The sequence below is a fragment of the Castanea sativa genome, chromosome 12, assembly GCF_040712315.1.
Source record: "Castanea sativa cultivar Marrone di Chiusa Pesio chromosome 12, ASM4071231v1".
Taxonomy (NCBI): Eukaryota; Viridiplantae; Streptophyta; class Magnoliopsida; order Fagales; family Fagaceae; genus Castanea; species Castanea sativa.
The window spans coordinates 31,461,618-31,533,706 of NC_134024.1; the positions used below are offsets into that span (position 1 = coordinate 31,461,618).

Below are 72,089 nucleotides of genomic sequence, written 5' to 3' on the forward strand. Positions count from 1 at the left end.
GTAAAGTGGTATAGCTGAGTTTTTGCTTGATCCACAAGGCTAAGAACTTGAAGTTGGTCTCTGGCCATGGCTGTGAGTCTGAGACTAGTTGGGAGGTGTGTGTTTGTTTATATGAGAAATGAAACCAAGCAGGAGGAGTGTTTAAAATCTTAACAGATTACGTGAATCACTGAGAATAAGAAGAGTTAGTAGAAATCTACTTGACTATGGAATATATCTAAGAATAAACTTCTAAGTTACTTGACTTCCGAGAATATATCATTTAAATTTTTAAGTTTATCAATTTTAAATTAGTATTCTCTATCGTTTTCTAGTTTTTAAAAAAGAAAATGGTTTGCCTGATAAATAAATTTTAAATTTTAAAAAAAATTTAAAATCATCTATAAGCTACACCCTATCACCTTCTGAATCTAACTGTTTTTTTTTAATCTAAATGTCTTATTTATTAATAAGACATTTTCTGTAAAGAAAAAAAAAATACAAATATTATAGAATGATGGTGTTTTTTTAATCTAAATGTTTTATTTATTAATAAAACATTTCCAGTAAAGAAAAAAAAATACAAATATTATAGACCTCCTGATGACCCTGGATGATTTTCTGAACTGATGAAGCTGCCTCTCCTTCAAACACCACGCTCCTGAGGCCCACCTCCTCGGCAAATTGAACCCCAATCTCTAGGGCCTTCGCCTTAGTCTTTAATGCATCGAGAGGTAAGTCCAGCTTCCAGCACAAGACCGCTACCAGATTACCTTCCCCGTCACACACAATCACTCCAATGCCGGATTGTTTTGATTTTGAGAATAGTGCACCATCTACATTGACCTTGAAATATCCCGGTGGTGGTGGCTTCCAAACTTCTATGTTCTGGTTGTCTGATCTAACTCGACTCAGCTTCTCATTGGCTAATTGAAAATCCTCCAATAATTTCAGAGAGCTTCTCACTATTACAAGACCAGGTCGCCTCTTTCCTCCATGCCGAACCTCGTTCTTGCTCTTCCAAATACACCAACAAATTGTGACCCACTTCTCCAATAGCCCCTGCTGTGCTTCCCAACTAACCCAGTCTACTAAATGTGTCAATGAAGCTCCATGACTCTTGAACATTGAAAGGCAAAGTGAGCTTACTAGAACTCCACACCTCTGCTCCTCGGCTACAAAAACAGAGCATGTGCATGATTGTTTCTACATGGATACCACAAGCTTCATAGATATTGTTAGCCGTGATCTTTCAACAAAAAAGAGTCTTTAGTGGCCAAAATACCATTGCAAGCCTTCCAAGCAAAATGCTTGATTTTATTTGGCAGGTTTATACTCCACACCCCACGCCAAACTCCATGCATTTTCTTTAGGTCAGAGCAGCTGGCATTACAACCCTCTGCCTCTATTTCCCAAGCCAGCCTATATGCATTACTCATAGTAAATCTAGCTTTCTTATCTTCAGCCCATACCAGTCTATCTTTTGCAACGGAGTCACTGATGGGGATACATAGGATTGCCTCTACATCCTAGGGTAAAAAGAGACCCCTCACTAGCTCTATGTCCCACTCCTTTCATCCATCTTTCAGCAAGTCCCTAACCATTTTAATTTGAGTCCCAGACCTTTCTGGAGTAACCACTATATAAGTGCTCTGAGTAGTGAGCCACTGATCTTGCCAGACCCGTATACTACAACCATCTCCTACTTGCCATCTCAAGCCAAGTTTGACCAGGTGTTGGGCTGCCATTATGCTCCGCCAAGCAAAGGAAGCTTTCTTGCCTACCACAGCATCCACGAAGTCCCCATTAGGGAAGTATTCAGCCTTATAAACCCAAGAAAATAGGGAAGAGGAATTAGTTTGAAGTCTCCAACCTTGTTTAGCTAATAGGGCAAGATTGAAGGACTTCAAGTCTCTAAAGCCCATCCCCCTTTATCCTTCGGTAGGCACATTCTGTCTAAGCTCATCCAAGCCACCTTCTTCTCATTCTTCACTTGTCTCCACCAAAATTGCCTCACCATTCCAGTCATCTCCTCACATAGCGCGTTGGGGAGCTTGAAGCAGCTCATAGTGTAAGAAGGAACGACCTGTGCAACTGCTTTAATCAATACTTCCTTCCCTACATTTGACATTAATTTTTCCTTCCAACCCACAAGCTTGGAAGCTAGTTTATGTTTCAACTGAGCAAATGTGTTCTTCTTTGACTTACCAATCAACGAGGGCAGTCCTAGGTAGAATTCATGAGGTTTGATAACCTGAGCACCAATCATGGACTTGATGGCTTCCTATGTATGTGTGGGAGTATTGCGACTGAAGAAGAGTGCCGTCTTGTTTCTATTTAGTTGTTGGCCCGAAGAGGACTCATAGACTTGCAAAATTCTTTATACTTCAGCCCCTTCCTTCTCTGTTGCTTTACAAAATATCAAGCTATCGTCTACAAAGAATAAGTGTGAAATTCTTGGTCCCCTAGCTGAGGCAGCCACTCCTTTCAATTCATTCCTCTGCGATGCCTTGTGCAACAGAGCCGACAATCCTTCAGCACAAAGTAGGAAAAGATAGGGAAAGAATGGATCTCCTTGTCAAAGGCCATGGGTTGATGTGACCATACCACAAGGTTGGCCATTGAGTCTAATAGCATATGTAACAGAGGACACACATGCCCTTACAATACTAATCCACCTCTCATGAAACCCCAGCTTTTCCATTATTTTTTGCAAACACCTCAACTCCACCTGGTCATAAGCCTTACTCATGTCCAGCTTCAATGTCATTTCACCATCTTTACCTTTCCTCTTCCTATTAATATGGTTCATTAATTCATGGGCCACTAGAACATTGTCTGTGATGAGCCTCTCTGACACAAAAGCACCTTGGTTTTCACATACTATATCCTTCAAAACAACCTTCATTCGGTTAGCCACTACCTTGGAAGCAAGCTTATATGCCACGTTACACAAACTTATAGGTTTGTAATCAGTGACTCTAGAAGGGTTCTTTGTCTTAGGAATGAGAACAATGTGGGTTTCCTGAAACTTAGGGGAGTCTACACCATGATTAAGAAAGTCTAATACAGTTTGTATGACAATATAATTTACAATTGGCCAATAATGTTGAAAAAACAAAGGAGGCATACCATCAAGACCTAGTGTCTTCAATGGATGCATCTGCTTAAGAGCTTTCTCAACCTCAGCTACTCGAAATTCCTACAATAAAACCTCATTCATTCTATTAGTAATTGTAAAGTTTTTATTTACAACTATTTTTTGTTGGCTTTAATTTCGAGCCAAATTTGATTGTAATTTTGTTCAATCATGTTTACCTTGTATTTTATGTGGGATTTCATTGTATGGGTTGTGTGTGAAAGAGAGTGTGAAGACTCAAGCTTGCATTGAATAAGAAGTGGTTTTTGCGGGTATCTCCCAAGTAAACTTTCCGCGAAGTAAGCCACGTGAAGAGCATATGACTGGAATATGAAGAGTTGTGACAATCTGGTGACAGCTGGTTTTTACGAGTAGTTCGCGAGTAAGGTCTTCCCGCGAGGTACCCGCAAAACATTCTATTTTGCTATTTTGGCTTATCTACTCCACCATGTCTTCACCCACACTATATATACCCACATTACCCACATATTTTAAGGAGTGCTTTTCTGAGAGAAAACCCTAGCAAACACACTTGAGAGTTAGAGATTGTATACCTACAATCATCTACACAATCCTTTGTGGTTTTCCTTATACTCCTACCTCTCCATATCCATATCCTTGAGAGGTTGATAGCTCAAACACTTACCACACTCAATCTGAGTGTAAATTGAGGTTTTGGTGCTGCTCGGAAGCATTGGAAGAAGCCAAGCTTTGGCGGACGCAATCGGGCGCATTTCAGGATTCGAAAAATTAGACAAGATAGGGTTCCGAGAAGCCTTGTTGGAGTAGGAGCTTGGAGGGCTTAGGTGCACTGGGTAAATTAGGCTTAGAGGGTCTCTTACTATTCTTGTATCCCAACTTATTGTCTAGTGGATCGATTTACCGCTTGGAGGGCGGCGGAAATGTTTTTCACCGAGTTTTTGGTTTTCTCTTCGATAACACATCGGCATGTTATCTTGTGTTTGCATTTTTCTTCCTTACTCTTTTAGCTTTCATTCTATTGCTGTGATATGATGAATATGACTTAAAATAGTTTTATTTTTTGTTCACTCGCATTTACTCTATTTCGCACTTAGTTTAAGTTAGAGTAAAATCAACCAAACTGTAATCTTTTAATTTGGGGTCTGAACAGCTCTTGTGTTTTTAACACAAATCTGAGCTCTCAATCGGTATCAGAGTGGGTGCACTTGCTGTGGTTTCATTACCAAAGTGCGATCCTAGACCCCTTTTGTGGTGGATCGATCACAATCACTTAATGCTCCACCATACTTTGATGGGAGCAACTATGCATTTTTGGAAGTCCGTATGAGGACATTCCTTTGTGCTATAGATGAGTCCGTGTGGGATTCCATTGAGAATGGGTATGTTAGACCCATGACAACTAAGTTTGAATGGGACAAGGCAGCTCTTGCTTTAGCAAATGCCAATAGTAAAGCAATTAATGCTATCTTTTGTGGTGTGTCTACAGATGAATTTCACAGGATATCTCATGTGAAGACCACCAAGGAAGAGTAAACGATTCTTGAGACTACCTATGAAGGTACCAAGAAAGTCAAGGACACAAAGCTCCAAATGCTTACCACCCGATTTGAAGAGCTTAAGATGAGTGACGATGAGTCATTTAATTCATTCTATGGGAAGCTCAATGAAATCGTGATTGCCAAACTCAATCTCGGAGAAAAGATTGAGGATGCTAAGGTGGTGAGAAAAATTTTGAGGTCTTTACCGGAGAGCTACCGTGCAAAGGTCACAACTATAGAAGAAAGCAAAGATTTGGATGAGATCAAGATTCAAGAGCTCATTGGATCTCTTCGGACATATGAACTTGGACTGCCTTCCCACAAGCCAAGCAAATCACTTGCTCTTAAAACCATCAATGAGAGAGTGGATGACTTCTTCAAAGAAGATGATGTGGACAAAGAGGTAGCATTCCTTGCAAAGAACTTCCGAAAATTTTTGAAGATGAAAAAAAGTGGGAAGTCTTTCAATAAAAGAAAGTTTTCATATTCCAAAGGTGGTTGGAAGGAGTTCAAGAAGAAAGATGGGAAGGACTCTCAACCCCCTTAAGGAATCGTGTGCTACGAATGCAACGACCATGGACATCTCAAGAAGGAATGTCCCAACTATTTGAGAAGGAAGGGTAAGGTGCTTGCCACTACTCTTAGCGACTTTGAAAGCTCAAATTCGAATACAAAAGGTAAGTGTGACAGTGATGGAAATTATAAGGCCTTCATGGCAATTATCTTCGTTGACTTGAAGGATGATTTGAGCAATTTGGTTGATGAACTTGGTGAGCATTCCGAGGGTGAGGAAGTTGAAGAATCGGAAGATGGAGATGTATGTCAAAATGAAGGTGAGAACAACCTTCAAGAAGCATATGATTCTTTTCTAGAAGATTGTGGCAAATATGCCAAGGTTGCGAACCACGTTGTGAGAAAAATGAAGAAGATTGAAGAAGAGCATAGGTGTACCCTTGTGCAACTTAAGGAAGCAAAATGTGAAGTAGAGGGACTCAAGGGAGAGTTGGTTGAAGCTTATTCTAAGATCAAGTTTCTTGAACTTGAAATTATCCAAGCCAATGTCAAGGTTGAGCGTATCTCCACCAAGAAACTTGACAACGTACTGTCCTCACAAAAATCTTCACATGATAAGACTAGTTTGGGCTACACCGGAGAAGGAAGCTCTAGCAGCAAACCCAAGAAAGAAGTGGGGTTTATATCAGCCAAGAATGTTGAGAAACTCAAAGAAGTGAAGACTGAGACTGAGACCCCTATTGCTATAAAGAGAACCATTGGTGCAAAACCAAAGGATAAAGAGAAGTCATTGTTAGGACATATGTGGTTCACTTGATAAGAAAATATGTCATTCTTTTATGTAATTGGCTAATCCTTTGACAAAACGCACTTTAATTGTAATTGGGTAGATCTAGGATGTTTTTGATACTTTAAGAAACAAGGTTTCAAGATCAAATGTTAAAGCCATGCAAGTTTGTCCAAGAAACAAGCTGAGAAGTGCTCTTCATTAAAGCTCGACAGCTGCATCTATCGAGCTTTAAGAAGCTGTTCCAGCCTCGTGGCTCGATAGCACCTCGACACCTCTAGCTGTCGAGATTTAAGAAAAACAGTTTTTCAGTACTGTTTTGATTCTAATCCGTGGATGTCTTTGGGCCTTCTTTTCTCATGACCCTAGACTTATAAAAGGATTATTTTAAGGGCCGTCAAAGTAAGCACAAGTTGTACAAGCATTGAGCAAAGTCTGTTCAAGCAATTTGTGACCGGAGACAAAATTTTGCCCTAGTTCATCTCTTTGTGAAGAAGCTGCTGTGTCTTTGCACCATAGGATTTTGTAATCAAGCATCTTCTTGTTCTTTATTGTAAGGATGAACTGAAGAACTTTACAGCCAACATCTTTCTTAAGTTGGTGATTGAAGTCGTGTACTGGGATTTGCACAATTGGTTAGTCACGTACTGGGAGCCGTGCATTGAAAATGAGAGATTGTCACTACAAAATAAGTCCAATTAGGTATTGGGGTAAGGATTCAACTGTAGGTTGGTAGAAAGTATTGGGATTCCTTTACCTGTAATCGCTTGTTGTGATAATAGTGGATTCTCGGGAGTGGTGACCTTAAAATCACCCGGTGAGGTTTTCTCCATTTGTAAAAAAATCATCGTGTCAAATTTATTTTCCGCTGCACTTTAGTTTATTGGTGATTTTTTTGTGCTACCACGCGTTTGCATGTTAATTTGATTAATTAATAAATTTGGCTAATTAATCAACTTAATTCATCATAAAGGGTCAATACGTTTTTGGCCTATCAGTCATTACCCAAAAACCAAAGGAGGCCTCAAGTGAAGCATGTGTGTCATCATTGTGGCATTCAAGGGCACACAAGGCCTAATTGTTTCAAGCTTCTTGCACTCAAGAAGGTTGACTCTATGCGTGGTCAATAAAGTTCAAAGAAAAGATAAAAGGGAGCACAACCTAAAGGAGCAAATGAAGGACATCTCATTGGAGACGTTATGGAAATGTTAAAGAACATCTCTTTATGTCTTGCTAGCTTCACTCTGAGGTTGAAAAGTTATGTTGGTCGTACCCCTCCATCTAAGGGTCTCACCTAAAACACTCGTAAAGTGTGGGTGAAGAAGGGTACTCATGCATGATCACTCTCTATGCCCATGCATTAATTCTTCCAATGTGTAGGGTCATAGGTTCATGCATCGTGACATGCATAATTATCTTGTGTCATTGTTTCTGGTTTATAGCATGTTTCTTTTACAAGTTTTGTTTTGTACTTGTTTTTGTTAATCTTACTTTACTTGTTTTGTTTTTGAGTGTATTGAAAAATTCAAAAACCCATAAAAAATTGAAAAATCTCCAAAAAGTTTGATCGCTTGTGTTGTGTTTATCACATGTAAGTTTGGCCTAGTACCTTCGTACTAATGGCGTAGTGCATTTATGAGCTTAGCTTGTTTTGTATGCACATCTATCTGTGTGGGAAAAATCTTGAAATCTATGTATGATTGTTGTAAATCGATCTTCAAGCTTGTCATGAATGATTAGTCAATAGTCTTATTAATCTTGATACTTGTATAGACTTGTGCCTATATATCTTCCCACGGTTTTATGTTTTTGCTCTATAGCTCACCGAATGTAAAATCTCGAAAAGAGATAATGAGCTACAAAAGCCGTCACACATACTAGTATTTGACTAGGAAAAAGGGAAAGTGACTTGTAGTGAAATGTATGGTGCCTCAAAAAGCCAAAGGCTTACTCACAAAATTGAAATATCAAAAATTTCTGGCATCGATCTCAAAATGAGATATAATGTTTTTATATGATCAAATGTTATAAGTTTTAAGAAGATAAAAAGTAAAGCTTCAAATTTTTATGATCATTTTCTTGTGAGATAGACCAATTGACTTAGTACTAGTTGTGTATGACTTGATTGAATTGATTATTGAAGCTTTACTCTAGATTAAGGACTATTCTACATTTGATACACACGCCACACGCCACACAAGTCTATTGTTCAATGCATGCTTATTTCATTTGTGTGATTGTATATGTTCAAATATGATGTGTACACTCAATTGCTTGTCAACCAAACCCAAAAAGATTTTTGAGTATTCTATATGTTTTTGAAAGTGTTTTTATACTTTTGTGTTTTGAGTTTTTTTTCATAATGCATTTTCTATGTTTTCATCAAAATCTCCTTTAAAGGCATTTTTGTGAGAAGCTCGCGACTAAGCTCTTCCTGCGAAAATGAGATAGGCAAAAAATAAAAACACCTGAAATTCAAACAGAAACTTTCGCAACTGTCTCACGACTAAGCTCTTCCCGCAAAAAATTTTGTGCTTCAGTGGCATTTTTCGTGAGTAACTTCATGAGAAGATATCCTACGAAAAACACGTGTTTTTAGTTTTTAAGGGGTGAACATGACAGTTTTTCAAACACACACCCTTTGCCTCCCTTCTAGCCTCTCTCAATCCAAAACCAATTTTTTCTCAAACCAACTAAATTTCAAGAGAAATCATCTTCAAATCATCTCTAAGGTATGTTCATTCAAAATTTTCTCTCTCTATTTAATTAGATTATGCCTTAGTTGATAGATTTTGTGTGTGTTGTGATATTTTTGAAAAGGGGTTGGGAAACTTCTATTTCGTGAAAAAAATTTCAATTTCTTGTTTGGGCTCTGTCCCATTTGTTTTGTTGGTGTTTGTGTTGGCCTCTTGTGGCATTTTAACTTGTATTTAGGCAAGATTCACACATGTTCATGCATTGTTTACATCTTTGTTGTGTGGGTGCATACCAAGTTATTGATAAAATGCCCAAATGGCATTTTGGTGTTGTTTTGGACTCCGATGAGTACCAAACTTTGGGGATTATCATGATTATGCATGTTTATCATGTTTTGATCATTGGTTGTGTGTTTTACACACTTTGACCCATATGTGTTTAGTCATGCCTTGACCATGCATCACATATGCACACCACATGCACACTTGATGCACACTCTTGTTCACTTGTTATGTTTTAAATATCACTCATGCTAGATAATTGTTATTACATGTTTAGCACTCGTGACATGATCTTGTGACTTTGTTTATGTTCTTTTTAGGATTTTTTAGTTGTTTTATGGACTAACTTGGTACTAATCAAGTTTGTATTCGTGTGTTTGCACTTGTTTCTTTGTGTTTTGTATCTGTTTTTGCAAATGTCTCCTACTAAGCATTCTGCCACAAAGAAAGGACCAAAGTGTCCATGCACGGACGCAGAAAATTTCCAAAACGTTGATGTAGGGTTGGCCTCCAACGACTTCTACAAAAAGGCAACGATTATCATGGAAAGGGTTGTGAAAATGGAGACCCTTGAAAACACTTGCATTCCAGAAGTGTTCAAAGAGAGGACTTGGACAAAGTTGCAAGTCCAAGTGGAAATGTCTTTCTAAAATCATAAGGGAATTCTTTTCAAACGCCATTGTGGAAGAGGATCACATTAACTATTGGGTGTAACAAAATGAGTTCTTTATCACAAGGGATTCCATTCAAGAGTACTTAGAAATTTGTCCACCATCTCAACAAATCTCCATCCAATATGATGATAGGTTGGACTCTCTTGAACCAAGGGTGGAGCTCCTCGGTGGTACTCTCCAAAAGAAGTCAATGTACACAATTCCTTTCAATCCGGAGATGAGGACATTAGGCTATATCATGATCCATAACCTCTGCCCGGTAACAAATTTGACCACATTGTCAACACCAAGAACCACATTTCTCTATGATCTCTTCACACATAAGGAGATCGACATCTGCGGTCACATCTTCCACCTCTTGACAAAAGCCATCACCAAGAGGAATTTGAGAACCGTAATGCCATTCCCTAGTCTCATCGTGGGTCTCATTGCAAAGACAAAGCTAAAGTTCCAGAGTGGTCTCACCGTGGTGCAAAGAGACTCTCCTAATGGTGCTTCAACAATGACCCAAAACAAAGCTCATATCACTGGACCAAAAACCAATGTCTCTCAAATCCTAAGGGACGATGTTGAGGAAGAAGGTGGGGACACGAAGGAGGAGATAGACAGGTTTACATCAGCCCCGAAGGGCTCTGCACAACCATCCTCCCAAGCACTAGCACGAGGACCCGATCGCCTTGACCGTCTCATTGCAAGGGTTGAGCAGATGTATGGCATGATCGAATCCCATGTGCAGTATACCTCTGATCAGTTTATGTATGTTCAGGGCCAAATTACTACACTTTCATCTCAGATTGATGACATGATGATGGAGTAGCAGCGTCATCAACTAGGCTCTGAATCTGAATCTAACGAGTTTTAGCCTCTTTGTCCATTTTGGTAAAAAAGAGGGAGTAGTTTGCGAGGGAGCTTCTAAGTTTGAGGGGAAGCATAGCCAGAGATATTGGTTTATTTTTGGTGGTTTAGGAGTTTATTTTGGTGGTTCATAGTTTTTATAACTCATAGTTATTTATATTGCTTTCTTTTAAAGCTTTAAAGTGCTCTAGTTTAAAACTTCAGTTTATATTTTGTACTTTATTTTATGTACCTTTGATTTTGTAGCTTTTTAAAGTACTGTTAGATTAATGCATACATTGTCTTTAGTACTACACATTTGTGCCCTTGTTGAATCTTTTATCCTTAATGCAAATACTTTGATGTTTTGCATTGGTTGTGTGTTTGGACATGCAATTGATTATTGCATTGCTCTTAATTGCATTGCGTGTCCAGATGATCTTTTACTAGTTAAATGATTATTGTAGTCGTTCTTTAATGACTGTTCCTGTATGATCAAGTTATGCTTCATAGTTTATATCTTGCTTTTTACCTTGATCGCATTTTACTTTTTCCTATACGTACCTTGTATTCAACTTGTCATAAGCTTAATGAAAGTTTTGTATGTGTGCGAGTGTTTCAGGATACATGTGTATACATGCAAGTACTTCACAGCTTCTAGATTAGGTGTGAGTGAGTTTTGCCATTGTTCCCAAACTCGCGTTTATGTCTAAAGTCTGTTTTAGGGGTTTTGTCACGAAATAGCCAAAGGATGAGATTGTAAAGTTGTTATTTACAAAAATTTTGTGTTGGCTTTAATTTTGTGCTAAATTTGATTGCAATTTTATTCAATCATGTTTACCTTGTATTTTATGTGGGATTTCATTGTATGGGTTGTGCGAGAGAGAGTGTGAAGACTCAAGCTTGCATTGAAGGAGTAGTTTTCACGAGTATCTTGTGAGTAAACTTCCCTTGGAGTAAGCCACGTGAAGAGCACATGACTGGAATATGAAAAGTCATGACAATCTGGTGACAGCTAATTTTTGCGAGTAGCTCACGGGTAAGGCCTTCTAGCGAGATACCCGCGAAACATTCTATTTTGCTATTTTGGCTTATCTGATCCACTGTGTCTTCACCCACACTATATATGGTACATTACCCACATATTGTAAGGAGTGATTTTCAGAGAGAAAACTCTAGCATACACACTTGAGAGTTAGGGTTTGTATACCCACAATCATTTACACAATCCTTTGTGGTTTTCCTTATACTCTTACCTCTCCATATTTATATTCTTGAGAGGTTGATAGCCCAAACACTTACTACACCCAATTTGAGTGTCAAGTGAGGTTTTGGTGCAGCTGGGAAGTATTGGAAAAAGCCAAGCTTTGGCAGATGCAATCGGGCGCATTGCAGGATCCGGAAAGCTAAACAAGACACGGTTTCGAGAAGGCTTGTTGGAGTAGGAGCTTGGAGGGCTTAGGTGCACTAGGTAGATTAGGTTTGGAGGGTCTCTTGCTATTCGTGTATCCCAACATATTGTCTAATGGATGGATTTACCGCTTGGAGAGCAGCGGAGAGATTTTTCGTCGAGTTCTTTGATTTCCTCTTTGATAACACATCGGCGTGTTATCTTGTGTTTGATTTCTCTTCCCTACTCTTTTAGCTTTCATTTTACTACTATGATATGATGAATATGGCTTAGAGTAGTTTTATTGTTTGTTCGCTCGCATTTACTCTATTCCGAACTTAGTTTAAGTTAGAATAAAATCAACCAAGCTGTAATATTTTAATTTGGAGTCTGAACAGCTCTTGTGTTTTTAACACAAATTCGAGCTCTCAGTAACTTTAGGGTGTATAGCTTCCAACAATTCTTCACTAACTGTTAGGCATGAAGATGTAAAAAGCTCTTGGAAATACTCTACAAAAATATGACCCATGATATGTTCCTCATCCTGCCAATTACCATTAGAATCCAGTAGCCTAGTAATGGTGTTCCGTTGGTGCCTTTTTGAGGCTTTCTCATGGAAGAAAGTTGTGTTTCTATCCCCTAATTTTAGCCAACAATTCCTTAACCGCTGCTTCCACATCTCTTCCTTTGCCATAAGCAACTTGTTAAGCTCCACCTTTGTAGCATGAATCTCTTCCATGTTGGCCCCACCCCCTAGTAAGCACTCAAGCCACTGAAGCTTCTTTGTAAGTGAAGCTATTTTTCGGCCTACATGGCCAAAAGTTGTACTGTTCCAGCTTTGCAAAGAGGTTCAGCACTCATCCATGCACCGCCCAAATTGGTTTTGACCCATTAGAATTCGGCCTCTCTCCCAAGCTTCCTTCACTACACCATCACATTCTTCCTCCTTAATCCACATAGCTTCAAACCTAAACAAACGTTGTCTTCTTTTATTCCTACTCTTAGGTCGGAGAGCTTTAAGTATCAACATGTTGTGGTCTGATGAGCAACTGGCCACATTGTATAGCCTTACCTGAGGTAACAAAGAAGCCCAGTTTGTAGAGACCAAAGCCCGGTCTAATCTCTCACGGACCCAACCACGTGCACCTAACCGCCTACTCCAAGTGAATTCTGGACCCACGAAACCCATGTCTCTAAGTTTGCTTTTGTTGATAGCTGAAGAGAAAGCCCTTATTTGCCATTCTGGTCTCTCACCTCCTCCTTCCTTTTCTCCCCTATGACTGATCTCGTTGAAATCTCCCATGCAAACCCAAGGTAGCTCACTCCTTGGGCTCAAGTTCACCAATAACCTCCAAGACTCTTCTCTTTTGCGAGTTTTAGGATGGCCATAAAACTTGATGAATCGCCATTTCTTATTCCTATCATCTTTCGCAATAATTGCATCTATGTGTCTAGGAGAGTATGTTTGCACCTTCACTAACAACGAATCCTTCCATAAAAGAGCCAAACCCCCATTCCGGCAAACACTAGGAACTGTCATGCCTTGGCTTTTTTCCAACTTACACTTAATCTCAGCCATTTTCTAAACATTAAACGTGGTTTCAATAAGGAAAACCAAGGTGGGATCTTCCTCCAAAACTATTTTTTGGAGAGTGCCAACTGTTCGAAGGTTCCCAAGCCCTCGGCAGTTCCAACATATAGCACTCATTGTTCTCGACGGGGTTGCACCGAAGCCGCCACCGATCCCATTTGTGTGGCCAGCTATTTACCAAAAGCAACAACTTCCTCGTCTAGCTTGGGTCTCTTCCCAACCTTAGAATTCTCCATAACTTCTACAAGGGGAGCACGCGTCTTTCGTTTTGGACCCACATCTACCTCCTCCACCTCCATTTGGGTTATCTCCTCCATGGCATTCACCTTATGCAAATTGGACGTACACAGCCCCCCGTTTTCTTTCCCAGACTTAATTGCATATGCATGTGGCTTTTTTCAGGTTGGGCTCTTGGCTCTTTTATTACTTCCTCTTTCAATTGCACCTGACTTCTTTGGCCCAATTTGGAACAATTGTATCTCCTTCGCCTGAGAAAGTGGAGCTCTTGGTTCAACAAGCCCCTCATCAGCTTCAGTTTGGCCTAATACAGCTTGCGGCCCATTGCTAGATAGCCCAGACCCAAGTCCATGTGTTGAATCTTCACCCACCCGATTTTCTTTATGGTACGTTTTCTCCTTATTCTTATTTTCCAAAATCCTAGTAGGAATGGCAACGGGTCGGGTTCGGGCCGAGTTTTTACATACCCGAGCCCGACCCGCGGGCTAAGACCCGAAACCCGAACCCGGCCCGATTATTAATCGGGTTTTTTTCCCGGGGCCCATACCCGCCCTGCCGGGCCCCACGGGCCCCGTGGGCCCCGTTTATCTTCTTGGGCCTAAATCTAGCCCAACCAAAATTTTTTTTTTCTTGAAGCCCATTAAATTCTTTTCCTAGATTTAAGCCCATTCAAGCCATTTAACATGACCCAAATGCCAAAATTTGGCATTTAGGCCACATTATAGGGCAGCCGAATCAAACCAAATTATAGGTTAATCATAAATCAATAAATCACCTATTAATTATACATCAATAAGTTACAACTAAGATTTTAAATCAACAAATCACTTAAAAAGCTACAAAATAAATCCCACAAGTCTAAGAAATTACAAAATGTCTTATCCTCCACAAACCAACAAATTAAAAAGACTAAGAAATTACAAAAAGCTTAGAATAATTACAAACCAACAAATTAATCCAACAAGTCTAAGAAATTAAAAGGGCTACTAAATTATTACAAAATGTCTAATCGTCCACAACTGTGACACAACTCCCATCCTCTTCATTAGGCTCCCTATCATCAAGAATTGTTTGAAGATCACAATCACCAGACATAGTTGAAGAACCTACAACAACAATGAATTAAAAAATGGAATAAACTTCATCAATTTGTAAGTAGCAAATATAAAAATACAATTTTGATTTTATAAATAGAAATTAGACAATTACTCTATAAAGACATTCATTACAACCTGAAAGGAGCAGTGTTGGGACCATACTGTGCCTGAGTAATATGTTAATTCTTGTTATCAATTATGATTCACACCTATCCACTGCCTTATTTCTTTATCTGATGTTGAAATTTTTTGCTTCGTATGATTTATGTAAAGAATATGTGTAAATTCATCTCTTTAAAATGATTTCGCAATAGTTCTCAAGGTTTATAAATTTTAGAAATCTTCTTTCATAGTCTTAGAGATTTTTACCACTGGGAGGTTGGAATTCTAATGATTTTAATTGACAATATCTAAACTGTATTGCGAATCCTGCATATCTAGTAGTGGGTCATTGACTTATCCTCAACTTGCAACTTATTTTTTCTTTTTTTGACATTGGTGAGATAATGTTTATACCTACTTGACAACAAATTATGTTATTGAAGAGATTACAAAAGCTGGCTTTGTCGAACCTACCCCTATACAAGCTCAAGGATGGCCAATGGCTCTAAGGGGCCGTGATCTAATTGGTATTGCTGAAAACAGGGTCAGGGCCGTGATCTTGATTTGCCTCTGTTTTTATTTTGTCAATTCATTCAAGAAAAAGTTCAAACAAGTGACAAAAACATCAAGAAAACAACTTGCATAGCTCAAAAAACTTTAAAACAAAAATGTTAATGAATTAATCAAGAAATCATGATTCCGATAAACTAATAGTGAACTTCTAGCAAACAAATGATGCGTATTGAGCAAAACCAAAGAAAGAAGCAAACAAAAGCAAATCGAGCTTCTGAAAGCATACCTGGAAGAAATCAAGAAAAAGATTGAAAGCTTGTAGAGGCGTGATGAGGTGTGAGGGGTTGAGGTGAGGGCGCGATGAGTTGAGGTGAGGGCGTGAATGTGTGATGAGCTGTGAGGGGCTGAGGGCGCTGAGGACTGATGGGAATGAGAGGGGTGGCTGGGCTAGTAGTGATTTAGGGCGTTAGGGTTACAAATCTCAGATGCTTAACGATATATATATATATATATATATATATATATATATATATATATATATATATATATATATATATATATAGAAGGGGGGTTTTTTAGTAATTTAACATAACCGGGTTCTTATCCGGGTCGGGTTTCGGATTTTTTTTATAAAATCTGAACCCGACCCAGACCCACTTCGGGTTTTTTTTTTTAAAAACCCATACCCGACCCTATTCTTTATCGGGCCGGGTAAAATCCGGCCCATTAGGGTCGGGACGAGCCGGGTATCCGCGGGGTGGATCTAAATTGCCGTCCCTAAATCCTAGCCTTGAAAACCTTCTCCACGTTACACCCCGTATCAGCTGTACCTGTAATCTCGGCATCAATCTCTCTCAACTACTCCTCGAAATCAAGATTTCCTTTTTCCCCGGTCTAGTTTTCCATGATTCTCTCACTTTCCAAGTTCAAACATTCCACATCAGCCCTATCAATGTTTGTATTTGCTACTCCATGGGTCTAACGGTGCATGACGGAGGCTGTCGTTTACAGTCTAGGTTGCAGCTCTCGTTCCGCCTGCTTCGCCCCCTTCTGCCCAGGACTTACTCTCTCCCCAGTTTGCTGCCCAAGCACCACATGCGTTTTTTGTAACCGATCTGGGGTTGCACGCACCCAAGGACCATATTGCTTGTCCTCTGAGTTTATCGAATCTGCACTGCGGATCCATTCTATGCAATCCTTTTCATTAAGGTTAATTCTACCACACAAGTAGCAACATACAGGCAAACGTTCATACTTGAACTCAACCCACCATGAATCTGAACTCCCCATACATACCAACCTTCCCCGGCTTAACGGTTGCGAGATGTCCATTGTTACTCTAATCCTCAGATAATAGCCCAGGCTAAACCCTTTATCCCCCATATCTACCTTTTCAACCTTGCCCAAAAGTCCCCCAATACGTAAAGCCGCTTCCCTTGTCTGGCTCAAGGTTGGTAAGCCATGAATCTGAACCCAGAAAACAACTTCGTGAAAAGTTAAAGATGTGACTGACTCTCCCACCTCTAGCTTATGCAACAATAGAATATACTTATCAAAAGACCACGGCCCTTGCAATAGAACCCTATCCAAATCCTCCTCCTAAATCAAAAATTGGACTCTATTCTCTCCCATATCACTGACCTCAAAGTCTCTCTTTGTTCTCCACACTGATCGTAATGCCCACCCTACAGCTTCTAAGTTCACTATTCGTTTGGTGCAAAACTTCCTAGGCAGCACCAAACCTTGGTCTACCCCTGGAAGGGCTAGGTCTACTTCGCTTCCTTCCCTCTCCAAGAGTTTGAGGTTCGCACACTTGTTTGTGATTGCATCCTTTCGTGCTTGGGCTCTAGATTCCACCGACAAAGTGGAGAAAGAAATTGCATAAAGGCAAAGCAGTTCACACCCCCAGGCTTCGCCGAAACCTAGAGGGAAAAAGATGTTTCATGGATCCAGTTTTTATTTTAGAATGATGGTGTTTGTTACATACACATTATTACATACAATTAATTATCTATTATAAAAAATAAATTATTATAACAACTAGAAAGCCAGTTAAAATTTTATACTAACTATCATAATATTGTATATACATAATATAATGGTTACATACATAATATAATGAATTGTGAGATTCCTTAAATCTATAATAATCTATATTCTATTTATATGATATATCTATATAATATAAAACGGAAGATGTTTGACATTTTGTACTTCATAAAATTTTGCCACCTCAACTATGAGTATTATTTTATATTTGTTTATTATTTGGTTTAAATGCTCAACAAATCTGAATTATCCCCCCATAAATCCTATGCCTAACACACCAGGCTTCTCCTTTGTCTCAGGAACTCTCTCTCTTTCTCTGACTCTATTTACCCATTCTATTCTCCTTGACATTGAATTAAAATAATTATTTAAGCAACGTTTCAACACATGCACATGTTTCTCATTTATGCTAAATTGTTCATTTTGTTGTCAAATTTGCAATGGTGCTCTATATGTTAAATGTTAACAAGGATATTATTGGTACACAAGATGCTGAATTAAGGAACTCTTTCAATGATTCAGGGTTTGAAGTGATTAAAAACAATCTCATCAATGCAATATCCTAGATGATAGAAGAATTATGCAAAATAAGCATGCTTTTATTTTTATCAAGCCTAAATGGTTGTTGTTATTATTATTATTATTATTATACTTTTTTGAGAATTGGATTGGGGGAGAAGAAAAATCCTAGTTGAAATTGTGTAGTTAAGTTTATGATTTTATATAATTTATTTATTATATATTTTGAGTGCGACTGTTAAAAATGTTTTGTATGTATTTATTCTCATTTTGGTGATTGAATATTGTTTAGGGGTTTTTTTTTTTTTTTTTGTAGCCTCAACACACGTCATGTTTTGATAAGCTAGTAGCTATATTCAGGTTCTTTTTGGAGTAATGAGTTTGATATTCATGCTAATTGGCCATCCATTGTCCATTACCGTTTCATTTTCTTCTAGGCAATATATATAATTAGTCGCTAACCCGTGTGATGCACGGGAAAGCTACCAATTTTTGTAATTTAAAGTAAATAAAAATTAAGATGAACCTAGAAATGATGTGACATTAGAATTACAAAAATTGAAAACGTTGAAGTAAAGTTGTATCCTCAAATAACTAAATATAAGAGTTTAATTTCTCTATTTCAATTTAAAACAAAATTGTGCATAAAAGCTAAAAAATTTCCTTTTGTTCCAGTATGTCTTTAGTACCAAAATCCATTAAAACCAAATTGTGCATAGAAAATGTTAAGATTGAAAGACAACTTTAAATTGTTTTTTGTATCTTCTTCCTTTGTTGCTTTCTAGCAGTCCCTGAATATGCCCTTTTGTTTTCCTTGAGTACATATGTTGGTGTGAGTTGCACATTGGTTTGAACATCAAGTTTTTGAAATTTTGTACAATCACCATCTTCTTCAGTTGATCAGTTGTTGCTACATTCATTTGAAGTATCACTGATGTAAGCTTGACAATAGAACATGTTGAGGATTGTATTACATCATATACATCTTAAATATCATGTTTGTAATTTTTCTAAATTAAAGAATACTTACTTCTGTCATTTGATCAAGCTGAATTGCTTTGTCAGTTTTTTCAAAAGAGTCAAAAAGTTTCTTGACGGTGTAGAATTCGTATCCATACTTGACATTATAGTCATTTAGTTGTATTTGGAAAACAAATTGTTTTCCTTTCAGATTTTCTATTTGCACAGGAAGGATGACTTCATCGGGCTCCTAACAAAAGTAACATTTTTAAAATTGTACACTCAAGTAAAGTTCAGTAAATATTAAATACTAATTTTATATTATATATTCTCACCTCTAAAGATTTGTTCAAAAGGTCTTTGGCTGATATGTTGAGTAATTTTTTTGCTTTTGAATCAAATAAAATGAATGTGGCAACTCCTGAGCTATCTTTAACCTTTAATTGTATTCTGTACTTGATAAAAGAAATGACATATATAATGTTAATATCATATTAATTGTTGTGTATTTTAATATAAAAAGTAAACATTTTTATTTTGTGTACCTTGGGATTGGGAAGCATATCTTTTTGTTGCAATTGTCGCACCAGAAAAATTTATCTTTTGACTTTACCTTTTTACGACATACTTCACAAGAGATAAAGTACCAACCAGAATTATCTATATGTCAATGTTGATAATCTTTCCTTGACAAGTAAAGATAGTTTCCTAGAAATTGAATTTAATATCAATCAATTCATAATTTTATAGTTAAATTTTGTAAAAGCAGGTCTATAGTACATAAAGCAATGTTAAGGACACAATGTTATTGTTGAAGGTATTTTTTTTTCTTACCTCATTATTAGAGTCCCACATAATTTTTGTTATTTCACTTATGGTTCTTCTGTTGATGTTCATCTCTTCTTCAATTGTCCCTTGTGGTTTGAATTGCTTTGGCATTTGTACTATTGGTTGGTTATTTTCCACAAGCCTGTCATATTACATAAAGATATGAGACAAAGTATTGCATACATGGTATAGTATTGTGATGTTTGAAAATGTTGATTTTGTCACTTTTTAAATATCTATATTTCTGTGAATCCAAGTTAAAAGGAAACATTACAATAGGTAACTAAAGAAAGCAGAAAGTTAAAGATTATGGGAATATGTTTGCTTTGAGTTTCTGAATTAAAGGTTCATAGATCATAGGATTTCTTAGTTGGATAGATAAAGCATAAAGGGATATTGTAAGAAAACATGAGACATGAGCTTTGCACATAAACATGAATTACGTGATAAAGGCAATATATGTATATATCATGGGAGGATCAAATATGAGAGTCACCTCTTTTTACAATACATAGATCTATCACAGAGTCCAGAATTAACACCTAATAGTATAAAGTTTTTATGATGTTTGGACTAACACATAGATCTATAATTTTAATCCAAAACTAAAATTAGTGATCAAAAATATATTATCAATCATTTATATTCTTTACTCGATGTGAGGGAAAAATTATTAAACCAATTATATACCAATCATTAAACCAATCATTTAGTTTGGTGGGGACTATAATTTTTTAGCTTGCTGACTGTTTGAGAAGGTGTAATCTTATGTATAAGCCTACTATTTTTGTCAAATGTGGTCATTTGTAGTTGCAGACCTATTACCCACCAAACAAGGTGCCATGCATCAGTTATCACAATATGGCTTGCATTGATGCTTTAAGCAGTATTGTAGAGACTGTAAATAAATTAAAAATGTGAATCCAAAACAAAGCACTTACTGATCTTTGAATTCTGCAGTCTTAGGAATGTCCAAATCAATATAAACTCTTGTTCCACTTGTTGACGAAAAGGTATACTCTCCTGCAATGCACGAGATTCATTAGAATTAAAAAGTACAATTATCTATATATAAACTTATGTTTGTGGTAGAAAGGACTTTCCATTCAGGCTCATTATTTGCACACTATTGAATTTTGAAGTTTCAATGGCATCCTCACAGTAACAAAGAGAGGTATACATCAAAGGGCATAGTATCTTGTAGACATGTACAATATAGAGGTAAATAATCCAACTTTTTTGTGCTAGATATAGATGCTAAAGATAATGAAATTTGAGTAAAGGAAAGGGAAGGAATGGGGTCTCTCAGAGTCAGGAAAAAAAGCAATAAATTAACTGGGAAGAAAAATCAAAATGCCTTAGAATTTGAAATGACATCCCACCCATGTACAGCTTCTTAGTGAGTCCATCCCTCACTTGACGCTCAACTTTCTCTACAAAACTTAATGAATATATCAAAAATTCTAAGCTTTACACTCATTGACACATCCCTTAACACACAACCATCATAACTGATAGTAAAGAATTATTTTCCCAGTTCTTATCAGGCTTGACTGGGCCTATTAGTTTCTGATAGGCCAAAAACGTATTGACCCCTTATGATGGATTAAATTGATTAATTAGCCAAGTTATTAATTAATCAAATTAACATGCAAACGCGTGGTAGCACAAACAAATCACCAATAAACTAAAGTATGTAGTGGAAAATAAATGACACGGTGATTTGTTTACGAATGGGGAAAACCTACACGGCAAAAACCCCACCAGGTGAATTTAAGGTCACCACTCCCGAAACTCTACTATTATCACAACAAGCGGTTATAAGTAAAGGAATCCCAAGTACAGTTGAACTCTTACCCCAATACCCAATGAGACTTGTTCTGTAGCGACAGTTTCTCCTTTTGATGCACGGCTCCCAAGTATGTGACTAACCAATTGTGCAGATTCCAGTACGCAACTTCAATCACCAACTAGAGAAGATTGTTGGCTGCAAAGTTCTCCAATTCATCCACACGATGAAGATTATGAAGATGCTTGGTTACAAAACCCTACGGTGCAAAGACATAGCAACTTCTTCACAAGAGAGATGAATTAGGGCAAGAACTTCGTCTCAAGTCACAATTTGCATGAATAAGGATTTCTCAATGCTTGTGCAACTTGCCACCCTTTGACGGCCCTTAAAATAATCCTTTTATATGTCTAGGGTTAGAAGAAAAGAAGGCCCAAAAACACATCCACGGATTAGAATCAAAACAGAACTAGGAATCTGTTTTTCTTAAATCTCGATAGCTACAAGTGTCGAGGTGCTGTCGAGCCTTAGGGCTAGACCAGCTTCTTAAAGCTCGATAGATGCAGTTGTCGAGCCAACTGTCGAGCTTTAATGAAGAGCACTTCTAAACTTGTTTCTTGGACAGACTTGCATGGCTTTAACACTTGATCTTGAAACCTTGTTTCTTGAAGCATTAACCTCATTCTAAATCTACCCAATTACAAGTAAAGTGCATTTTGATAAAGGATTAGCTAATTACATAAATAATGAATGACATATGTTCTAAACAAGTGAAACACATATGTCCTAACAATCTCCTCCTTTGGCAATCCGTGACAAAACCACAACCAACAAATGAACATATGAAAGAAGTCATAAATCACTCAACTTATATTCACTTGTTAAATACAATAAAATCTATCCTAACACAAACTCTTGAAAAACTTTGCAAGAAGAGAGTTTATGACAAGTAGACTTTGACAACCTGTATTTCTGAAACACTTTAAACAAAACTCATCAAGGCATCTTAGTGTGAAATAGAAATAATAGATTGCATACAAATAAAGAAACATATGTATAAAGAGAGAAATGAAACAACACATGTAGAGATAGGTGAAAGAAACACACATCATCATATATATATAACAAAATGAGCACAATGTATGTAATAATGGTCACAAGACCTAGGTACAAGAAGAATATGTATCTAAAGAAGATAAAAGAAAAAGATACAAGTAATCCACACTGCATGCCTCAGCACTCAACACTCCCCCCATCAAAAAGATGTCCCTATACAAGCTCTCCCCCCAAGTATGACTACTCTCATATCCCCAAAACTACTCCCCCTTTTTGTCACGATCGTCATCACCATCATCATCCCAGACGTGGAAGCCACAGGAGGTGGTGGAGGAGAAACCTCAGGAGCAAAACCACCCATGGTCGCCTATCGCCTAGCAATGCGACCAACACGAACATTCACCTGATACAACTTTGTAGAGAGCGTATCTAGGCGAGCATCCATGTGCTGAAGCTGCACCATGATATCTCTTAGTGACACATCGCTCGAAGAAGAGGAGGGAGCAGATGAAGCACGAGCAGATCTGGATGGAGCGAAACAGGAGGAAGGAGTTGTAGGACCTGTCTGACGCGACCTAAACTGTGCCTCACTACGTTTTACAGTAGCGACATCTATGGCAACCATGACAGAAAAAGGGTCAGAGACAGGAAAAGGGATAGAAAAATGGCGTAAAATCCTTGTGATAGCGGAAGGAAAGATGAGCTTATCATGGGTAGCCGTATCCTTATACACATCTATGATAGAAAGGATGAAATGTGAAGGAAAGTCAATGGTAAGATCCTCAATAAGAGACAGCAAAAAATGAGCACGAGGCTCTGTGATAGAGTTGTAGTGAGAGAGAGGATGCAAGACAAAAGTCATTACCATGTTTAAGAAATGAGGAACTTTAGCAAAAGGTCGACATGACGTAAACTAGTGCTCACCCCAATCAGAAGGGCGCTCACAGAAAGCGAAAATCATCTCGTCTTTGGACACAGTCCGTAGACGCTCACAACCGGGGTAGTCAGGATGCGCAACCCTCGGTACCTAGAGGACATTAGATACCAACTCCGGTGTGACGACTATGTACGAACCTCGAACGCGAGTGAGAAAGAAATGTACTGAATAATCAAATCCATGCATGTTGGAGTAAAACTCCTAGATCAGCATGGAAGGACAAGTGACCGAGACGTCACATAGTGACTCCTATTCCCGTTTGTGAAAGACATCGGGAAGGTCAGTGTCAGCAAAGTCTGCCAGAACAACTTGGCGTTTCGAATGAACACCTCGTTTAGAGAAGTTCTCCGAGAAGTCCTGATGGGCTCTCTCATCACGGAACCGAACAAAAAGAGGAGTAGGATCAGAAGATGAAGAGGCCCTAGAACGAAGAGGGTTCTGGGACGGAATAGACTTACATTTTGGTGCCATAGACACTACTAACGCAAACAAAAAGAGAGGGCGAAAAAAGAAACACTCAGAAAAGTCCCAAAAACAATTCAAATATAACAAGTATATTGAAGAGAGAACGTATGCATGGGGCATGCATGAACATGGGACATGCAATATGAAAAACATCATGGGTTCAGCCCAATCCAATCCTACCAGCACACAAACATATTGCACACATCTAAATGCATGAGAATGAGGGAAAAGAAGCTTACCAAGTGAAGAAAAACTTGAAGAAGCTAGAGGAAACCTTGAGAAAAAGGATTTGGAGTGAGAGAGAGAGGTTGCGAAGGTGAAAAGATAAAACTGTCGAGAGAAAGATCGATAGAAATGAGAACCGCATCACGCAAAACAGTTTTATAGAACCTTAGTAAATCTCGACAGATACAAGTATCGAGAGGTGTCGAGACATCTGTCAAGGTAGGTGTCGAGAAATACAACGTCGATAGATCCAGCTATCGAGATGGTGTCGAGGAACAAGACAGGACATGAGAACAGATGCTCAATCAATCCACCAGGTGTCGAGAAGCTATCGAGAGGTCAGAAGGTTTCTCGATCGATTTAGAAGGTGTCAAGAAGCTATTGAGAGGAATGAAGGTTTCTCGATCGATCCAGAAGGTGTCGAGAAGCTATTGAGATTGCGATAAGAAACAACTGAGAAGCTCGACAGACAGCCAGGTGTCAAGGAGGTGTCGAGCTAACTTTTCAAAACAGTTTTTCGAGAAGGGAAAAACACAACATGAATGCAATCACACATGCAACTCAACCAATGATCCAATTAACATATTAGTCTCTTAAAATCATCTCTCAACAACAATTTTAAGCACAGGGATCTCAAAATACACACTCACACACTAAACAAGTCTAACCGATTTATATTTCAAAAACAAGTCAAGACAGTTTAGTGAGCATACATCAACACATGTAAACCTTGTGATGGCCAAATCACATTGTACCTGCACATGTATCAAGAGTAGCAAAGAATATTGCGTGTTGTGTGTGAAAAACATTGCAAGATTGCATAAGTGTTTCTATGTTATGACGATTTGAGATATGAGAAAATCAGTTTAACTCACACATAATCATAACTGTTTGATGGGGATTATCACCTTCGAGGTACATCCTATAACTCCCACATCTCCTAGAAAACACGCTTGCAATCATATTTAAAGCATTTTTGCTCTTTTTGCTTTTATTTTCTTTGCATATTTTCTTTTTATTAAGCAAATCATGCATGGGTATACGAAGGAGAGAAAAGAAATACCCAATTATGTTAAGCTTTTGACATTGCACTTTTGTTATGCCGAAGCATACAGATATCATTGACATTGCACTTTTGCTATACCGAAGCATACAGATATCATATTATGATTGGCGAGTAACAGTGGTGAGATGGTTATTTATGCCTTTCTCTTAGGATTTTCTAGTCCTACCCGTTAAAAAGAGTGATACGAGTGTTAAGTTCAAGAGATCACTTAACCTTACTCATCACAAACAAAGAGCCACAAATCTCACTTGCTTAGTTGTGCATAAGAATGCTCATCTAAGCTACAAGAGATACAAAGTTTAGAAAACTCTGTTTCAATGGCCATTTTAAGATTCACAAGAACCGATATACACAAACACACACTGTTTTTGTATTTTTTTTTTCAATTTTTCAAAATTTTTTTTTTAATTTTGAAAAACAAAATATAGCAAAACTAAAAACAACCAAACAAAAACATGTTAAACAAAGCAAAGCAAAGCAATGAAAAAAAACTAGATTGACTCAAAGACATTAAAGCAAAACACACAAGTAATGCAAAAACAAAAGCAAGAATGGGAGAGAGAGAAAAAGTGAATAAATCACTTGGAACCCTTTTCCTTCCACATTTTGGAAGATCCTTTCCTCTTAGCAAACCCTTGAGCCGGTGATGAGGGGCAAGAATTGAAACCGTTCAAGTTCGAAAGGAACATGAGGGCTTTGAGAAGATCTCCAAGAGGAGCAAGAGAAGTTTGAAGCTGATTCTGGTTCCCAGATGCTATCATGCCATTGCTCTGTTGAGTGGCTAACCACTTATAGCAATTTGGTCGATTATGACCGGCAATACCACAATAATGACAGAGATGCTGCTTCTTCTGTTTAGGCTTTTGAGAGTTAGCCTTCTTAATCCTAGGGTTTTTAGTTTCTTCTTCTCAAGTTTAGGGGGTGCTCCTAAGATAGATTTACCCTTGTCTAGGTTCTCACTTGCTAATTTAGTTTTAACATTATTGTTCTCAATTTTAATATTATTAGTGGGAGGAACAAAAACAGTAGTACTAGCAGAAGCAATATTAGAAGATGAGAATTCATACCTCAATCCTATTCGGCTAGAAGCAGATTTTTGAATGTTGAGCATCTCATCCAGCTTCGCACTTGATGCCCTCTCCAATTGAGGTCTAACTTGAGACAGCTCCGCTTCAAGCTTCTTGATCTTCTCAGCCAAGAAATTGTTCTCGAATCTCAGTGCCCCAATAGTTTGATTAGCTTCATCAAACTTTGTGGAAAGTTCCTCACAGTTAAGCTCCACATCACTGAGCTTCTTGGTGGCTAGCCTGTAGAGTTTCTCATGCTTCTCAGAAAGCTTGTACAATTTCTCATAGGCTGTATGGATATCATCTTGATCATCTATCTTTTCAAACTTGGATTCCACCAATTCCTCTTCTTCATTCACATCTTCAACAATCCCTTCAATAGGATTGACAGTGGCAGTGAAGATATTCAAAATTTCGTCATCTTCATTGTCGAAATCATCCTCAGGATCAGTGTCGCTCAAAGTAGCAACTAGTGCCTTGCTCTTCCCAATGCTCTTGAGATATGTAGGACACTCTTGTTTCATGTGACCGAAACCTTGACATCCAAAGCACTTGGGTCCTGCAGGAACAGTGTACTGATCACCTTCCCTAGCATCCTTCTTCCCTTTATCTTGGCTCTTGAACTAAGAAGAACTAGATTTCCTACGATCCTTCTTGAAGCCTTTTCCATTTGCATTTTTCATGAATTTCTTGAATTGCCTTGTGATGTAGGACTTCATCTTAGAGTTTTCATCGTCTGATGACTCATCTGTCTCACTGCTCTTGGTCTTCAGTGCCATGCTCTTGCCTTTACCTATCTTACCAATTCTTGTCAACCCTAGCTCATAGGTTTGTAGATTACCAACTAGCTCAGTCAGAGGAATCTTGTCAATATCCTTTGATTCCTCTATTGTCGTGATCTTGGCATGGAATCTCTCGGGCAGAGATCTGAGCATCTTCCTCACAATCTTGGGTTTAGGAATAGTTTCCCCAAGATTGAAGGCTGAGTTCACTATGTCCTTAAGCTTGACATAGAACTCATCAAATGACTCATCCTCTTCCATCTTAATTTCTTCGAAGCTTGTAGTGAGCCTTTGTAGCTTCGAATCTTTAACAGCCTTTGTTCCCTCATAGGTTGTCTGGAGGATGGTCCTTGTTTCCTTAGCAGTTTCAGTGGAGGATATCTTATTGAACTCCTCATTGGTGACTGCATTAAATAAGGCATTCAATGCTCTGCTGTTGAAGTTTGCCGCCTTGATCTTGGCTTTATCCCAATCAGCCGGTGCTTCTTTTTAGGCTTGGTCCAGCCTATCTCCACAGCTTGCCGCACCTTCTCATCTAGAGACTGCAAGAAAGCTCTCATGCGTACTTTCTAGTATGCATAGTTAATACCATCAAACAATGGATGTATAATAAGAGACTGACCTCTATCCATGACAAACAGGGGTCAATCGATCACACACAAAGATAAACCCTAATCAGAGTGTGCTTGCTCTGATGCCACTTGATAGGCCAAAAACGTATTGACCCCTTGTGATAGATTAAATTGATTAATTAGCCAAGTTATTAATTAATCAAATTAACATGCAAATGCGTGGTAGCACAAAAAAATCACCAATAAACTAAAGTATGCAGTGGAAAACAAATGACACGGTGATTTGTTTACAAATGAGGAAAACCTACATGGTAAAAATCCCACCGGGTGAATTTAAGGTTTCCACTCCCGAAACTCCACTATTATCACAACAAGCGGTTACAAGTAAAGAAATCCCAAGTACCTTACCAACCTACAGTTGAACCCTTACTCCAATACCCAATTGGACTTGTTCTGTAGTGATAGTTTCTCCTTTTGATGCACGGCTCCCAAGTACGTGACTAACCAATTGCGCGGATCCCAGTACACGATTTCAATCACCAACTAGAGAAGATTGTTGGCTGCAAAGTTCTTCAATTCATCCACACGATGAAGATTACGAAGATGCTTGGTTACAAAACCCTACAGTGCAAAAACACAGCAACTTCTTCACAAGAGAGATGAATTAGGGCAAGAACTTCATCTCAAGTCACAATTTGCATGAGCAAGGATTTCTCAATGCTTGTGCAAGGATTTCTCAATGCTTGTGCAACTTGCCACCCTTTGACGGCCCTTAAAATAATCCTTTTATATGTCTAGGGTTAGGAGAAAAGAAGGCCCAAAGACACATCCACGGATTAGAATCAAAACAGAACTAGGAATCTGTTTTTCTTAAATCTCAACAGCTACAAGTGTTGAGATGTTGTCGAGAAGCTGTCGAGCCTCGGGGCTAGACCAGCTTCTTAAAGCTCGATAGATGTAGCTGTTGAGCTTTAATGAAGAGCACTTCTAAACTTGTTTCTTGGACAGACTTGCATGGCTTTAACACTAGATCTTGAAACCTTGTTTCTTGAAGCATTAACCTCATCCTAAATCTACCCAATTACAAGTAAAGTGCGTTTTGACAAAGGATTAGCCAATTACATAAATAATGAATGACATATGTTCTAAATAAGTGAAACACATATGTCCTAATAGTTTCTTTTCTAAACAATGCAGCTAACAAGAAAGCTCTTTTATTAACCCCCAAAATACGCATATTTACTATCAAATAGCTCTGTAGACTGGATGGTTCAACTTTGAAGTTTCCACAGTTTAACCTTAATAGAAAAGTTGGAAGTTTTGAAAACTCAAGTAAAAAAATATATATATCAAAGTTTCAGAGGTAAGTGAAGTTTAAAAAGTGGTTAAGAGAATCTAAAGATTGTAAGTCTGACACATAGTTTAACATCTTTTAGTATCCCAGCTTGCTAGATAGTACTATTTTATTTTTCTTCCTTTTTAAATTAGATCATGTTTCCAATATATTTTAATTGCTCCTTTTCCATTATAGTTTTCAAAAAACTTCTTCACTATACACATTTTATCAGCATTGTTGTCTACCATTCTAGAAAGAAGAAGTTTTTCCAAATATTTTTTTTTTATAGAAAGCAGAAGAATGGATTAGATGGGGGGAATCTCACACTCATTGGGACATCCCTTAACACTCATTGAATATATCAAAAATTGTAAAACCCAACAACAACAATACACAACTTAGTTGCAAATAGAATGTGATAAACCATTTAAAAACAAAAACCCAATACAAATTTGGTTCTACAAATACAAAATTGTATTTAAAGCAATGAACTAAATCTAAGTTTCCTGCCAGTTATACAACTTCTTAATTGGATGCTTACATAATAATTCAGCCATAATACTTTGTATTTTGAAACAATTGGATGATTTCTTATATAGTTCAAAAGATGGTTATAAAGAGAAATAGAAAAGAGAAATGAACTTGCCTTTAAAAGTCTTCACAATCAAACATGTAGCTATTATGATAAAAGGCCCTGGATTTTCAGTAAAGAAGCTCTCTTCAACTTGATTTGCAACTGATCCCCAAAGTGTAAGCTTTATTTCATTTCCTCTGTTCAAATTTTTCAATGTTATAGTGTAAGTTCATATAATGTAAGGGCATGTATTGGCTTATCAAAAATAAAAAAGAGCATGTATTGAATTATTTTATTTTATTTTAAAAAAGACATACTCTACAATCATGACATTAATGTTTCTCATCAAGACATTTGATCCTTTGATGCAAGGCTGCTCAATCGGTCCAACACCAATCACATTTGCAATGATAACTAGGCATTACAAAGATGTGTATGTAATTATTTTCATATATAACAATAATATAATGCGTAATTATCAAAAAATTTAATATAACACATAATATATATAGGAATACCTGATAGCTGGACATGTTTATTAACGCGTTCATGTATTTTATTGTAGTCAACAAATTCGAATTTATGACGCGGTATATCAACATCAGTCTCCTTTATTTCCTTAATGCTAGTTTTCAATGTGAACATGGTCTTGAAGTTATTGTCTACTGGTCTATACAATGCATTGCCATCAACCACTTGAAAATAAGAAAGTTCATACAATTTTCCTTCTTGCAAAAGAGGCTTGAACTTTTTAGCAATATTAGTTCGAATGATTGCATGCATTGCATTATTCTGCAAGTAAAGTGCATCAATTTTACAAAGATAGAGTTCATGGTTTATATAATGATCAAACAATAGTAAAAGCTATAGAAGAAAAACAAACCTGCTCATCGATTAAAATCATATCTAAACTAATAATATCATTATTTTTTGAGTTGATTGCATTCCACATCCTTGATATTCTGATCTTCACTTTCCAATTTTCTTTGTGTTTGTCTATAGAAAGTTGATTAAGGAGAGAATATTGCATCATCTTGGATCCCTACCTGCATAGATTAATAAATTTGAAAGTTCATAAAAATTCAATCTTTCATTTAGATACTTGATAGAATAAAACAAAACAAAGCGGTATAACAAAGACAGCAAAAAGTAATTAGCTTTTTAAACATAGAAAATAGTAATTAGCTTGTATTCAATTATCTTATAGACATGAAATTTAACAAAACAGTAAGCATATACGAAGTGGCTAAATAAATTTGGAGGAGATAAACAGAAAAATAAATAATATATAAAATTATGTTACCTTTATTAGTTGGTTTCTTGAGTCAAAGATTGGTAAAAACTTCTTTGTACACAATATTTTTTGTTTCAAACTTTTCTTCAGTCTCATCATTAATGATGAGGAATTTTAGACCATTTATGCTTATAACTCTAGACACTGCAACGTACAATTGCCCATGACTAAAAAAAGGTTTTGGCAAATACACTCCAACATGTTGCAATGATTGTCCCTGACTTTTATTTATAGTCATTACAAAGCACACTGAAATTGGAAATTGTCGTCTCTTTAAAACGAATGGCCATTTTGAATCACTTGGAGATAATGTTATTCTTGGAATGAACACACGCTTGCCTATATTAGTGCCAGTTATGATTTCTGCTTCTATCACCCATGTAGCCAATCTTGTTATAATGAGTCTTGTTCCATTACAAAGACCTTCATTTTGATTAAGGTTTCTAAGCAACATTATAGGCAAACCTATTTTTAATGTCAGTTTATGGTTTGGCAATCCTGGAAATCTCAACGTGTTCAAAAATTCAACGGTATACAGGAGATCTTAGTCAGGAACATTTGAAGAAGCCTTGCATATAGAATCTGAACTTAGATATTCATGTACTTCTCCATTTAAGGATGACACAATGTAGTCATTTAGTTCTTCTACAACTTCATTTCTAGGGGCAAGAATTGCCCTATCCTGTAGGTAACTTGGATCTGTGTATTTATTTTCCAAACCTGGATATGTGGTGTCAATAATATCTTGCATAGGATTCTCTGAAGGTTGGATAATCAGATCACTTGGAATTGAAATGTTGTTATCCCTATCTCTTTCTCCCAATTCACCATTACCTATTTTAAGAATCCACTCACTAAAGTCCTTTATAGATGATGTTTCTACTCTACTCAGATTGTTTTGTAGAAGTCTCATATTTGTTTGGAGTTTAAAGATACGACAATCACTCTATAGATATGACTTGCTAATTGAGGATTGGACTACATCTTCTCGTCTTCCCTTTCTTACAACTGGAAGTCTTTGTTGAAAATCACCACCTAGAACTACAACTTTACCACCAAATGGTTTTTCAGCATTTTGAGGATCTTCAATTTGTAGTATATCTCGTAACGTGTGGTCAACAGCTTCAAAACAATTCCTATGTGCCATTGGTGCTTCATCCCAAAGTATAATACTTGTTTTTAAGAGAAGTTCCACTGCTTGTGTTCTTTGATTTATGTCACAGGTAGAGTCATCATTTACATTAATTGGGATATGAAATCTTGAGTGGGCAGTCCTTACACCAGGAAGCAACAAAGCAGCAATTCCTGAAGATGCAACAACAAGAGCAATTTTGCCTTTTGATCTTATACAAGACAAAATGGTTCTATAAAGATACGTTTTACCCGTTCCACCATGTCCGTAAATAAAAAACATTCCCCCTCTTTCAGTAGCAACAACTTCTATGATAGAATTGTAGATTATTCTCTGTTCATTGTTTAGGCCAAAAATTAGGCTCTCATGTTCTCTTTTCAAACTTGATACATCATACGACATTTCTTCTTGAATAAGTCTATTCCCATTTTGAATAAGATCCATATCTGGCTGGGGCATTTATGGATAATCTCTAAGTAATCTTCCATATTGTTGGAGGATTTGTTCAATTTCATACAATCCATAATTTCTCAATTGGTCATCTAATAAGATTAGTTTTTGGAATTGGAGGATACGCCTTTGCCTATTTAGTATATCTTCTGTAATTAGTTTCCAGTTGGATTCCCAAAGACTTAATGGATCAGTTACTTCGCAGAACAATAGCATTGTAACAAATAGTTGACTCAATTGTTGCCCACTGGCCCAACTCGAAGCTTCAATTAGGGAATCATGCCATTCTTTGTCATCATCAAGAAGTCCAAATGCATAACAGGCTTCCTTATAAGTTGGATAAGTAACATTGTTTATAGTCCTTAATTCTTCAAAGTTTCTTGGACCTTTGACAATGTTAAGCAACATTCTCAAATAAAATCTTTCTCCACTTGAAGCAGGGACGGAGCCAGACTTCCAACCTAGTGGGGGCAAACTTAATGTAAGCTTATCATTTTTTTTTTTTTCTGGTTTTAAGGTTTTGTCTTAAGGTTTTTCAATTATTCTTGGGGCAATTGGGCAAAAAGGAAGGTCAGTCGATTTTTATTCTTTTTTTTTTTGGATGTTTCATGTGGTAATTTGTAAATATTTTGGAGAGGGGCTAAGTGTATATACTTTGGAATCAAATATTAAACTTGTGTCTATATATATATATATATATATATATATATATATATATATATATATATATATATATATATATATATATATATATATAAAAGTTTCAAAAAAGTTGGGGGGGGCCATTGCCCCCCAATGCCAAAGCATAGCTCCGTCCCTGACTTGAAGGATGTGCGTAACACACTCTTCCAATACAATATTTAGATTTCCTTCTTTGCCATTGCTTGTCATTACTATGCCATACCCATTTTGTAGGAAATTTAGCATAAGTCAACTCTCGAGCATCTTCAAAAGCCTCATTTGTTTTCATCCATTCTGTAAACTTTATTTCTTCAATACCGGGTATACTTAAAACATTATCAAGCTTGTATTTTCTGGATAAATGATGGGATGTTCGTCTTCCAAATGAAAATTTAATCTTTCAACAGGTGGATATCAAAACTGAATTGGAAATTCAAATATTCTCCAACATGCTTTAGAAGCTGAAATATATCTACAATCCAAGTATGATTTTGTCTCATCAACAACAATGTTGGTTTCTTGTCCATCACTCCCAATATTTGGCAAATTCTCTTCTACAACAACTGTTGCTCTATCTGATCCCTTGTTTATATATTTAAACAAATATTTGATCGATCGAGATTTGTTACACCATTCTACATTCAAATGGGATTGATACTTGACCAAAAGATCTACATTATATGGTACAACATATCGGTTATCCAAAAGAATTCCATTCTTCTCTATTGTTTTTCCATCATTTCTCCTACTATATACTGGGAAGCCTTCTTCATCAATTATTGTTTCTTCATAAAATCTTTTTGGAAAATGCTTTGAACATTTACCATTTATCATGAATGGTGATTTTGGTTTTGCAGATCCACATGGCCCATGCATCATAAATTGTTGTATAGCTTCATTAGCAACAGGATCCTCATCTGGATCTGGTATCTCAGCCATAATGATACCATCAATGCCTGTTGGACTTGGACACTTATCCTTTGGATCCAAGAATAGAAGAATATGTGCATGTGGGAGTCCTCTTTTTTGGAATTCAATTGTATACACAATTGCAATAACTCTTCCAAAATGAGATTTATGCCTCAAATCATGTAATAGTTCATCCAATTTTATCTTAAAAACTCTTGCTACAATATCTAGCCGATCCTCATATTTCAGGCCTCCTATAAATTCCAAAGAATAATTGATTTCTGGCCATTTTGGATTGCAAGTAAATGTAAGAAATAAATCTGGGTAACCTGCCCATCTACATATCGCCATTGCATCTTGATAATTTTGAACCATGTACCTTGGACTTCCAGTAAATGAGGATGGTAGGACTATTCGTTTGCCTACAGTAATGGGATCCGTATCACCACGAAGAACGGCATCTTTCAAACCATAGTACAGCTCTGACCTCAATTTTTTTTATTGCATCTAACCCATTGTAGTCTTTCTTCTTCAATAGAAGTGTATGCATCCACTATAAATTGTTGAAGAAGCCTTCTACCAAGCAACAGTGTCTTGCCATCATGAAAGCATTGTTGAAGCCTATAAGCATAGTATTCCCTCATTGTTATTGATTCCATTTTTCTAGAATTTCTCCCATTCAAATTCCTATAAGGTATACCAAGCATATACCCATCCTCACCTTAAGGAAAAAGTAATGGATATTGCAATGCCATAAAGCTTGGATGAGTCCCACTTATAAGTTGCAATCCTAAATTTCGATTCTCAACAATAATATCTCTATCAGAACTTTCAATATTAAAATCTCTAACAATAAGAGTAGCTATCTCAGACAGTACAAGTAAGTCATATTGCCTTTTACCAGAATTGCGACTTCAAATTAAACGAATTCGGACATTATGTATATCTGATTCATCAAATCTGTCCTTGACCATTCTAAAATATTTAACCAATTCGTTGCACTGGTCTAACATTTCCATCAACCCGATAACAATATCTGGATCCACATGATTTCTATCATCTTCATGTATAACTGCATCAATTCTATTTTTAACTTCATTATCAGTTTCATAAATATAAAGCTGTGCATACTTAGGTTTTTGGCCATGAACAGGAAGAAGTGATCCAATTCTATGATGAGTTTGACCATTTTCACGAAACACATAACGACCAGAACCATTATTCACTGATCTATCAAACCCCAAAGAAGTGAAAGCAAAGAGAGAGTTGTAGATTCTTATCCCTAGTTGAAAGTTTATTGATCTTTGATCACTACTAATATTGAGTAAGCTTCCAAGAAATGGTGGAGGTTCTTTCAATAGAGGGAGTTCAACTCTTCCTTCAGAACAACACAAATTAAACTTCAGTTTTGTAGGCCTCTTTGACTTTATAGTTCTCTCTTCATACCAAAGTTGAGCTCCACAATGTTCACATACTATTGTTGGAGGTCCTAAATCCAATGGTTCCGTAAATTTTCCTATGACAACAAAAACAAAAATTCAGTTTTTCTTCCTAATTTTAGAACCTTTTTGGGAGAACTAAAAAATATAGCACTTACGTTGTTTCTGCTTTCATCATTAGTGCTATATTGTCTACGTCGAATACTCCTTTCAAATGGCTCGTCATCTCTTGTTCTTGTTTGGCCTAGGTTACATACTAGTTATTAGGTTACATAGTAATTTTGAGTTTTTTAAAGAAAAATATTTTTTTAATATCTCATTATCATACCCCTTCTATTTCTCTTTTGAGATAAAATTAATCTTCGTCTCAATCTTGCATAGAAAGCAGACTCCATGCTTGGGGAATAAACTAAAAGCAAAGCATTCACAAAATTTTAATTTATAAATATAACTATATAGCAAAAACATTTATTACAAATTAACAGTTATATGTTATAGAAAGGGGAAAAAATTTAAGAAAAATATAGCATTCACATAAATATAAAACCAAGTTTCAGATAACCAAGAAACTTAAATATGCAATCATATTCCAATTTCAGATTCTTTCTACAAACATATTACCAATAAATATGCAATAAACAGTACAGAGTAAAGGAAAGATTGGTAAATACCTGACTTTCCTCGTTTTGTAGTTGTATTACCAAATAAGCCAGATATCAAAATGCTAAATCGCTACCTGCAAAACAGTAAGAATCCAATTTTCAGCCAAGAAACATTAATAGAAGAGAAATAGTGCAGTGTAGTGCACATTTTAATGAAATAGTGTAGTGTAGATTTTTGTAAAACAGTGCAGTGTAGATTTTTGTAAAACAGTGCAGTGTAAATTTTTTTGAAACAGTGCAGTGTAGAGACAGATTTTGGTTGTAAAAAAGTGAAGATTTTAGATGTAAAACACAGATTTTATGCTTATCCAGATTTAAACTCATTAAAAATCGAAAGTTCAGATTTAATTTCCCTTTAATTTTTACAAAACTATCTCATGCAAGGTAGTTCCAACAATTTTCATGACTTTTTGATGAATCGAGTTGCTAAGATAGGATGATATTAGACAACCAATTAAATGAGCAAAAACACAAAATCAGTGTCATTGTCAACATGAATTACCAAGAATTAAAAAACTCGCCAAAAAATTAAGATTATATAAATAGGTAACTGATTTACTAATATATTCTAACTGTGTTTCTGCTCATGTTCACTTCTAGAGAAATTATAATCAACATTAACAGTTGTAAAGACAATAATAAAGCAAAACTATATCAAATAGAATGGAATGATGCAACGAAAGCCATGCGTATAAAATTGTAGAGATAACAGTTGATGACCAAGAGAGAAATCTGCTCCTGTCAGCACCACTTCAAGCACAGCTTTTAGAGGCATCAATCATGTTTTCCATAGTCACCATTAATTTATAGAGGCAAAGGAACGCAGATATTAAAAACAAAAACCTAAACTACATCCTCTAATTGATTTAAGAATTCCATTTTGTTTTATGCAGTTACTTTCAGTTATAGTCTTGCAGCCTTGTAAGTATTTGAACGTGTCTTATCTAATCCATGTGTTAGCTGCATCATATCTTGCATGTCCATACGTTCATGTGTTTGAAGGCAAAAATAATGTAGTTGAGCAATACAATATTCAAATCTGAAAAACTAAACAACACTGTGTTGAAGGGCATTTCTATTATTTTAACAATGTTAACCTACACTCTACAATTTTGTGTTTGTGTTGAAAAAAGTTTTAAACTCTTGGGTCACATGGGCTACAAAAATTCTACCCACACCAATTTCGCTAAGGTAGCAAAGCATGCAGAACATAAAATATATTTAAACAGAATACTACAATATAATATGATATTAATACTCCAAGTATAAAAGCAGATTTAAAACAGCAACCATATTTATGCAGGACCAATTATGAAAATAAAATCATGTGATATATCTTGGTGAATTATGTGTATTTTGACTTCCCAAATTGGATTTGTTGTTATTTATGAATATTGCTATTTTTTCTGAAGCTGTTTTTACCCTAAAAGGAAAAATTATATTGTATTTAGACACTACTATTTTATGAGAATTCTGGAAATAGAATCTAGTCTCTGAATTTTGGAAGGAATATTGAGTTCAATTAACTGGGAAAAAAAGAACATGAACAGTTCAATGACAATTATGTTTAAAAGTAGAACTTTTAATCTATAAAAAAAAAGTAATGCTGGAGTTTTTCTGTTAGAATAATGTTATCTATCATGCGCTAATAATTGTAAATTGTTTAAACACTAAAATTTTATTGCTTGTAAATGTTGTTTAGATGATCATTTGAAAGTACTATGCACAAATATTCATCATAACAATAGCATATCACTAACTCAAACCAAATGTACAACAACCAATTATGCATAATACAAAATACAAAACCAAGCAAAACCTATCATAAAAAATTGAAAAGCCTAAACCCCTAAACCCTTTAATTTACAAAAGTAAAGCAAGCTGAAGAGTAAAAATTAAATTTAAAGCATAAGTTTAAGCAGTACATTCAGTTCTTGCATTTTATATAGCAAATACTTCTGGTATAATACTTCAAAATTCAAATAGAGCCATAGTATTGCATATATAGTTTAGATTAAACTTAAATAACCCAATAATGATATAAAAAAAGACTCCCACATATGTGTATGTAATATAATTATTCTCTTATGTATTTTTTTTAAGCTCAATAAAATAATGAAACTAAATTATATTAAGTGTGTAAAAGAGACATTATCATAATGCAGATGTCATAAGTTTTTAAAAAAAAAAAAGGAAAAAAAAAAAGAAGCTATTTCAAGCATAACCTAATCTTTAAAACCTCAATAGTTCTTTTTTTTTTTTTTTTGCTTGGAAATAGATTGATGATAGTGCAGTTCTTTAGGTTTTAACAATTATGCATAAAATAGCATTGTTTAGGAATACAACCTTTTTATTACAAATTGAAGTATTTTTTCTGCTAAAACTGATATAACTAAACTAAAGTACAAAAAAAGCTAAGAAATCCAAACTATTATAAGTCTGAACTTGAAATAGTCAAAACATAAATCTACCAATTCATAGAGGCAAACGTTACAATTCAAATTGAGAGAATATTTACCTTTAACCCTGATAACTTGATACAAAACAAACTAACTTGAAGTGAACTATTCCTAAACAGAGTCGCTCAAAGTGCACTTAATCAAAGTAAACTACATCAAAGTGAACTAATTCGAAGTAAATTAATTTGAAGTAAACAAAAGCAGATCAGATCCTAAGTCATAATTCTAACATCAAATTGATTGAAAGCAAGCATAAATGCACAAACATATTACCAGTAAATATGCAATAAATAGTAAAGAATAAAGGAAAGACTGGTAAATACCTGACTTTCCTCGTCTTGTAGTTGTATTACCAAATAAGCTAGATATGAAAATGCTAAATCCCTACCTGCAAAACAGTAAGAATCCAATTTTCAGCCAAGAAACATTAATAGAAGAGAAATAGTGGAATGCAGAAAGTTTGAAACAGTACAGTGTAGTGCAATTTTTTTTTTTTTTTTAATCTCCTTCATATCATCAAACAATTTGATTGTGAGACTAATTTCTAATTTCTAAGTCTAACTCATATCTAATTCAAAGTAAATTAATTACATTAAGATTGAAGTGAAAACCCAATTCAAAGTAAAATTTGATCTTAAGAAGACTTTTTGTTGCAATGCAAGTACAATGATAGATAAGAAACTAAAGTGACTACAATCCTCAAGAGACTAATTTTCAATTTCTAAGTCTAACTCATATTCCAATCCTATTGATTCAAAATAACTTGATTCAAAACAAACTGACTTGAAGTGAACTATTCGTAAACAGAGTAACTCAAACTGCATTTAATCAAAGTAAACTACATCAAAGTGAACTATTTCAAAGTAAATTAATTTGAAACAGAAATCAACTCTATAATACAAAATAGGCGGGGGTGAAAAATAAACCATGAAGCAGTATGCTAAAACTGATATAACTAAACTAAAATTTTAAAAAAAAAATCTAAGAAATCCACACTAAAATAGTTAGAAATTAGATGTACATATATTATCACAAACGTACCCGAACACCATACCTTTAACCCTGATTCGAATGGAGGAAAAGAATGATGAGAAAGGCAATAGCAATAAACCTAGAAATTGAGCAGCCGTGAAAAAAAGAAGAAGAAGAAGACTAATAAGAATCAACTATTTATAACATAATAGTTGTAGAGTCCTAATAGTTATAGAGTTTGGATTCAAAAAAATTAAATAAATATATTATAGAGTACTAATTAAATTTGTTTATTACATACCTTTGGGCCGGTTTCGACGAGCTGGGTTGGGTGTATTGTCGACCGACATAGTTGATGGGCCATGGGCTGGACGAGACCCACGGCAAATGGGGCGTCGTTATGCATGTGGGTGGTCTGAGGAAGGAGCTCGACCTTTGTTTTGAGGAAGAAGATGGGTGATCTGAGGCCGGAGCTCGACCTCTGTTCGATGTTTGTGGGTTTGTGGGTATGTTGGGCATGGTGGGTATGGTGGGTTATTTGTGGCAATGGGGTTGATGAGACCCACAGCAAATGGGGGGCAGTTTTTGGTTTGTAGAGGTTGGATGTGGGTGGTTTGTGTCAAATTGGTGGTTTGAGGAAGAAGATCGAGGCTTTGGTTTGTGGGTAAGGTGGGAATGGTGGATCTGTAGATATGGTGGGTATGGTGGGTCTGTAGATGCGATGCGATGGTTTGCCGTGGGTCTGATTGTGGAGGAGCTGGTAGAGGACTGAGGAAGAACATGGGGATGGTAGATCATCGTGTTGGTAGCTGGTAGAGGACTGAGGAAGAAGATGGGGATGGCAGACCATTGTGAAAGGGAAAGGCAGAGTATACGTTTTTGTGTATCGGGTCTATTTTGTTTTTTTTTTTTTTTGGTTTTATTATTATTTTTCTAATAGAATGCTGATGTGGAGAATTGTGGAGCAAGCTGAGGCTTCAGTTTTATATATATATATATAGATGACTGATAAAAAATAATGAATTAATGTGAATAATAATTTTCTCACATATAAATAATTTAAGTTATAAAATAAATGGGAGGATATATGTCAGGCTATCAGACATATGAATTTTTTTTTTTGAGAGACTATCAGACATATGAAATTGAGATAATGAAATACGTTTAGTTTAGCAATACCAAACAAGAATATTAAACAAGATTAAATGAATATAAATTTGTCAATGCCGAAGTTAATGTACTCGGAATTAAATTTAGAGATTTGATATATCCACAACATTTTCACAACAAATCTTAAGTGGTAGGTTGTTACTGGTTGTTATTGTTGGGGCAAAAATGTAATCTTAGTATTAGGTTCAAATTTGAACTAATAATAGCTAACCACCTATGATTTGTTGTGAAAATATTGTAAAAATGTTGTGGATTTAGCACCTCTCTTAAATTTATTTTTAAAAATGTGACAATCAACATCATAGAAGAAGTGTAGCAATATATTAAGATCAAATTAATGAGAAAAGAGTATTTTCATGCGTATTTAATTTAAACCGTGAGGTATATACAAATAAATTTGAAAAAATATGTTAGAACTTAGGACAAGCAAGAGAATTTGGGAATATTAAATGAATATATTCATCTATGCCCAAGTTAATATATATAACATTACAACTCATTCCAATAAATGTTCTAGGTAACGTTATATGAAGAAATCTATATATATTTAAAGAGAGCAAGATATATAGGAACTTATCTTCTTTTTTTTCTTTTTTTTGAGAAGATATAGGAACTTATCTTAGTTGCAAGCAATTCATATTCTTCTCTTGACCAAAACAAATCATGAGGTACTTATGGTAAGTCAAGCCCAAAGATATATGCTAGCAAGCGTGAAATTGCAAAAACTATAAAAGCTTGCAAAAATAGCTCATACAACTTGAAAAAAAACAGATGTTAGCATCAAGAAATAGGGGAAATAGAAAGTGATGAGTCGAAGGAGAAAGCGACGCTCCGAGGACTCGCCTAAATGCCCTCAAAACCTACTCGTTTAAGGGGAGAATCCCATTCAAATTTGTTGGTAGCAGAAGTCAATGGCAGCTTTTTATTGATGCTGGTCCATTGCTTTATGGAAGAAATGATTATGTTGGATGAGACCTTATTATACAGAAAGTGTAACATTATTTTTATGACTTGCACATGAATTAAGAAGGATGGGCCCAATGGTCTCACATATATTCCGGGCTCATTTGTTAGACTTTCGGTGGACCTAAACTGATGTGGAATGGCCATATATTTTAGCACTCCAAATCCAACCTATCGCTTCTTTCTATTTCCCTTTGCTGGTGCCCTCTCTCTTTAGGCTTCCTTTGATAGTTTACGAGGGTTAGAGAATAGAATGGAATGGAATAATGATAAGGGAATTGAAAAAAATTAAAATGGAATGAAACGGATTTAAGCAAGAGAAAGGAATGAAAAAGAATGAAATGAAATAGAATTAAGTAACCTTGATTGGATGTTTTAAAATAACGGAATGAAAATAAATTGAATGTAAGTAATCTTGTTTGAGAGTAACATAGAGGGAATGAAATGAAATTTATAACAATGTTACTCTTAGACCCCTAATTTAAAATAAAAGCTTTAATATATGGGGGTATTTTGGAAGTTTTAGTAAAAAATTCATTAAATCTAATTTTATTCCCTCTCATTCCTCCAAATTCCAGGGAGAATGAAAATTTGAGATTTTAAGGGAATACAGAGGAATGAGTGTTTCCTCCTACCCATTCAATTCTCTGTCATTTAAACTTTCAAATAAGGGAATGAACTTTTCATTTCCTCTATTAAAACTTCCAAACAATAGAATTGAAGAATATTCTAAAATTATTCTTTTCATTCATTTCCTTTGTATTCCATTTTCTCCTCCCAAGCGAGGGCTTAGTGAGCTTGGTTCACATGATAGAGGGAAAAGCTCTCTAATTTATTTTGGTTTTGTTCCAGCCTTGAATCTTTGGCTGTTTGATTTTGATTTTGTGGTTCGTAGTCAATTTCATCAATTTGGCCCAAAGATTTTGCTGTCCGTGCTACTAGGCTTTGGGGCTGACTTGTACAACTCATTTTAGCTATCCCCATTTGCTGGTTCAGCCCAAATATGTGGACCGTACTAGCTGGCTGTCTGTATTCCACGATTATAGCTATAGATTGATTGTTGTGGGTTTCAACCCATGTTAACTTAGGGTCCGTTTGGATACCGCTTATTTTGCTGAAAACTGAAAAAACTGTAATTTATGTGTGTGTTTGCTTTCAGCCTAACGCCTCTCTTCCCATAAACCCATTTCACGCCTCTTCCAATTTCACTTGCTGACCCATTTGTTTAATTTCTGGGTAAATGGGTTTTTGAGTTTGTGAATTGTGGATCTTTCGTGTTCTAAAAATCACAGGTACATATTACTTTCACAATATTCTCATTACTGTGATTTATGTGTGTGTGTTTTCTCTTTGTTTCTTTCTATTTTGAGAATTGGATTTCAATACTTTTTGATTGTTGTTTGAAACGCGTGATGATCAAAGCTATAAACGGAGATGTAGATCTGTTGGGTTTGCTTTTTTTGTTCGTTTTGCTTAAGATTCAGACTTTGCTTTATGATCATTATGATTTCAATTTTTGTGCTGCACATCAAGAATTCCTTATTTCTTCGAAATTTTTTCCCATAAAAAAGGAGAAGAAAATATCTGGTGATTTATTGGAAATTTTGATATATGTACCATTCAATTTTGCTTTTTACCATTTAAATTTATGGTGATATTTGGATAGTTTGTATGATTGATTCTTATTTATGGTGATATGGTGATAGGTCTTTAGGGATATTAATGCAACAAGTATGTTTTGCTGCACATTTTTTGTTTAGGAGTTAGACAAGAAATTTGTGGTTAACTTGTTTACAGAGATTATTCATTGATATTGAACACACAACACTATTCTTACTCAATTATTTGTACAACTAATATGCAAGAGCTCAAAATTTCTTCCTCTTATTAATGCATTGGTTGCTGCATTAAAAATTTTTTAGGGGAAAACTAGAATGGTTCTTATTAGTCACTGCTTGTACCTGTTTACCACTGCTTAATGGTAATCTTGCAGATAATTTCACATGAAGGTGTTTGATATATGTACCATTTTATTTTGCTTTTTACCATTTAAATTTATGGTGATATGTGGATAGGCTGTATGATTGATTCTTATTTATGGTGATATGGTGATAGGTCTTTAGGGATATTGATGCAGCAAGTATGTCTTGCTGCACATTTTTTGTTTAGGAGTTAGACAAGAAATTTGTGGTTAACTTGTTTATAGAGATTATTCACTGACATTGAACACACAACACTATTCTTACTCAATTATTTTTACAGCTAATATTCAAGAACTCAAATTTTCTACCCTTATTAATGCATTGGTTGCTACATTAAAAAATTTTCAGGGGAAAACCAAAATGGTTCTTATTAGTCACTACTTGTACTTGTTTTGCACTGCTTAATGGTAATCTTGCAGGTAATTTCACATGAAGGTGTCATTGTTAATGGCTTAGTTTGGCTTTTTTTTTTGTTTGTATTTTTCTTTTAAAAGATTAACTTTTTTCAGTTTCCTTGGTATTTTTGTTCAGCTTATTGTTTAAGCAAAATTTAAGAGTCACTAAAATAAGCTATACCACAAAAAACATTGTTAACATATGATAGTTGTTTCAGTTATTTTAATGTAAGACACCTTGTTTCTTTCCAGAATCTTTGGGTCACTGAGTCAAAACCAAAAGTGCCAGTATCTTGTTAGCTCTCTATTAAAATAATAATAATAATAATAATAATAATTACACATTTGGTCCTCAATTTTTACCCTTTTTTTTCAAAATGGTCTTTTATCTTTTGAAATATTTTATAAGTCCTTGTACTTTTAAGTTTGTGTAAAAAAAAATCCATATCATTAACTCTTGCTTTGAAACATATATAGCATATGTTTGCATTGCTGCCTCTAAGACTAAACACTGTAACAATTTAGTCCTCTCTATTTATTAGTTACTTTGTTTTTTTTTTACAAAGTTTTGATCTTTAATAGTGTAGAGGTAGCACTTTCACTTTCAATGAATCTGAGAAATGACTAAAAATCTTGGTAAATTAAACTAGTTTGTGTTTTGGATTGGTACTTACTCTTAGGCTTGATCTGGTCTGCTTCAGTAGTTAAGCAGCAAACTAGCAGTTCAACTTGTTACCATGGAAGTTGTTTATGAGGTTGATGTTATTTAGCTCTCTTATTTCTTCCGCTATATTGATTACTTACATATGCACCTTATCCTCTATTTTTCTTTTTCAAGCCCAAGATATGCCAATGTCGGAAACGAGTAACTATCTCTCCAGTTATGATGGCCATTTTTGTGACGTTGACAACTACATCATTAGGACTTCCCTGAAACTTCATACATTTGGCAGGAGGTTTTATACTTGTCGCTATTGGTCGCCAGTAAGTACCATATCCAAGTATTGGCAAAATATTTGTGTTGTGCATTAAAGAACCAATTCGTTGTATTCCTGTTTATGTGTTGTATTGTATTCTGCAGGATGATGACCGTGGATGCAAGTTCTTCAAGTGGTTAGACACCAGCATTTGTTGTACGCGTGGTGCTACAACTGCACCTATTGTTATTGCCAAATTCAAGCGATTGGAGCATGCGGTGGAAGTTGCCAATGAAGAGTCGAAGCAAGCACATGCCCTGACAGCCGCAGCATTGGAAAGGGAGCGAGTTTCAACACGAAAGCATGAAAGAGACAAGGCTGCACGCATGATTTCTAAAGAGAAAGCAAAGAAGTTGACAATAGCTCTAGTAGTATCTTGTGTGATGTTTCTAGTATTGCTTATCTTGTCTACTAGGTTTGGGGAAGTCAAAATCAGGCATATGTGTTTGCCATAATGGGATGTGTATGTATATAATAATACAAACTTGTATTATTGCATTTGTTTTGTATGTTAACCATACTATTGAAAGTAACAATTTATGATATGTATGTAGTTGTATTTCTTAAAACAATGTGGAGAGGTTTAAATTTGCTCAATAATGTTAATGGCCAAGTTGATGGAGATTGTAAGTTCTGTTGTTGTATATGTGTGTAATATACATATATACATATATATTAAATATTTATTTATCTATATACAATTTCGCAGCAATTGATAGTTAAGGTTCTTGGTGTCTTTAAAACAAATTCAAGGTAGATATTGTTTTCTTTATTTTTTTGTAAAAAATTCCTGGCAGATTACTGTTGCAATCTTAAAATCCATTAAGTTTATCTCTTGTTCAGATAAGATTGGACTCTATTCAGAAGTCCCCTGTAAGTATGAAATCTACTGTTGCAATACCCATCAGTTTTGCTTACCAACAATAAAATCATCATAAAACAAAATGGTATTATATTGAAGTTTGTGAACCATCAGTTATGGTCCCCACAAAAAATTACCATAATGTTAATGGTATTTTCAACCACACTAATTTCTATCGTGACAAAAATAATAGTCACCATAATCAATTAAGGGGAATATTACTTCCGTAACAACTTAAGTCCTACGAGGGATGCATCCTACATATCGATGTTGTGATATTGTCACGAACCTCTTTCATCTCAGCTTCATCCAAGATTGAGATCACATCTGTCATGGCATCGTAATGACCTCCTTCACTACATCCATACGTGCCCCATGTAGATTTGGAACGTTCAACATCGTTGTTTTCATGTGCTCTAATGAAATTGTGAAGAACCATTGTAGCAACAATGATGCGACATTGAGTGCGTATATGAAAGGGTGGCATACTTCTCAAAATTCTCCATTTATTCTTCCAAAATCTAAAAGTTCATTCCATGTCCAAACGAAGTGATGAATGGAGATAATTAAATTTCTCCTTTGGACGATGCAAGTCTTCACCTCGCTCAAATTTGAGGATGTAGTACCTCTCCCCCTTATATGGTGCAAGGAAGCCTCTCTTCATAGAGTACCCTGAATCAACAAGGTAATACTTTCCTGTAAATGAAAATGTTTAGTGCATTAGCATTTTCACTACATAATACATAATTTAATATTGTAATTAAACTGCATATTTACAAACCAGCTGGAGGTTTTGGGAAGTTGTCACTCTCATTATTGAGGTAGCTTTAAAATATCCTTGTGTCATGCGCTGACCCTTCCCATCCAACATACACGAATGTAAATTTCATGTCAAAATCACATGCGCACATGCAGTTTGTTGTTGTGATACATTTCCTGCCTCTGTACAAGTGTTGCTCATCAACTAGAACAACCACGGGGACGTGGACCCCATCAATCGCACCAATGCAACCCTAACCATTGCCACAAAAATACACTGGGAAATGAAATAAGTGGTATGACCATAAAGATAATTTCAATAAAATCAAGTCAAGATACCAAATTCACAAAGTACCTCGAAATGTGGCCAATGTTGATCTTAATGTTGAATATGTTCTATCACATTACGAAATGTACGATCAGCAGGCTTAATAATGTCTGCTACCATAACGATGGCTAGCAATGTAACTACCGTGGCCACGTGTCAATGCACTATCTCACCCGAATGCTGAAATCTATCTTACACTACTCTGTTACCCGAGGCATGACCAAGTATCACTAATGTAATTTCCACAAACTCTTCCCAGCAAACTCTTTTGGTACCGTTATATCCATACTGAGTGCGCAATGTATTACACAATTGTCGAAACACATGGCTTGACATTCTAAAGACATTGTGACATTTCTGCTCATTTCCATTTAATGTATACTGTACCCATTCATACCCTATTTGTATATTTGTATGCATTGGTACTTTGTTCATATAGGTCTCCACATAAGCTACACATGCACACCCAGCTATATATGCTGCGAGTACAATGTCGTCGATCAGGTCGAAGTCTGAGTCGTTTAGCAAATCCATCCTTTTGTATACCTTGAGACTTCTTTCTTTTTCTGTTTGTGGAAAGCCAAGGACACTAGAAAATATGGCCTTACCCTTTTGAAAGATTTAGAAATGCGTTATCTGACCAATACACTAATATAGGTTAAATTTGCCACTAAAATCTGTGGACATAATAAAGTTTTCATAAAGATTGACTAGACATAAGAATTTCCAAAGTTCATTAAAATATGAATAAAGAGTTACGCCAAAACACTAAATTTCCAATCCAAAGTGTATGTGATCATAAGGAAAAATTAAAAAAAATTAAAAATGATGGCAGAAAATTTTATCCAAGACACTTCAATGGACGGTGACCTGTAGTTTTCTTTAAGCATATAGTCAAATGTCTTGGCAGTAATGGCAACAATTTTATTGCATATGCAATTGTGCATGCCTATTGCCTAGATAACTCCACAGCCTGAGATCATATAGTACTACAATATGCTTAGTTCTGTTCCTTCACCACACTTCAGAAAACAAGATTGATGCACTTTATTGGATCCAATTTAATAGAACAAGCAGAACCTATATTTTTTCATGTTGCAAAAGTGACTTAGATTCAAATCACAATAAAAAAACATCTAAACTTGTCGAAATAGACAGTTGCATATAGCATGCAAGATTATTGTTATTGTTACTTTGACTTTGTAGTTTTGGTGGACTATATTAGTCTATTATTCACGATGATGTCTATAAAGATTTTCACTCATTTTATAAATCTAGCAAGTTCATGAGAGAAGTCAATGCTATTGATGTGACCTTGGTCCCTAAAGTGACAAATCCTTCCAAAATGGCTGAGTTCCCTCTTATATCTCACTGTATTCTGTAATATAATTTATGGGTGCATTACTACCATCTCAGCCAATAGATTGAAACGTTCTTTGAATGACGTGATTGGCAAACATCAATCTGCCTTTATGCAGGAAGACATATAACAGAAAAAAGTGCTATTAATGCAGGAAATAGTGAAGAACTATCATTAGAATAGAGGCAGCCTAGGTGTACCTTGAAAATTGATATAATGAAAGCATGCGATTCTACTGAATCGCACTCTATACTTCGCTGCTTGTTAGGTATTGGTGTTCCCAAAAATTTCCCAATATATTAGTGGTGAAAAAGGCCTTTAGAACATTTCAAAAGTCTTTTTGGATGCTTCCAAGTTCCAAGAGTGAGTTGTTGTAGCAATAGATTCTTGACATGCTCCAATTCAAAGAAGGAAAATTTCCAGTTAGCTAGCTTAGAGTGCCTATCATATCTAGTAAGCTCATTGAAAAAGAATGCAGTCCTCTTATAAATAAGATTATACCAATAGTTAATTCATGGTCTTCTAACTCTCTGCCCTATGCTAGAAGGTTGCAATTGATTAAGTAAATCTTATTTAGCCTTTAAGTGTACTAAACCATAATCTGCATCCTTCCAAAAAAGGTTGTTAAGATTGCAAAACAAAAGCTCAAGGGCTTTTGTGGAAGATTTTGAAATCAAGAGAAATAACAAGGTCAGTCATCAAGTTCATGGTACGTTTAGGTGGAACTATCTCCCTTGGCATGACTATTGGCATCTAAATGGCACTCCTATATATGACATTGAAATAGTTGGAGATATAACAAGGGTGAGATTGAAAAGATGGCCAAAAAAAGTGCAATCTAACTAAATTAGGTGGTATATGAAAGCTTCAAATCATTATGTACAAGCAAGGTTTAGTCTCCCTCCCAGCCACAATGAACAGTTTAAGAAGCACCTAACAGTTTAAGAACAGCTCAACAAATCTATCAACATATAGGCAAAGAAAAGAAAGCATACAAATGGAATTATTGTTTCAAGAAGAGCATAAACCCAATGCTACCAATATTTGATCAAACAATATGAGACATTCATGAGGGATTAATGAAACCAAATCAAATGATACAGCTAAGTATACTTCTAAAGTAAAGCAAACCAATTAACACTCAATTAAGCTCTAAACTAGTAATTTGGAAATTTCATTGCAGAAGTGGGGAAATGATATGTGAATTGAATAAATTAGAACATCAAAACACCAAAAATATATCAGATGTTGAGCTGAAAAAGGAACAAGAAAGCATACACTAGATGACAATTAATTAGTAATCATTGTCTTACATACACACCCATCGTAAGCATAGTTTCTGCCAATAAAAAAGAAAAAGAAAAAAAAAGAGTGCAACAAGTACATAAACCCATTTTCGATTACTACAACACCAAGCCTTAGCAACCCTATCGAGACAATCCCCTTTCCTTTAGGAAAAATGACATTGAGGGTTCCTTTGGTACTGCATCTCTAGCCACTTTAGTTGTACGTCCTTGTCATAAGCAAGTGCTGTAAACATGTTCCTACCCACTGTTTTTTCCATGAAGAAGAGGGTGCTGAACATATAAAGGCGATCACCCGATTGCACCCCAGAAAGACTCAACACCATGTCCAGAATTGCTTTAAACTCAGTAGCTACATTAGAGATAGTTGGTGAATGAGTACTTACACTTCTACTTTCAGCAATAACATTTGAGATGCTCTTGAAAGAGTCAGACATCTCTTACACAACTGAACGCTTTTTTCTTGGTTTCTTGCAAATTCCCCTAAAAAGGTGGACATCGCTTGCCAAGCCTTTCCCTTTATTCACTGCCGGTCTTGCCCTCGACGATGCTAGGCCTTCAACCTCCATTGGGTCAACGTTCACACAGGGTTCACATTGGGGGTCAACAAATTCTTTGCTATCAACGGAGTCCCCAGACCCTTCGGTGCTTTCCTTTGGCATTTGACCACTCGTGCAGAATGCATTTTTCCCCATTGCAACCGTGCCTCCAAACATGATGTCCATGGAGCCAAGATTTGGCATACCTTTTTTTTCTAAAGGTTCTTGCCTTGGGACATGCCTACATGTGGACAACCAGTAGTTAGAACACAATATAGTTGTACATAATGGAGTTTTTCACAATTATGTAAAGTGAACTAACCGCAATCTTTCGGGTCCACCACTTATCACTAGCATCAAGCAAAGAAGTTCCAAGATCAATACCCAATCCAGTGTCATGCTCAAAACACTCGTCACTGGCATCTGAGTTTTTTTCTCAGATGATCCTATTTGTTTTTAACTTGCTGGTGAGTCACCACTTTTCTAATTTCACCCAACTGTTTAATCACTGCATCAACCTTTACCCTTCTCAAAAATCATCCTTTCCTCTTGCCCTCTAGGACTTGAACAGCACACAAATCACAAAAAGCTTTTAGTTCCTCTGGGTCTTTCCAATCTTATCTCACATCATTACCACTGTCCTTCAATTTCCCCTTAACCATTTTTGCTACAACTTCCTTCTATACTCATTGAGGCATTTCAACAAACAGTTCATGTGCATGTCATAATCAGTTAATCATGCCCACATGAAAAATGCAAAGTAAACTCACATATAAAGAAGCATAGAAGAGGAATGCAGAGAAACCCACGTACTAGTGTCATGTAAAACACAAAAACTACACACAAACGTTGAACACAAAAACTACACACAAACGTTGAACACAAAAACCACACATAAACGTTGAACACAAAAAACCACAGTTGAAGCCTCATGGAAAACAATATAACCACACACCAATAGATCAAAGAGTATGAGAAGTTAAAAACAACTTACTCGTGAATGTAGAGACCCATAGTGGCGGCAACAACGTCCCAAGCAGAGAGAAGGTGAGCTCGAGTGAAGGAAGAACAGAGGGGATCGGGTGGGTTTGTTCCGCGTAATGGGTTTGCAATGTAGGTGTTTCCTCTGTTTTGATGGATTATTGGTGGGTGGGTAGGTGCAATTCATTGAAGAGGAAGAGGACGGAGCATTAATGAAGTGCATTGAAGACATCTCTGCCATGGTAGTTGAGAGAAAGAAGAAACCTGATGAGGAAATAACCGTTGCATTGCGCACCGTTTTATGCAGAGGCCTCTGCTTCTTGGGGTCAGATGAGGGAAGAAGAAAATATCCTAGGTTTAAGTGACCTAAAACGCACCGTTTGTACATAGTGAAATCATTGGATCTTTATGCTACTTTCTTATTGTTGTTTAGTATGTAATAAAAGATCTTAAAAACAATATTAATATTTGTAAATCAGCTTTGTAGGGTCATTAGGCCCAGAAATATATGTGGGTTGGCCTAAGAGTGTTCTTCGGGCTAGGAGCCCAGCCCGAGGACACAGGATGGTCCAAGGCTGTATGAATGTTAACTCATAGGAAAATACTATATAAAGAAAAGATAATGTCTGGATAAGTATGTCCGAGGAAGATTGTGTCCTCGGCTATATGAAGCCGAGGTAGGAGAAGGGTTGGTTAACATCCACAGTCTATGTTCTAGAAATTCCACATGCTATGTTCTAGACACGATACACGTGGAAGATAAGAAGAAGGGCGGTGGAATATCTGATATAAAGCTGTTTACCACCACCCCGCATTTAATGCTCTACAACTGATATTCTGGCCACGTTAATAGGGAAGTGAGACCTGAGCATCATGGTGGAACTTGGCTCCTATCTCCAAAGACTACAGGGGAGGTGGATGAGACAAGTATCTAAAACAAGGAATCTAACCATGATGTAGAGGATGAAGAGGAAAGGAATGAGTAAGTATAAAAGAAAGAAGGAACCTTAAGCAATGGAAAGGAAGAAAAAAAAAAAAAAGGAGACGGTAGACCTCATTATCCGTAATTGTTATCTATCTTGGGAAGAAGTAATATAAGTCATCCTCGGCTTATGTCCGAGGAGAATATTTCTTCCGTATTCATATAAACAGTTCTTCATGTGTGCCATTGTCGCCAAAAAACCCATCATTCTGTGTTATCCAAACTTCACTAGAACCTAGATTTGAAGCCCACTCTCTCTACAAATTTTATTGTAAAAAGGCCTCTCAGGCCGATCCCCTTCTAATCATAGGTCCGGGCTCAAATTGTGTCCTTACAATTGGCGCCGTTTGTGAGAATCTTGTGTTTTAGAAGGTTTAACATTATGGTGGGCTCAGGACCACAACACTGTGTGGAGTCTGTGGGGTCCCAGCATGAGGATCACTCCTTACATCTTGAGCACGAAGAAAACAGAGAAGGGAGTGTACACACAATGCACACCAGCAGGAGTAGAAGCCATTCACGGGGGGGGGGGGGGGGAAGCAGAGTTCCTCACGAGGCAAATGCAAAGGCCATGCAGAAGGAGATTGACAACCTAAAAAAGAAGTTGCGTCGCGAAAGGCGAAGGCAAACTCCTTCTTTCTCCGATCCCTCTTCTAAGGGCTCCGAGGATGACAATTACAGGCCGAGGTCAAGGACTCCCTGGATGAATCTTTCTCTTACGAGGAAGACAACCCGCGTGGGAGGAAGGGCAAAAATTCTTCTTCCAGGGGCTTGGGAAACAATGTTATGGGTAGGGCATTACATCAGATCTCCAGGTTACCCTTTACACGCAAGTTGGAAGAAGGGAGGCTTCCTCGGCGCTTCACACAACTAGCCTTCACCATTTATAATGGCCGAACAGATCCTGTGGAGCATGTGAGTCATTTCAGTCAAAGGATGGCAGTACACTCAAAAAATGAAACTTTGATATGCAAGATCTTCCCCTCCAGCCTAGGACCTGTGGCAATGAGGTGGTTTAATGGCTTGAGGGCAGGTTCTATCAATTCTTTCAAGGAACTTACTAGGGCGTTTGGCTCTCATTTCATCACATGCAGTAGGGTCCTCGGCCCTTGGATTCATTATTGTCCATGGCCATGAGAGAAGAAGAAACCTTGAGAACATACTTAGATAGATATTAGGAGATGTTCAATGAGATTGATGGTGACTTTGATGATGTGGCGATAAGGACCTTCAAAGTTGGCCTACATGCGGAGCACGACTTGAGAAAATCTTTGACCAAAAAACCTGTCAGGAGCGTACGTTGGCTCATGGATCGCATTGATGAATATAAAAGGGTTGAGGAAGATCAGCAACAAGGGATGGGCAATCCGAAGATTATCCCTCAGGAGAGGAGGGATTTTAGGTCAGACAGATACAACAATAATAGGCCTGGGAGAGATTTTGCCAGGTAGGCAAGTCCTATCACCCCACAGGTGGTTAATACCATTTTTAGGGAACCAGTGCAACAGCTGTTGGAGAAAATTAGGCATAAGTCATACTTCAAGTGGCCCAATAAGATGGCGGGACCCCTTGAGACGCAACCAAAACCTCCATTGCCATTATCACCAGGAGAGGGGTCATACTACGAAGGATTGTCGGACTCTATGGAACGATTTGGAGAAATTGGTTAAAGAAGGAAGGTTGAAGCAATTCTTGTATCGGCCTAGCGAGCAGGGAAACCACTCAGGGGTGGGGAACTAGGGAGGCGCTTCATCAAGGCCTCCCCTAGGTACGATCAATGTTATTTTCGCCGCACCTGGTAGAACTGGCTTTCATCCTTCCAGGGTGATGTTTGTGGCTCGGACTCTAGCCGAGGATTCTAGGGATCAGCCGAAGAGGATCAAAGCGAATATCCTACCAATTTTAGGTTTCTCAGAAGAAGACAAGATCGGGACTATCCAACCACATGATGATGATTTGGTGATTACCCTGAGGATAGGGGGCTACGATGTAAGGAGGGTGATGGTTGATTAAGGTAGTGGTGTAGACATCATGTACCCTGACCTATTTAAAGGGTTAGACTTAAAGTTTGAAGATCTTACAGCTTATGATTCACCCTTAATAAGCTTTAAGGAGAAGGCTGTCATACCAAAAGGGCAAATCAGGCTGCCTATGCAATCAGGCCCAGAGGTGGTAAATGTGGATTTCATTGTGGTAGACGCCTATTCTCCCTACACGGCCATTGTGGCAAGACCTTGGTTGCATGCTCTAGGTGTCGTCTCCTCAACATTGCATGTTAAGATCAAATTTTCGTCTGGGAATCAAATAGAGGAATTGCTTGGAAGTCAATCTGTGGCTCGGCAGTGCATTACAACTGCAATTCTATATCAGCCTGAACCGGAGTCCTTGGCCTCGGCTGATGGAATGCCATAGCAATCAAAGTCTCTGACCACAACCAGGGTGCCATCGGTAGAAGAACCTACATGTGAGGAGTTGGAGAAGGTTCTTATAAATGATGACCCTGAGAAATTATTTTAGGTGGGAGTTCAGTTTCCACCTGATGAGAAGGCGAAGCTGGTTATGTTTTTGAAGAAAAATGTGGATGTAGGTGTTAGTCTCTGGTACTATTCACGTCAGAGTTTGCAGTCTCTGGAAGCTTGCATGGAATGCTTACGAAGCCCTCGGGGTTGATCCGAGTTTCATTTGTCATCATTTGAATGTCAATCCAGCAATAGTACCGAGGAGGCAACCACCTCGGCGCTCCTTTAAAGAGCATTCCGAGGCTGTCAAGGAAGAGGTGCTCAAACTCAAGAAGGCTAGTGCTATCAAAGAATTTTTTTTATCCTGAATGGTTAGCTCATATAGCAGTAGTAAAAAAGAAAAATGGAAAGTGGAGAGTATGTGTGGACTTCACAGATTTGAACAAAGCTTGTCCTAAAGATTCTTTCCCAATGTCTCAAATAGATCAGTTGGTGGATGCTACTGTTGGGCATCCTCGAATGAGTTTTTTGGATACTATCCAAGGTTATCACCAAACACCTTTGGCAGTGGAGGACCAAGAGAAGACTGCATTTGTCACCCCTACAGGAAATTTCCATTATAAGGTAATGCCTTTCGGTTTGAAGAACACAGGGGCTACCTATCAAAGGATGATGACTAGGATGTTCGAACCACAATTGGGAAAAACTATCGAGGTATATGTGGACGACATAGTGGTGAAGAGTAAAGCGGTTTCCACGCATCTGGAGGATCTGAATGACACTTTTCAAATGCTAAGAAGGTACAAGTTACAACTTAATGCCTCTAAGTGTTCTTTTGGTGTGGGGTCAGGCAAATTTATAGGCTATATGGTAACTCATCGGGGAATTGAAGTTAATCCGGCTCAGGTCAAGGCCATTAACAACTTACACCCACCTCGGAATCCCAAAGAGGTTCAAAGGCTGATAGGGATGACTGTTGTCCTTAACTGGTTTATTTCTCGGTCCGCGGACAGGTGTAGGCCTTTCTTCCAGTTGTTGAATAAGTGGAAGGGATTTGAATGGACCGAGGAGTGTGCTTTAGCTTTTCAACAGCTTAAAGAGTATCTCTCACGACCACCTGTTATGTCTCGACCAGAAATCGATAAAGTTCTGTTCGCGTATATTGCGGTGGCTAATCATGCAGTTAATCTGGTTCCTATACGGGATGATAATAATGTACAAAGGCCAGTTTATTACGTAAGCAAGTCTCTACATGAGGCCGAAGTGCATTATTTACCGTTGGAAAAGGCAATCCTGGCAGTGGTGCACGCTACACGTAAGCTTCCCCATTACTTCCAGTCTCATACAGTTGTTGTTCTAACTCAACTCCCTCTTAAGTCTATACTTCGAAGTGCTGACTACACGGGAAGGATTGCCAAATGGGGTACTATCCTAGGGGCTTTTGATATCAAATATATGCCTCGCACCTCTATTAAGGGACAAGTCATTGCGGATCTGGTGGCGGAGTTTGCTAAGTCCTCATTAGAAGAGAATGTTAAAGGATCAGGCATAGATGAAAAATCAATTGGCATGATCTCGTGCAAAGAACCTTCGTTGTGGAAAGTATATGTTGACGGAGTAGCAAATCAAAGAGGATCTGGTGTGGGGATAGTTTTGGTGTCCCCTGAGGGAATTACTTTTGAGAAATCCTGGAGATTGGGGTTCTCGGCCACCAACAATGAGGCAGAATATGTAGCTTTACTGGCTGGAATGGACATGGTTCATAAAATGGGTGGAAAAACGGTACAAATGTTCTCCTATTCACGATTGGTGGTAGGCCAAGTGGAAGGGAAGTTGGAGGCAAGAGATCCAAGAATGCAAGGATACCTAACGCAGGTCAGGTATATACAATCCAAATTTGAGTCTTTTTCCTTATTACATATATCCAGGTGTGGGAATACCCATGCTGACTCTTTAGCCACACCCACGACATCCTCGGCACAAAGCCTACCTCGGGTCATCCTTGTTGAAGATCTACGGAAACCCACCGGGACAAGTAGTAACGCCATTCGAATTCATCAAATTAGGATTGGGCCTAGCTGGATGGATCCAATAGTGACATTCCTTAAAGATGAAATCTTGCCCAAAGAAAAGTTCGAAGCAGATAAGATACGTAAGAAAACACCTCGGTTCTAGCTGTCCGAGGATCAGAAATTATATAAGCGCTCTTTTTCAGGACCATATTTGCTATGTATAGACCCAGAAGCAACGGAGTTACTCATAGAAGATTTGCATGAAGGAATTTGCGGAAGCCACACTGGAGGAAAGTCTTGAGCTCATAGAGCTCTTACTCAGGCATATTGGTGGCCCAATATGCAGAGAGAAGCATAGGAATATGCGAAGAAATGTGACCAATGTCAAAGATTCACTCCTAACATACATCATCCAGGAGGTGTTCTTAATCCACTGTCTAGTCCTTGGCCTTTTGCTCAATGGGGCTTGGACATTGTAGGGCTTTTTCCAAAAGTAGCAGGGAATAGAAGGTGGCTACTCGTTAGAACTGATTATTTCACCAAATGGGTTGAAGCTGAGCCATTATCAAATATCAAAGATATGGAAGCAAAGAAGTTTGTATGGAAGAACATTGTCACCAGGTTTGGAATCCCTCACACTCTCATTTCAGATAACGGTCTACAATTTGATAGTAAGGCCTTTAAAAGATACTGTTGTGATCTAGGCATCACGAACAGATATTCCACTCCAGCTTATCCTCAAGGGAATGGATAGGCCGAAGGAGTCAATAAAATAATAGTCAATGGTCTCAAGAAAAGGCTAGATGATGCTAAGGGAAGATGGGTGGAAGAATTGCCACATGTTTTGTGGACGTATCGAACTACAACTCGAAGATCCACTGGAGAAACACCATTCTCTATGACTTATAGGGCCGAGGCTGTAATACCTCTAGAAACTGGGTTTCCAACACTAAGGACAAGCTCTTTCACTCCAAGCGGTAATGGTAATTTACTAGAAAAGAGCCTAGACCTAATTGAGGAACGGCGAGAGAATGCCATGGTTCAGTTAGCTTATTATCAACACAAACTCAAGCAGGGGTATGACTCTCATGTAAAACTACGGCCACTTGCACCTGGAGACTTGATACTGAGGAAAGTTTTGGGCACTACAAAGAACCCAGCATGGGAAAAACTGGGGCCCAACTAGGAAGGACCTTATCGTATTACCTCAGTCGCGGGCATAGGGGTTTATAATCTTGAAGATCTAGATGAATATGTTGTACAACGCCCGTGGAATGTAAATAACCTACGAATGTACTATTATTAAATGAAAGACACTTTTGCCATTTTTATCTCCATTAACACTGTATTGCATTGATTATCGTCATTTTTTCTAAGTATCAAGCTGAAGCTTGGTCATGCCTGGCTCCTCGGACCACATACCTCGTTCAAATTGATATTTTATTAAGTGTTGAATAGAACCTTGGTTATGTCTGGTCCTCGGATCATCTACTTTGGGGAAATTAACACTTCAGTTCATTTTTCTAAGTATCAAACTGAAGCTTGGTCATGTCTGGCTCCTCAGACCACATACCTCTTTTAAATTGATATTTTATTAAGTGTTGAACAGGACCTTGGTTATGTCTGATCCTCGGATCATCTACTTTGGAAAAATTAACACTTCAGTTCATTTTTCTAAGTATTAAATTGAAGCTTGGTCATGTTTGGCTCCTCGGATCACATACCTCGTTTAAATTGATATTTTATTAAGCGTTGAATAGAACCTTGGTTATGTCTGGTCCTCGGATCATCGACTTTGGGGAAATTAACACTTTAGTTCATTTTTTCTAAGTATTAAACTAAAGCTTGGTCATGCCTGGCTCCTCGAACCACATACCTCATTTAAATTGATATTTTATTAAGTGTTGAACAGAACCTTGGTTATGTTTGGTCCTCGGATCATCTACTTTGGGGAAATTAACACTTCAGTTCATTTTTCTAAGTATCAAACTGAAGCTTGGTCATGCCTGGCTCCTTGGACCACATACCTCGTTTAAATTGATATTTTATTAAGTGTTGAACAGAACCTTGGTTATGTCTGGTCCTCAGATCATTTACTTTGGGGAAATTAACACTTTAGTTCATTTTTCTAAGTATCAAACTGAAGTTTGGTCATGTCTAGCTCCTCGGACCACATAACTCGTGTAAGTTGAGATTTTATTAAATGTTGAACAAAAACCTTAGTAATGTATGGTCCTTGGATCATCAACTTTAGGGATATTAATACTTCTTGTTAGCCGTGTACCTCTTATATGTTGATATTTTATTGGGCATTGGTTAAAATTTAATTGTGATTGATCCTCAGCCTGTTTATGTTTAAACTTGAATCCAAGCCTAAATTTGTGCTTCTACTTACAAAAACTTGGAGACTCCCAGATATAGTGATAAATGGATAGAAGTCCATGAGCATCACTTAATGCATTTGCAAGTATATTGAACATATTGCCTAAATCATTCCAGATTGCTTCCTTAGAATTGTTAGTTAGTTTATGAAAATAAACAGACTATTGTTCTAAGTGTGGTAAGCAAACATCAGGAACCATGAACAAGATAACAAAACAAGCATCAAATAAAAGAAATAAACTTGTTTCATTAATTCAAAATTTCTTTGGAAGTACAATTACTTGCAAGTTGTCGAAATTACAAAGGATAAAGGTAAAAGGGAGAACAGGGAAGGAGAGAGTAATCATGGCTTTAGCTTTATCTTTAGGGGGCTGTTGGGATCTTCTGGAAGCTGAGGTTGCGCCGAGGAGTCAGTAGCTATCCCTTTGCCTTTCGGATCTTTCCTCAAGGTTATTGGAATTGTTGCTAAGACAAGCTCCATTGTCTGGTCACTCTGTTTGTCCTTGGAAGATTCCTTAGGATCATTGGGAGGCTGTGTATCCTCAGATGCCACCCCTTCTATTAGTTCAGCATGCTTGGGAGGCTGATCTTCAGTAGAGATAGGATCTTCAGCTACCTTACTTTGTTTGTCCTCTGCTCCTTGTATGTCAGCACCATCCTTGATTTGGGGAGGGGCAGAGGCTCGGATGGCTGGGGGAAAGTAGACATTCTATGCCTTCCAAAGCATGGAAGAAGCATTAACCCCAGCTCATGAAAGTGCCTCGTTCCATACTTGGAGGCAGTAATGCCTACACACCTCAGGGACTTAGCCTTGAAATTTTCTGTGGTCTCTGTCACGTCGACCTCGTAACCTTCTTGTTCAGCTCGGTCCTTTGCCTTCTCAGCCTCCTCTTTTGCTTGGATAGCCTCTTCTTTGGCCTTGATGGCCTCCTCCCTTGCCCTCTCTAACTCCTTCAAATCATTCTTAAGACCTTCAATCAGCCTTTTGCCAGCAGCAAAGTTCTCGTCAGCTTGCCTAAGCTGCAGTCTTTGTTCCTCGGTCTGCTTCTCGGTTGTTTTTAGAGCAGCATCTAAACTGGACCTCTCGCTCTCTGATTTGGTCAGATTATCCGAGACCTCTTTTAGTTTCTTCTTCTGCAGGTCAAGGATCCTCTGGGTGTTGTCACGCCTTAATTTTTCGGCCTTGAGGGACTTGTACGTGCTAATAACAATCTCCTCTGCCCTGTGAGCAGACTAAACAGCCTATGCGTAGAAGACAGCAAAGTTATAAAAACAAAGTTAAAACTTTTCAAGTGTAACAGAGATGGAGGTAAACAAGACTTGGATGAGATCCTTACCATAGCAAGTTCCTTCTTCAAGGTCATGAAGACATTCTGATCTCTCATTCTTCTGACTTGCATCAGAGTTCCTGATGGTTGCGTCAGCAGTGACCGCGTGGTCGTCCACAGCCATCTCGGGAGCCCAAATTGGGGCATGTACGGCTGTATGGGACTTGGCCCGTTTATCTGACCTCGTCTGCGCTGTGCGGGCCAGCTTTCCCCCTTTTTCAGGCTTAAGTTCCTTGGGAAGAGAGTCTTTCCCTCCCTCAATCGCGTCTTTCCCTTTTGGCTAATCCCTTTTTCTTTTGTGGTCAGCCTGGTTAGTGCATTGAGATTGGGTAAGAGGAGGAGGTATCTTGGATTCAGGGACTTTCTCAACGCCTTTATCTTTGACTTTGGTTTGAGGTACCTTGGGAAGCTCTTGGGTCCCCACTTGAGCTTCCAGTACGTCCTTGAGACTTGGCTTTGGCTTGCGTTAGATGCCCATAATACCAAGTTGTTGGGTGGTGCTTGGTAGGACTGAGGAGGATGCGCCGAGGACAGCAACTTGGTCTTCAGGAGAAGGGGGTTGATTGAAAACCTTGAACTCGTCCTCAGAATCAGATACTTCAACAATCTCTTCTTCTTCCTTTATACTAGGTTGAGAAGAGGTTGTTTTGCCAGATGTGTGTTAAGTTGGAAGAGGGACTAAGGGAATACCGTCTGGTATGGGTTGAGGGGGTTGTACGGGATGTGTGATAAGTGTGCCTTGAGGAATAGGAGTTCCCTCAGATAGCAGGAAACCCTCGACAGCAATGCTTATCCGAGGTAGACGCAGGTCCTTGGCTCTGATCACGCACTTCGGTGCTTGGAAAGCTTTGGAGATGGGATTGTAGCCGAGGATTAGATGAGCCGCTCGGAGTTGGCCGTCTGAGTGTACAAAAACTTCAGCTTGCAGTATCCTGTCTAATCTGGTGAAATCAACAAGATGAGGATGGCAATCCGCTGCGTGTGGGTCTGCAAAATTGTTGAGAAGAAAAATTATTAGAATAAGTAAACATTTTATATAAATATAGGTTTAAAAAAAATGGTTTTGAATAGTTTAAACTGGATCCAGAACTTCACCTAGTGTCTCCTCCCTTGTCGGACAAGGAAGGCCATCATGCCAATCCCCTAATATATGTAGGAAGTCATTTTTCAGACCCTTGTTGGATTCAGGAAGGCACTGAATTAACCTAACCTCTAGATATCTAGATTTTAGATAATATCCACCTTGTTTCTTTAAGTAATGAAGGTTATAAACCCAGTTCACATCATGATGGGTGAGTTCTAGGTTCATCTTTTCATTCAAGGCATCTATGGAACCTAGAATCCTAAACATGTTTGGGGCGCACTGGGTAGGAGTTAATCTAAATGCCCTAAGATAATCCCTGGTAACGGTTCCCATTGAGATTTTCATCCCTCCTTCTATGAATGCTATCATCGGGATTACTACCACTCTCGTTTCCCTTTTCTCATACCACTCCCCTTCCGAACAGTATTTGACAGATACCGTCGGTGGAATTTTGTACCTAGCCTTAAATTGTTCTATTTTTTCGCTTGAATCTACTAGCGATGCAAATCTGCCCATGTTTAGAAGCAAGGTGTGGGTATGAGGGAAGAACTAAGAAATTATATAAGCCGAGGAAAAGTAAACACCAGGGACAGAAAAAGAGAAATAATGAAAGATGGAGTCTGGGAAACTTACTTTAAGTATGACAGAGTCACCTCAGCCTAGTTCTTGGTAAATGTGAGGGCGTGTAGATTGCAAAAAATTGGCAGATACACTGAGTAGGTGTTGTAATGTGTGAAATGGTTTGAATTGTTGGTTTTTATACCAGTTGAAATCGTAAAGGCGTGAAACTTCCCGCCTATGTCTCTGTGTCATTCTCAACCGTTGGATGCGCATCATGTCATTAGGCGTAGGGGACAAAAAGACGTCAAAATTTAATTTGGGGACGCTTCGCATACTGATACGTCAGGAATGTGCTAAAGGGTAGTTCAAAAGTCATCATCCCTGTCAACGAAGATGTATGGTGCACACAAGCTGAATGGTGACAGGTGTCGAGATCCTCTTTCCCTCCCGAGGTAATAAAATGAGAATCTCGAGGGGCTATTGTAGGGTCATTGGGCCCAAAAATATATGTGGGTTGGCCCAAGAGTATTCTTCGGGCTAGGAGCCCAGTCCGAGGACACAGGATGGTCCGAGGTTGTATGAATGTTAACTTATAAGAAAATACTATATAAAGAAAAGATAATGTCTGGATAAGTATGTCCGAGGAAGATTGTGTCCTCGGCTATATGAAGCCGAGGTAGGAGAAGGTTGGTTAACATCCACATGCTATGTTCTAAAAATTCCACAGGTTATGTTCTAGACATAGTACACGTGGAGGATAAAAAGAAAGGAGGTGGAATATCTTATATAAAGCTATTTACCACCACCCCGCATTTAATGCTCTGCAACTGATATTCTGGCCACGTTAATAGGGAAATGAGACCTAAGCATCATGGTGGAACTTGGCTCCTATCTCCAAAGACTACAGGGGAGGTGGATGGGACAAGTATCTAAAATGAGCAATCTAACCATGACGTGGAGGATGAAGAGGAAAGGAAGGAGTGAGTATAAAAGAAAGAGGGAACCTTAAGCAAAGGAGAGGAAGAAAAAAGAAAAGGGGACGGTAGACCTCATTATCCGTAATTGTAATCTATCTTGGGAAGAAGTAATATAAGTCATCCTCGACTTATGTCCGAGGAGAATATTTCTTTTGTATTCATATAAACAGTTCTTCATATGTGCCATTGTCGCCAAAAAACCCATCATTCCGTGTTATCCAAACTTCACTAGAACCTAGATTTGAAACCCACTCTCTCTACAAATTTCATTGTAAAAAGGCCTCACAGGCCCATCCCTTTCTAATCGTGGGTCTGGGCTCGAATTGTGTCCTTACAAGCTTCTTTCAGAAAAAAGAAAAAAAAAAGTTATGAACACAGTCTGCAGTGAAAAATAGAGGCAAATTTTGGCATATTATGATGGTAAAAGTTAACTTATATATCAGTTATTGAGCTGCTGCTATTTTTTTTAAGTGGTAACTGCTTTTGTGTTGGTATTTTTTTTTTTTTTTTTTAGCTTACTGGAAAAAATCTCATTGCCCAATAGAAAAGAGAGTACAACAAAGCAAAGGAAATAGCTCAACACAGTACAGATTAAATACAATCTTCCTGAACAACATGAACCGCCATAGGAGGACAAACTCCCTTCCAGACATGGGACTCTTCCTTTTGCCTTGCATATTGTGCAAGCTCATGAGCTACCTTGTTGTAATCTCTTTTCACATGCTTGATTTTCCAACTACTAAACGAAGAAAGCAAACTAAGAATTCCTTGGTACACATGACCAAGACAGCCATTTGTTTCAGCTGCTATGGCACTGTTCACAGCAGTTAAAGCATCAGATTCCAAAATGATTTGAGATAGCTTCAGCTCTTTAGCAAGAAATACGCCGCACTCCATAGCCAACACTTCAAATTCTTCCACCGAGTATTGTCCTTGAAAGTATTTACAACAAGAAACATGGACTACACTTGGAGCATCTCTTATAACAACTCCCACACTTGAGTTTCTCCCATTTTCAGATGTAGCACCATCAACATTGATCTTACAAACTCCTAGAGGAGGTACTGTCCATTTCTCCTATGTCCGAGCCAACTGTTGAGAGCAAGCTATAGAGGCACTCTTACATTCAAGAATATATTTTCTAGCAAAACTCCAAATTTGATTAGGAAACTGACATGAGGACTCATGCACAATTTTATTCCTGTTATACCAAATCGCCCACGCTACACCAAAGAACAACTCCAAATCATGAGTCGTACTAGCTTCAAAAAATTTCATTGCAATATCTATAATATCCATATTTACATTTAGCAAATCAACAGGACTATTCACCTAATGTTTCCACACTCCCTTTGCCACTTCACACTTAACAAGGACATGGAGAGTTGATTTAGGCTCCTTCCCACAAGCCAAACACGGTTCACATAAATTAACTCCCCTTTTTTTCAAGTTCACAAAGGAAGGAAGAACATTCATACACATTTTCCAAGCAAAGATACGTACCTTAGGAGGAATGTTCAAATGCCATAGCTTCTTCCAAAAAGGATTCCAAGGATCACCCGAAGAACTTTCACCTTCCTCCATTGTCTCTAGAACCCCAATAGCAATATAATAAGCACTTTTTATATTAAAATCTCCCTTTTTATTACCCACCCATATAATTTGGTCTTCAGGAAGGTTGTGGCAGAGGGGTATATTCAAAATAGTTCTTGCCTTAAAAGGCAAAAATAAAGCTCTAACCATATCACTTTTCCACCTCCTCATATCACTATCAATCAACGCCGAGACCCTTAGATAATCATCAAAGGGCTTTGAGGGGGGGGGGGGGGGGAGATTACTTTGTATGTTGTTGGAGTAGGCAGACATTTATCCTCCCAAATATGAATTCTATTGCCATTGCCAACTCGCCACCGGGTACCTTTCCTTACAAATTCCAACCCGTTGAAGATGCTTTTCCAAGAATAAGAAGGGTTGAATCCAAGTTTTTCTCTAAATGTATCACCATGCAGATAATATCTCGCTTTGTAGATTTGGGCCACCAAAGAGTTAGGATTCAAGATCAGCCTCCAACCTTGCTTAGCTAGCATAGCAAGGTTGAAAGCCTGTAAATTTCTAAACCCCATTCCTCCGTTCAACTTTGACTTACACATTTTCTTCCAGCTAACCCAAGCAGTTTTTGATTCTTGACCCCTTTGACCCCACCAAAACTTCCTCATCATACCTTTAATCTCATTACACAGACTCTTTGAGATCTAGAAACAACTCACAGTGTATGTTGGAATTGCTTGAGTAACAGCTTTAATAAGGATCTCTCGGCCACCCACTGACAGAATTTTCTCCTTCCACCCCGATAATTTTTTCTCCACCCTCCTTTAATTTCAGCAAATATTTCAATCTTCGACTTACCAATGATTGAGGGTTGGCCAAGGTATTTTTTATGTTGGGTATCTTGCATTGGACCCAACATATTCAACACTTCACATCTTCTATCATCAGGGGTGTTTTTATTGAAAAAAACTGATGATTTATCTGCATTGATCTTCTGACCCGAGGCAGGTTCGTAAAGCTAAAGAATATCCATAAGATTTTTGTATTCCTTGTTTATTTGCTTTGCAAAATAATAAACTGTCATCTGCAAAAAACAAATGTGTGATCTTGGGGCTTCCTCTACATATTGATACTCCACTAATTCTTTTATTCTTGGCAACATAATTAATAAGGAAGGAAAAACCATCTGCACACAATAGGAAGATATAAGGTAAAATTGGGTCACCTTGACGGAGACCCCTAGTAGGAATAATGCTACCATAAGCAACACCATTAATAAGGATAGAGTAAGATACAGTATTAATGCAATGCATGATCAAATTTATCCCTTTTTCATGGAAACCCATTTTTTCCATCACTTGTTTGATAAAACCCCACTCCACCCTGTCATAAGCTTTACTCATATCTAATCTTATTGCCATAAAACCATCCCTTCCTTCCTTCTTATGATCTAAATAGTGCATAAGTTCAAAAGCTACAAGAACATTGTTTGTAATTAGTCTCCCAGAAAGAAACGCACTCTGATTTTCAGATATAATCTGAGGAAGGGTTATTTTGAGACGATTGGCTATTACTTTAGATATGAGTTTATAAACAACATTACATAGACTGATGGGTCTAAAATCTGTCACTTTGTAGGGCTATTTATTTTCGGCACCAAAGTGATGTTTGTTTTATTAATTTCTACCATAGACATATTTGAATTTAGAAAATTTAATACCATGTATATGACATCATTACCAACAATACCCCAATATTTTTTAAAGAAAATAGCAGACATACCATCCAGACCTGGGGCTTTCGTTGGATGCATCTGTTTTAGTGCTGCCTCCACTTCCTCCCTGCTGAACTCTTGGATCAAGAGCTGATTCATATCCTCAGTGACCTTAGCTGGAATAGTATCAAGGACTTCCAACATACGAGTCGGATAGGAAGTGGTAAACAGATTTTTAAAATATAACACAGCCACCTCTGCAATACCATCAACAGAATCAGGCCTATTACCATTTTCTTCTATGATACTATTAATAGTATTTCTCCTTCTCCTATCAGAAGCCCTTGAATGGAAATATTTCGTATTTCGATCCCCAAGGCCTAACCATTGCACCCTCGATCTCTGATGCCACATAATTTCTTCACTGTCCAACAAATCATTAATCTCTTTTCTTATCATATTAATCTCACTGCCTAGGCCATCCTTATCTCTACAGACCATAGAACTGAGGATCCCCCTTTTTCTCTGAATTTGCCTCGGAATTTGCCCAAACACCCTTTTGTTCCATCTAGAGAGATTTTCAGCACAACACCTCAATCTAGCAGCTATCCCAACTGGAGAATTTAATTCTTGGCTTTCATCCAAGACTTCTTGGATAATATCTTTACATTCCTCCCTTTTTGTCCACAATGCTTCAAATAGAAATCTTCAACTATTAGGATACTTCTGAACAGTAGCATCAGAAATCAGCAAAACATAGTGGTCAGAAGTGGACTCTACCAAATGATGCACTTTTATATCTTTATAATGATCAATCCATTCAGGAGTGGCCAAGGCTCGATCCAATCTTAGATACTTTCTGTTTTCACCTTCTTGCATATTACACCACGTAAAATCAGGACCACAGCAACCAAGGTCCTTGAACTTATATTGGTGAATTACTTCTCTAAATTAATCCATCTGTCTTTGAGACCTTTGCACCCCACCCAATTTCTCTTCCATCGACACAATTTCATTAAAATCACCAAAGCATAACCAGGAAAGTTGATACTTTTGGCTAAGGCATCTCAGAAGGTCCTAAGAATCTTTTCTACGATGAGTTACAAGATTTCCATAGAAACCTGTAATACGCCACTTAAATCTTGAATCAGAGTCGGTCACAATTGCATCAATATAATTTCCTGAATAGCCTTGGACTTCCACTTTTATATCCCTATTCCATAACATAGCTAAACCCCAACTACTTCCCACTCTAGGAACAATTAGACCATTCAACAAACCCGTTTTAAATTTTTTTCTTTTTCCATCTGAGATTAATTCATCTTCGTCTTCGACAGAAAAACAATTTTGGGCTTCCAACGTTGCACTAGCTCGCGGAACACTCAAACTGACCGGGGGTTCCCAAGCCCCCGGTAGTTCCATCCTAAAGCAATCATTGGTCTAGGTGGTGCTGCTTAGCAGACACCGCCGTTTCAAAAAAGAAATTTTCACCCATTTCATGTTTCCACTCATATAAACGTTTCTGAACTCTATCCTCAGAAATAAAAAACATTCCATCATTACCTTTTCTTTTTTTACTAACCTCTTGGGCTTGTTCAGACTTATCAGCACCTTGGGCTTTTCCTTGTCCCCTTGCTATTTTTTTAATTCTACCTCCAACTGCTATTTTAATCATCTGGTTTGGGCCTTGTAGCTGCTTATTCCTTTCCTCACTTGAGCTTTCTTTTTCTATTGGTCTTATTGGGCTTAAAACATCTACCCCACTTATATTCAGCCCACCCTTCTTGTCACTTACTTCCTGACCAATCTCATTCCCATGTAGTTCACTCCTAACCAAACCGGCTCCAACACCCTTTTGCTCAACACGTGCTGACTGTCCTAGCCCCATTTTCAAAGTTTCTGCTGCTCTATTTTCCCATCTGATCTGCTTTCCCTGTTCCCTATGAGTGGACATGACGGTACCCTTCACCAAGTCCAAAGGAGCTACATCTATCATGTCCACCATACCGCCCTCTTCACCAGCTCCTCCGCCCATCACCGGAGCAGGCGAGCTTCCCCTTGCAGCCCCGTTTTTTGCACCAGGTCCGCCATCCACCACCGTAGGTGGCGAGCTCCCTTTTTTAGCTTCCGATTGCACCTTCACCTTTTCCTTTTCACTAACCCTCAACCAATCACCATATTGCCTCCCTGACAGTTGCTCCATTGGACTTGCTTGACAATGCTTTTCATCATGCCCAAGAATTCCACATAGATAGCAAAATGTGGGGAGTCTCTCATACCTAAAATCAACCCAAAATCTTCCACCTTCTTCATTCTTAACATACCCCCTCTACAGAGAGGTTTATCAATCGGAACCTCAACACAAATTCTAAAAAATTTGGCTTAATTAGCTTGCATAGCCCGCTTGTCCACTTCTAACACCCTTCCAATCTTACTACCAATATTCTTCCCAATTTCTTCAGTCATATTCTCAAAAGGTAAACCCCAAATCTGCACCCAAAAAGGAGAATGGGAAAACCTAATATTCTTTGACGTTAAACCTTTCCTCCACTTACAGAGAAGGAGAAGGTTGTTGTCAAAATTCCAAGGACCACTCTTTTCAACCCACTCTAACTGACATCTTGAGCTGAATTTAAATTGCAAAATATTATTCCCCACCTCCACAATCCTCGAGTCAGAACCCATCTTCCAAGCTACCTTTAAGGTGTTCTTCAAAGCTCTTTGATTTTGCTGACGATCAGAAAGTAGACGCCCAAATAAGCTTAAAGAGCATTCTTCAAAAATTTCAGACCTACTAATATTTGCAATGACTATATCCTCCTCTTCTTCTTTTGTGAGCTTTAACTTTTCCAAACTATTTACTACTTCTTGAGGACGAAATAGCAAAATAACCCTCAGTTTCTAACTATATAGTTAGCAGGCCCGGTTTGCAAACTATATCATAAACTAGCATCTCGAGTCTAAAAGACTCGATTTTGGGGCTATAAATCGAGTCTTTAATGCTCGATTTTTATAGTCTAATTCTGTCTGATGTGGCATTTTTTCCACGTGGAATATACCTGAAAATCGAGTCTTAAAGACTCGATTTACAAACCCAAAAAAAATTAAATCCAAGTCTTTTACCATCTGTTCCTGAAATACACAGCCATCAAAATTCATCACGACAACCATCAAAATTCATCACCATGGGAAGATCACGCAGACCCCAGTACGCACAAAAAAAAAAAAAAAAAAAAAACCATTGCCAGATCCACGGCGACCTGGGTCGCGCGAACCTGGGGTGCGGCGGCCTGGGTCGCGCGACCTGGGGCGCGACCCAGGTTCGCGCTGCCTGGGCGCGACCCAGGCCGCCGCGCCCCAGGTTCGCGCAACCTTGGGCGCGGAGGCCTGGGTCGCGCCTGTGCGGCGCCGCGAACTCGGGTCGCGCCCCAGTGTCGCGCGACCCAGGCCTCCGCGCCGGTGTCGCGCGAACCCGGGGCGCGGCGGCCGGGTCGCGCCTGTGCGGCGCGAACCTGGGTCGCGCCCCAGGGCGCGCGACCTGAGGCGCGGCGGCCTGGGTTCGCGTGGGTCGGCGGTGGCTGGCGGCTGGCGGCTGGGCAGATCAGCGTGGAAGAGGAAGAAAGAAGCAGATCAGATCAGGTGAGAAGAGAGTGAAACCCAGAAAAAATAAAGAGAAAGAAGAGGATATATAAAGGATATAAATCGAGTTTCAGATACTCGATTTCCAACTAGACGTCACATGAAAAATATGTCACATCAGATGAAATTAGACTATAAAAATCGAGCATTAAACACTCGATTTATAGCCCAAAATCGAGTCTTTTAGACTCGAGATGCTAGTTTATGATATAGTTTGCAAACCGGGCCTGCTAACTATATAGTTAGAAACTGAGGGTTATTTTGCTATTTCGTCCACTTCTTGATCCATTCAAACCCAGAAAGAAAAAAATGGGCTACAGCCACTTTGAAGAAATGGTGTACACCAAAAGAGAACCCTTAGAGAGCTTCTCAAGGGAGGGAGTAGCTCGTACCTTGTTAAGAGAGAAAGCAGACTCTGACCACCAGAGAGAGAGAAAAACTCCTCCAGGGTAGAGAGAGAAACCTCACGGTTTTTTTTTATTTTTTAAATTTGATATATTAAACATTGTATACATATTGACATTATTGGAGTGTGGTGGGCTCATTTGATGATAGTAATGATTACGTACATCAGCTAAAGACCATAAGTATCTAAAGCTGAAAATAATAGTAAAAATAATAGTCTTACTATTTCTAGCAGATTAGCAAAAGGACCTTTTTGCAAAAAATTCGAAGTACCATGATCAGCACATGGTCATAATTTCACCTTGAACAAGCCAAGTCACTAGTAACCTTTTCTTCTGAATTTATTAATTTTAAGTTGAGAAAATTGTCTAAAATTGTTAAAAGGAAAGACAACCTCAAGCGCTTAACATTGCAACAATAAAATTTCCATCCAATGAAATATTTAAGTTCAACATCAAGTGCATCATGCTACAACACAACTCAAACAATGAAATATTTTAAGTTCAGATTATCTACTTATGCATTTGGATCATTTTCTCACCAGCTTCTCCTTCATCCTCTCAACTGCAGCCTTCAGAGTTCCCTCATCCTTGCAAAATGTAAATCGCACTAGATTCTTTCCATCTTCAGGGTTCAAGTAAAACACACTAGTCGGAATTGCTACAACCCCTACTTCCTTGATCAGATACTCACAAAATGCAACATCATTTTCTAGCCCAAAAGGTGTGTGATCAACAACCACAAAGTATGTCCCACTTGATGGAAATACCTTGAAACCGACAGCCTTCAATCCATCCACTAAAATTGCCTTCTTTTCCAAGTAATCTCTCTTTAGCTCCACAAAGTAAGAGTCTGGGGCTCTAAGGGCTACTGATGTTGCCCACTGCATTGGAGTGGAGGTAGCAAAAGTTAGAAAAGAGTGTGCCTGCCGCACTCCCCATGTCAAATGTGGGGGAGCAATTGCCCATCCAATCTTCCACCCTGTTAAGGAGAATGTCTTCCCCAAGGAATTCATTGTAACTGTTCGTTCGTACATTCCAGGAAGAGATGCCATGGAAATGTGATCCATTTCAAAAGCCAACTTATCATAAACTTCATCGGTGAAAACCAGCACATCATTCTCAATGCAGAGGGATGCAATCACACTGAGTTCCTCCCGAGTGAACATTTTTCCTGTTGGGTTATGTGGAGTATTTATAAGAATTGCACGTGTATTTTTTGAGATAGTGTGCTTGAGTTCATTGATGGGGACAGCAAAATCCGGAGGACGCAATGTAATGCACTTGACATTGGCACCAGCCATGGAGAGAGTGGCTTCATATGAATCATAAAAAGGAGCAAAGAGGATCACCTCATCACCAGGATTTATCAATCCTAAGATAGTAGCAGCAATTGCTTCTGTGCACCCAGAGGTAACAGTAACTTCCTTGTCAGGGTCCACCAAAAGTCCAGTATCCTTCTTGAACCGTTCGGAAATGGCATTGTTTAATTCTGGAACCCCAACTCCACGAGCATATTGATTTTTTCCATCCTTAATGGCTTGAATTGCTGCTTCCTTTACAAACTCAGGACCATCAAAATTGGGAAAGCCTTGGCCAAGGTTTATTGCCCCATGCTTAATGGCGAGACTACTCATTTGTGTGAAAATTGTGGTTTTGAACTTCTCCAATCGCTTTGCAACCTGACAAACAAATGCCAAAACACTTGTTGCAAGGAATAGTAGACACAATATAAATAATGACAAGCCATTCCCTTTTTCAAACAGAAGTAAAAACTCCAGAGAAGATATGTTTAGAAAAGT

The 72,089-nt window shown here is 37.7% G+C and overlaps 5 protein-coding genes across 5 annotated transcripts in view; all 5 read right to left on the reverse strand.

Moving 5' to 3' along the window:
• The window catches only part of LOC142621309 (low affinity inorganic phosphate transporter 1-like), a 1,572-nt gene extending 1,504 nt beyond the window's left edge, over positions 1 to 68 (reverse strand). The window contains exon 1 of the mRNA XM_075794627.1: positions 1 to 68. This exon is cut by the window's left edge and continues 1,504 nt beyond it. Coding sequence (XP_075650742.1) covers positions 1 to 68 — 68 coding nt within the window.
• Positions 69 to 12,223: 12,155 nt separating this feature from the next.
• Positions 12,224 to 13,393, reverse strand: LOC142620522 (uncharacterized). The gene is made up of 2 exons (XM_075793883.1): positions 12,703 to 13,393; positions 12,224 to 12,621 (listed from the first exon to the last, which is right to left on the reverse strand). Exons 1-2 carry the CDS (start codon positions 13,391 to 13,393, stop codon positions 12,224 to 12,226), a joined length of 1,089 nt encoding a protein of 362 aa, XP_075649998.1.
• An 18,024-nt stretch (positions 13,394 to 31,417) lies between these two features.
• On the reverse strand, positions 31,418 to 32,464 carry LOC142620523 (uncharacterized). The gene is made up of 2 exons (XM_075793884.1): positions 31,906 to 32,464; positions 31,418 to 31,707 (listed from the first exon to the last, which is right to left on the reverse strand). Exons 1-2 carry the CDS (start codon positions 32,462 to 32,464, stop codon positions 31,418 to 31,420), a joined length of 849 nt encoding a protein of 282 aa, XP_075649999.1.
• On the reverse strand, positions 32,465 to 34,396 carry LOC142620524 (uncharacterized). The gene is made up of 2 exons (XM_075793885.1): positions 33,613 to 34,396; positions 32,465 to 32,916 (listed from the first exon to the last, which is right to left on the reverse strand). Exons 1-2 carry the CDS (start codon positions 34,394 to 34,396, stop codon positions 32,465 to 32,467), a joined length of 1,236 nt encoding a protein of 411 aa, XP_075650000.1.
• Positions 34,397 to 70,686: 36,290 nt separating this feature from the next.
• The window catches only part of LOC142619558 (uncharacterized), a 3,576-nt gene continuing 2,173 nt past the window's right edge, over positions 70,687 to 72,089 (reverse strand). The window contains exon 2 of the mRNA XM_075792697.1: positions 70,687 to 71,969. Within this exon, the coding sequence (XP_075648812.1) occupies positions 70,818 to 71,969 (1,152 nt within the window). The 3' untranslated portion in view covers positions 70,687 to 70,817. The remainder of the gene's footprint in view (positions 71,970 to 72,089) is intronic.

What these genes read in the sequence shown, in the direction of transcription:
- LOC142620522 (XM_075793883.1), bottom strand. Translation starts at nt 13,393, where the DNA reads ATGGCTGAGATTAAGTGTAAGTTGGAAAAAAGCCAAGGCATGACAGTT. An exon ending in GAGAGGCCGAATTCTAATGG is followed by an intron (nt 12,622 to 12,702) that starts GTCAAAACCAAT and finishes TTGGCCATGTAG; the next exon opens with GCCGAAAAATAGCTTCACTT.
- LOC142620523 (XM_075793884.1), bottom strand. Translation starts at nt 32,464, where the DNA reads ATGCCCCAGCCAGATATGGATCTTATTCAAAATGGGAATAGACTTATT. An exon ending in TAAAGTTGTAGTTCTAGGTG is followed by an intron (nt 31,708 to 31,905) that starts GTGATTTTCAAC and finishes TTCTTAAAATAG; the next exon opens with GTAATGGTGAATTGGGAGAA.
- LOC142620524 (XM_075793885.1), bottom strand. Translation starts at nt 34,396, where the DNA reads ATGGCGATATGTAGATGGGCAGGTTACCCAGATTTATTTCTTACATTT. An exon ending in GACAAAATCATACTTGGATT is followed by an intron (nt 32,917 to 33,612) that starts GTAGATATATTT and finishes TGCCCCCACTAG; the next exon opens with GTTGGAAGTCTGGCTCCGTC.